This window comes from Pleurodeles waltl, chromosome 1_2, assembly GCF_031143425.1.
Source record: "Pleurodeles waltl isolate 20211129_DDA chromosome 1_2, aPleWal1.hap1.20221129, whole genome shotgun sequence".
Taxonomy (NCBI): domain Eukaryota; kingdom Metazoa; phylum Chordata; class Amphibia; order Caudata; family Salamandridae; genus Pleurodeles; species Pleurodeles waltl.
Window position 1 is genome coordinate 836,242,570 of NC_090437.1, and position 72,089 is coordinate 836,314,658.

The window sequence follows — 72,089 nt, forward strand, 5'->3', positions numbered from 1 at the left end:
ATGCATGCACATGAGCTCCTAGATTCGGAAGGAATAGTGATGCCATGTCAAAATGCTCACGATCCCCTTCCATCCTTGTTGCCTGTGTCTCCCTCCAAGTTCAGCAGCCAGGGAGATATACACCATCCATTGTCAACCTTCCAGCCTAGCTAAAAGGCCTACCAGTGACTCTCATTAGGCCACTCAAGCCCTGTAGGAGGCACCCTTCTCTGAGCACTCACTAACGCTGTTGGCCATACAGAAACGATAACAGGTGGCATGCTGGTTAGGTATTGCCTATATATGCTCCAGCATGAGGGGGAGGAACAATATCTACTATTCCTCAGTTCTTCCTTCTGTATGGCAAGATTAATACATCTCATTAGTGATGAAGGGGATGAGGACAAGGGGACCTGTAGGTAATGTGCTCTTTGTCTGGTTTAGCAGCATTGTTATATGCTTGGTACACATCTACAGGCAAATGAGATGTATAATGTGATACAGAAATGGCTGGAGCACATCTTGGAATAACTGTAACTGCATGCCATGGCAGTTATGTTCCTTTTTTGGACATCCTGACTTCAAATGCAAAAATTGCAAGATGATCAATAAGGTTTAAAGTATTATACAGCTGTCAATTTTGCACAGGGTATATCTAAATCAATCCAATCAACAGAAGTAAATAGAATTTGCTAAATTTAAAATTAATTTCTCCTTCCCCACTACCCTCATGCTCTATGCCCAGAAGACGTGTAGTGCACAGCTCTGATTTCAGACCTTGCACTTCCCTCCTCACAGTCTACTGAATATTAGACATGCCCTGTTTACAAATTCCCACAAATTGTTGCACACAGATTTTGGCCATTTCTGCAAGACCCTTAGTGTAGACTATAGAATTAAGACACTCCTTGCATCTAGTTTCAGTGGTCACTCAGGAAGCAGTTTCTTTTAGCTTCATTGTTTTTAAACTCACAAATTACTATTTCATTTTCACACTTTGGCTCACTTTGTGGTTCAAAAACAGTATATTATCATTATCCCCTGATCCCTCAAGAAGTTAGGATGGGTATTTTATTTCCTCTGCAGCATGGTCCACATAATTTGCTTTTGGCGAAAATTTTTGAAAAAGCATGTTTGGTTTGTGGTTTACAAATAAAGCATCATGTAACTGTGGTTGCACCAAAATCTTTTAAGATATAAACAACTTCTCTCTCAATATGGTTATTTTTTAGTTTGAATTGGAAGCTTACTTGCTGCAGTTCCTGGACATACCCATCAAGCCATATATACATTTGATAGTCTTTTTTAATCTTATACTCTCTCACAGCTCGTTTTCACTAAACAAAAACAAAACAATACTTCTAGAATAAGGGAAGTTCAACCATCATACCAAGGTCACAATTTACTAAGATTTTGCATGCATTTTGTGGCACAGGGTTAGAAATTGGATTTCTGATTGGCAGAGGTATGTACCCTGTCCAAGCAGGAACCACAACCCTAGTCAGGGCAAATCAGATGCACACCCTAAATTAACCTGTGCTCACTCTCTGGTAGCCTGGCACAGAGCAGGCAGGCTTAACTTATGAGGCAATGTGAAAAATATTTGTGCAGTACTTCAAAAAGTAACACAGTGAAAACACCACAAAAAGACCCCACACCAGGCTGGAAAAAAATATTATCTTTTAATGAACAAAACAAGACCAAAATGACAAAAATCTATATAAGAAGTCAAGATACGCATTTTTAAAGAACACATTTAAATGTACTGCTTAAAAGCATAAAGAGCCAACTGGGGCTATCTGGTCACACTAGACTGGGATAAATCCAAAAGTGCAGGCTGAACACAATGGAGCGCAGTTAGGATACAGTCCCAGCCAAGTCCAGCTGAAGTTATACCTATCAACAATTGGGCCAGGAGTCCAGTTAGTGGGAAAAAAGTTTGTCGGGAGCAAGGAGAGCGTTGCTGGCCGGTGGCCATGAAGAGTCAACCAGGAATTGTGGATGGGTGGACTGGAGCCTCGCTGTCACTAGTGGCGATGCTTGCTGTTGTAATAAGCCTCAAGAAAAAGAAAGAAAGCCCACTCTGGTCAACACATGGCTTAGGAGAGAAACATGCAGAAGTGTTAATTTTCCAAGACAAGTACAGGCCTAAAACTGGGTGCGATGTTAGAATGGAGCGGAGGGACAGAAAGGGGAATGGAGGGAGAGGCCAGGTGCACAGCAAAACAGTTACAACCGGTCCTCACATACCTCAGATAAGTTAGAAGGTCACACATGAGAGCCTGAGCCTCTTTCTGATACATGTGTTGGGGGGAGGCATACATCATGGCATTCCTAAAAGGGATGCTTGTGTGCCTCAAGTTTGGAAGAGGGAGGAGGACATACCCTAAAACTTCGGAGCATGGAAGAAGCGTAGGGAGATACACTGATTTACTGATTCACTGAGTTCAGAGAGTGGGATCAATGGTCACTGTGCTTGTTAGAGTATGTATATGTATATTATGTACGCTACAGCTTCACTTTAGGGACAAGTAGTCAGATTCTTTTTAGAGAATTATTGCTTGTGCTAAGAATAAATAGAGATAACAATGTATTGAGCTATTGAGCTAATTAGGAATATGATAAGAGATGTGAAGTCTCTATTGTGGACCAAGACTATAAAAGATGTTCTTTGTAATAGCTGAGTTGAGTGTGGTTTCAGTTACTGAACTGAGCTGTGCTCCTGGACGTATTTTTAGTTAATAAACATATACTATATTGACATCAGAGTTGTGTCACTTATCTATCCCTTGAAATTCAACAACACTGTGCAAAGAGACAAACTTGTGGTGGCGTGTGCTGAATCTTTGGGTGAGCGGCATGGTTCTACATTGCAAAGAGCCCAAAAGTTTGATTTCAGGAACTCCACAAACCACTTCCAAGGCCCTGGACCTGAGAGGTGCCTCTTGGGGACCAGGAGCTTGTTGAAGTCGGGCACAGAAGCTGTTGGTGCTTAGTTGGATGTCTTTTGTGTCCCGACACTTCAGAAGAACAAGATGCAAGCCAGCAAGCCCCTGGAGTCACTCTGGTTCTGGGCTCAAATGATATGGTCCAGTTGTTCTCACCAGGCAAGGAGGGCAGCAGCCAGCAGGTCAGCACAGCAAGAAAGCAATTCCTCCAGAGCAGCAGTCCAGCAGAGTAGCAGCCCTTGTAGCAGCACAGCAGTCCTTCTTCCTGGCAGAGCATCCACTGGCCCAGAAATGTATGAGATGGTAGGGTCAGATCTGTAGTACTTATACGCAGCTGTGCCTTTGAAAGAGGGTGACTTCAAAGAAGGGTCTTTGAAGTGCACTGAGTGTCCTGGGTCCAGACTGACTACAAGGGATATGCAGTTTTTTGTGTGAGGGCAGGACACAGCCTATTCAGGTGTAAGTAAGGCAGCACTCAGCTCTGCACCCATGAAGCTAGTTAATGGCCCATTGAGGCTCATAAAGTCACACCTCAGCTCCCATTGTGTGTGACTATATAGACAGTGTGCGCAAGCCCAGCTGTCACCACACTCCAGATTTATATTTGGGACAGGCTGCAGTCTCTCAGGGCTCAGAGCAGGAAAACGTCAACTTTCTAAAAGGGGCATTTTCAAAATTGTAACAATAAATCCAACTTTACCATTGAAGAGGATTTATCATTACTGTTAACCCTGGCGGTTCTACCATGGTTTGCCCTGTCCTTTTCCTTCTGACCTCCTGTTTTTGATCCTGTGCTGAATTTTGCATTTCTGGTTTTAGGACTCTGGGCACTCTGCGACTTCTGACAAGTGCTAGAGTACAAGAGCTCGCTCACTGTCTAAATTTTATTGGTGATTGGTTTATCCATGATCGGCATATTTGATTTACTAGTGAGTCTCTAGTATAGTGCACCAGGTGTGCCCAGGGCCTGTAAATCAAAGACTACTAGTGGGCCTGAAGCACTGATTATGCCACCAACATGAGTAGCCCTTCAAACATGTCTCAGGCCTGCCATTGCAGTGTCTGTGTGTGCAGTTGTAAACTGCCATGTTGATCTGGTAAGTGCACCCACTTGCCAGGCCCAAATTGTCCCTTTTATTACCTATAAGACAACCCTAAGGTAGGCCCAAGGCAGCCCCATGGGCAGGGACCAGTGTATTTAAAAAGTAGGCCGTGCTGGTGTGCTTTACATCTCCTGATAAATACTACTAATTTTGTCTTTCACTCTTGCAACATTTATCCCTCCAATAGAGTAACATAGGGGTTGCCTTGAAATATATGTTAATTGTAAGTTCCCATTTGGAACAGACAGAGATGTGGAGTGTCAGGTCTCTGAACTCACAACTTAAATTAGAAATACATCTTTTGGTGAAGTTGTTTTTTGAATTGTGAGTTTGAAAATGCCGCTTTTAGAATGTGGGCATTTTCTGCTTAACGATTCTGTTCCTCTACCTGTTTGCTGAAAACATGTCTGGGTCAGGATGACAGTTGGGCTGTCTGCGTATTCACTCTAGACAGTCACACAAAAAAGGTTGAGGTAGCCCCGCATATCTTGATGGCTCCCACCAGGATGATGGGTCTTCCTAAGCTAGAATGGTGGGAGGGGCTGACACTTGCACCTGAATAGGGCTGTGTCTGTCCTCACACAAAGCAGTCTCCAATCCCCTGGAGTGTGCCTGGGGCCAGGGCAGGGAAAAGCATGGTTTTGTGCACTACAAAGACTTCTTTTTGAAGTTTGCCTACTTCAAAGACAGAAATGGCTATAAGTACTGGACCTCTGACAACACATAGTTAAAACACTTCTGGATTGGGAACATTCTGACAGGAAAAATAGATGAAAGCTCTAGGAGGGACTGCCATTCTGCCAGTTGCTTTGTTGTGCTGGCCTGCTGCTTCTGTCCTGAGAGTGAAAGAACTGGACTTTGCTTTCTATAGTTCGCTTCCAAGGTTCTTCAAGGCTAGAATTGAGCTTGCCCCCCATTAAAAAGTCTCAGGGACATCAAAGGTTTCAACTGCCAGCACCTAGGCTCACTTGCTGAGAGTCCTAACTTGCCAAGTGGTGCCAAATCCAGTCCCTGGGCCCTTGGAGGTGAGTTCTGGAGATCTTAAGGAGCTGCAGAATCAATGCAATGCCTGCTTCACCACTGGATTTTCAACGCATGGTCCCTGGGGGCCATTTTCTTAATTGACACCGTACTGCAGTAAGTAACTAAGGCTGCATGTCCAGGAACCAATGCATCACCTGCCCTGACTATAAAGAACCGACACACCACCTCCTTGCGACTGCAAGGAACCAAGGGCCATATTTATACTTTTTGACGCAAAACTGCGCTAACGCAGTTTTGCGTAAAAAAAATTAGCGCCGGCTAACACCATTCTGAAGCGCCATGCGGGCGCCGTATTTAATCAATGACGTTAGCCGGCGTTAGCCGCCGGCGCTGCCTGGTGTGCGTGGAAAAAAACGACGTACACCAGGTAGCGCCGGCGTAGGGGGATATGGAGCTTGGGCGTCAAAAAATGGGGCAAGTCAGGCTGAGGCAAATTTTTCGCCTCAACCCGATTTGCGCCATTTTTTTCGACTCCCAAACCCCATAGAAATGACTCCTGTCTTAGCAAAGACAGGAGTCATGCCCCCTTGCCCAATGGCCATGCCCAGGGGACTTCTGTCCCCTGGGCATGGTCATTGGGCATAGTGGCATGTAGGGGGGCACAAATCAGGTCCCCCTATGCCACAAAAAAAAATAAAAAATACCTACCTGAACTTACCTTAATGTCCCTGGGATGGGTCCCTCCAGCCTTGGGTGTCCACCTGGGGTGGGCAAGGGTGACAGGGGGTGTCCCTGGGGGCATGGGAGGGCACCTCTGGGCTCCTTCAGAGCCCACAGGTCCCTTAACGCCTGCCTTTTCCAGGTGCTAAAAAACGGCGCAAAAGCGGCTGTACGTCATTTTTTTTGACCCGCCCACTCCCAGGCGTGAATTTTGCCCGGGAGTGTAAATACAGCGCACATGCCTCTGAGTCAATTTTTTAGACGGGAACGCCTACCTTGCATATCATTAACGCAAAGTAGGTGTCCACGCTAAAAAATGACGCAAACTCCATGGACTTTGGCGCTAGACGCGTCTAACGCCAAAGTATAAATATGGAGTTAGTTTTGCGTCGAAATTGCGTCAAAAAAACCAACGCAATTCCGGCGCAAACAGAGTATAAATATGCCCCCAAGCATCACCTCCCCTGGCAGTAAGAAACTGATGCATAGCTTGCTTTCTTGGCACCTCACCTCCTGTGCCTGTTCTCATCTTTGATTTTTGACACACCAAAGGTACTTAGGCACTTAAACAAACGCATCCATTGCTATCTTGGACTAAACTAGCTTAATATTTTAAAAGTGATATCTTGACTTATGCATGTTGGATTTTTGTCTTTTTGGTCTTATTTTATTCAGATAAATATCAGCTATTTTCTAAACTGGTGTGGAGTTGTTTTGTAGTGTTTTCACTATGGTACTGTGTGTTTGTGTACAAATACTTTAGGCATTGCCTCTGACATAAGGCAAATTGCTCATGCCAAGCTAACAACGGGCTGAGTAGGGGTTATCTTAACTGTCTGACTTCCTTACCCTGACTAGAGTGAGGGTTCCTACTTGGACAGGATGGAAACCACTGCCAACTAGTGAACAATTACAGTTCCATGGGTATTAAATAAGACAGATCTACCTATTCCCAATCAGGAATTACAGCTTAATAAATGTAATAAGGAATCCCCAATGTTATCTTATGGAAGGTGTAATCCTCACAGTACTGAAAAACAAACCTGATAATGTTTCACTACTAGGACATGTAAAACTTAAAAGTATATGTCCTGCCTTTTAATAACATAGCACCCTGCCCTGTGTGCTTTCTAGGGCATACACTAGGGGTGACCTATATGTAATACAATGGGAGATTAAGGCTTGGCAACGGGTTTTAAATGCCAACTTGACATGGACTTAACACTACATTCAGGCTGCAATGACAGGCCTGGGACATTTTTTAAAGTGCTACATAAGTGGGTGCCTCAGGCCCACTACCAATATTTAATTTACAGGCCCTGGGCACATTTAGTGCACTTTACTAAGGATGTATAAGTAAATTAAATATGTCAACTAGGTACATACCAATAAAATCATGTACAAGCACTTCAGCACTGGTTAGCAGTGGTAAAATGCACAAAGTCCTATGGCCAAAAAAACACAAATTTAGCAAAAAGTGGAGAGAAAAAGGAAAAATGATTGAGGATGACCCTGCAGAGATGGCCACTTCCAACACAGACCTCCGAAATAAAGTTTATTTTGAGATTTGGAAAGCCACATAAAGCCTTATTTTGTGTTGCTTTGAGTTAATGCCAGGCAGCATGTAGCTCTGCCTTGCTCTACTTTGTGTCAGGTAGGCATTGTATGTGTAAGGCATGGGCATTGTCATGCATCCACCCATGTATTTTGACACAAACCCATATTTATAAAGACTTGTAAGTATGGATTTTCACCAAGATGGTGGGCCTCCCCAAGGCTGAAGTTGCAAGGAGAAATATATTTTCTTCAGTACACATACAAATAGGAAAGTGCCTCAAAGGATACATTGTGTGCTGCAATGTACCTCTTTCTGCAGAAAAACTATCCTGACCTTAACACAGGCAGCCTTACCTTATGGGGCTTATGCGCCAGTGCAAGCAGAGAACTGAACTGCACCATATCTTTGTATATGTGGCACAGTTCTGCTCGCTTTCTTTCACACAATGCAGCACAACAACTTCTCACGCTGACCTGGGTGAAATGCAATCTTAGTAAATCTGGCACCAAGTTTATTTCAAATCTGTGCATCAGTTTTCCACTCTACTGGAATGCGATATATCTATGAGAATATACTATTCATTTTTAACACCCAATATACATAGAATAATCACAAAGTTCGCCTCTTTTTCTCGTATATTTTTCTGTTAAGTGCGAGGTTACCCTCACGTCGTATTTCGAAAGTGCATTCAAACACGATTCTAAACAAATGGGAAAAAGAAACCAAGAATCATGCATTTCCGAACTAGTTATGCCCTTGCCATTTGTCAGAAAGTAATTTCAAAAAGCTGAATGTTATCTTGCATCATTTCCTGCTTTACTACTATTCTGTCTCTGATTCATAATGTAGCACCGGAAATGTAACTTTAGACTTAGAAGTTTAGAGGATACCTTCCTCATTATTTCAATAGCAATTCATGCTTCTTCGCCTTCAATGCAACCGACCATCAAGTCCTAAATAATATATTGGAAACTTGCAAGGTTTTTTTTTAATGCTACTTTCCCTTACTTTTCTCTAATCAGTATGATTTCCTCCGGGTAGCTATTTCAAGGCACTACATGCTACAGGTTATCCACAGAGCACACATCTTTTTCGTCTACATAGAGACGCCTAGAGTCCTGCTCATTTTCAACAGCAACAAGACACCTAAATATGCTGATGACATTCAACTCTACCTAAAATCTCCTTTACTATAACTGGATAGCAAGTGCTTCCGTAAGTAATACCTCTACCAGCATTCAAAGCAGAATAGACAATTTCAGCAATAAGAATGAGTATCTGACATGAAACTGGTTGGATTAATCTCTTAAATTTGCCTCCTGGGGACAATTCAATCAGATTTATCCTCAACACTGTCCTCGCCTTCAATGGGTGAACTGCTTGGAAATAAAAAGGTAACAAGGTAACAGCCTTCAGTGCTATAGAAAGTTAAACTCTACGTCTCAAAAGTGAATTTCATAGCAATCACCCACGGCCTGCTCCTCTCCCGCCTTTCCACAGGCAACATTTTCTCCACAAGTGGTCCTATAAACGCCTTCCTCATGCAGCATCATGCACATTGAAGACGGTCACATGCTCGCCCACCTGACTAACCTATACTGGCTGCCTCTCCAGTGTTGTACCATGCTTGCAATGCTGCATCGCATATATAGTAGTAAGAATACGCTGACAAGCAAACCAGGACAGAAACAAACTGCTTTGGTTCTCATTGTAATGAAAGGAGCCAAGACATTGCTAGACTTGGAATGAAAACGAGGGAAAAAAAGAAAACTGTAAGCTGGGCCATTTCTTTCCCTTCACTAAGCATCCACCGTAGCATCTCTAATCACACCATGATTGATTTGCATTTTTGCAATTCCGCGAAGAGGCAAAGAACTATTGACTAAATAAGCAAATCATCAGCAATCGAAAGGCCCTTCTCATCTCCTCATGATTTTGATCAGCTAAGTTAACTCTCTCTAATCTTGTACACAGTCCTGACTCTCCTTGCCACAAGGTACTTCTTTTTCACCAAACTGCTATGCATATGCACAAAACTCAATTGTTTCACTACTGGGTTAGCACTATCAATACTTGCTATAATGAGGACTATCTTGGTGTAGGGGAGTTCTCACCGGCTTGGATGAAGATTAGAAATTTGTCCGCAGCCTCACCCAACTCAGGTTTCTAGTTCTAATACTTAAAGAAATATGTATGTTTTAAATGCAGTTTTATGAAGTGTGACATAGGTTGCAAAGGACCAACTGAAAGATGTACAAGAAGGACTTAGGAAAAAGAGACATAGTAGCATAATATTAACATTCTCATTGTATGGAGATGAAGTTCACACACTCATACAAATCAAGCTGCCATGATTATTTTTTAACTTATTTTTTACCTCTCCTACCTTTTACCTGAAGCCTACATTCATCAACATATTAAACAGATTAGTAATCTACACTTCAATCATATAAATATTCAAAGTACATAAAATATCCTTTATCATTCATTCATCCACATAATATTTCTAATAATTTATTTGGAGTGTCCTGAAGTAAGTCCATCAAATCCCAAGGAGAGTCTGACCTTATTCTTTTTAATAAAATAAATATTTATTTCTAGCCTCTTTTAGTTCTGGAAATAGGTGTAAACATGAAACATAATTTGATCTCCATTATAACAAAGGTTACAAATAGGCCTGGGTGTAGAACTCTGCACTGCAGGCGGAGTTTGCAGAATTTGGACAGTTCCTGAATTTCACAATCCAGTGTGTAGCCAAGTTTGTTTGCACACACGAGGTTGGGTTTTGGAGCTTTCTCATGAGAACCATGATACTCCTGGGCTGCTAGCGAGCACGCACAAGACTTTGCATTCTTTCATGCTGGTTCTGGCTCCACATGTGAGATTTTGCGTTTACTTGTGCTGCTTCCGACCGCGACAGTGGCCAAAACAGTCATGCTTGTGAGTGCGAATGCACCTGGAGTAGATTTTCTACTTGCGATACAGCTAAATATAGTAAAAAAGTTGATTTTTTAGTGTTTTTTCTTCTCCAATTGACCCATCAAATTGTTTTTTTTGGATTGAGAAGCTTTTTTTGGCAAATTCCTGTTCCTGTCCAGCAGGCTCCTCCCAGTGCTTTGTCCACCCCTTGGTCACCTTTCACTTGTATTTCGAGGTGGAAGGATCATCTTCTTTGTCTGCTGGATACACTCTTGAATTTAAGGACTTTTTTTTTTTAAATCACACAAGTAGGTTCCAAACCTATTGAATAAGGGTGTTGTTTGTTGTTTGTTTGTTTGGGCATGCACTAATATTTATTTGTACTTTAATTTGATTTTTAAAAATTAATAGTGGTGGGTGGTCTGGGGTTTAAGTATGGGCCTAGTTATTTATTTTGCGTTTCATTGATGTTTCATCCTTTGTAAAAGAAAATTGTTGCACAGCTAAGCACATGTCAATTTCTATATGTTTGTAACATTTGCAAACTTTTTTTTACTATGTGGCCTTTATTTCCAAAGGGCCATCTACCCAATGGGCTCAATACTAGTAGTAGTAAATTGAAAATGTTGGCTATTGTTTGCATAGGAGGATGTATGTACTATTGTTGTAAAAGTTTTATACCTCACTTAATTTTCGTGTATTGCTTTGCTGAATTAATGTTAGTCTCTTTTTCAGTGTTACCACCTTGCCTCCTGATGGTCAGTGTGTGTATATTTATACATATGTATACATATATATATATATATATATATATATATATATATATATATGTATATATATATATATATATATATATATATATATATATCTTCGTCCCCACAAGGCAAGTATTCGCACATAGTCCTCACAAGGATGGTAACACATGTATGTGTGTGTCGGTGTGTGAGTGTGTGTTTGTCATTTTCCACCATTTATCTGTTCTCCATGCCATGTGGCCATGGGCCATTTTGTGTAGTCTATGTCCATAGCCTTGCATATGTTCTTTGTTCTCCATGCCTCCTTGTTCACAATTGTTGTTTGGGCATGTGGCTGACGGCCATTTTCTGCATCCAGACAGTGTGTCTTTGTCATAGGCTTGCATATGTTCTTCTTTGTTCTCCTTGCTCCTTGTTGTTGTTTGACCATGTGGCTGGCAGCCATTTTGTGCATGCAGCCAGTGTTCCTTTGCAATAGGCTTGAATGTTTTCTTTCTTTGGTCCCCATACCTCCTTGCTCCATGTTGTTGTTGTTTGACCATGTTCCTGATGGCCATTTTGTGAATGCAGCCAGTGTTCCTTTGCAATAGACTTGCATGTGTTCTTTTTGTTCCCCATGGCTCCTTGCTTGTTGTTGTTTGACCATGTGGCTGGTGGCCATTTTGTCCATCCACCCAGTGTCCCTTTGCCATAGGCTTGCATGTGTTCTTGTTTGCCATGCCTCCTTGCTCCTTGTTGTTGCTTTACCATGTGGCTGGCAGCCATTTTGAGCATCCAGCCAGTGTGTCTTTGCCATAGACTTACATGGGTTCTTTGTTCCCCATGCTTCCTTGCTCCCTATTGTTGTTGTTTGACCTTGTGGCTGTAGGCCATTTTGTCCATCCAGACACTGTCCCTTTACATAGGCTTGCATTTGTTCTTTGTTTGCCATGCCTCCTTGCTCCTTGTTGTTGTTTTACCATGTGGCTGGAAGCCATTTTGTGCACCCACCTAGTGTGTCTTTGCCATTGGCATACATGCAAACATTTTTAATTATTGTTAATTTGTTTATTTTAAATTTATATTTTAATTTTGTATTTAAAATTTTAATTTTATTTTTTATTCTCTTATTATTTAATTATATTTTTCTTACATTTTTCTTTCAATTTTTTGTTTCATTTTTTATTTTAGGTTTTTATTTTAACATTTTATTTTAATTTTTAATGTCTTTTTCAAAAATCTTGTTTTTTAAATTTTATTCTGCATTTTGCCTTGATCCATCCATCCATCCACATCCATTCATTACTCCATCCATTCATCCATCCACCAAAGGCGCACAGCCACACTACAGCATTTGGTTTCTTTAGGTGTCTAATAATTCCATTTCCTCCTGGACATCCTGGCTGTGGTGCACTGGAGACAAGTGAGCAGCATAGTTCATTTTTTTAAATATTATTTCATTTGTAGCCATAGGTTTTTTAAGGATTATTTCATTTACTCATGCACCTCTCTCTGACTACCACAGGTATCTCCTTTAAAACCGATGGAGATAAAGCAAAGAGATATATCTACATGTTGTGCCGCCTGATTAGAAATGAAATTTTATGGCGTGGTGATGTGGATTGACTTTACAGTGTTTGATTAAATCGGTATTTATTACATACGTAATCAACTGCACTAAGATTGAATTTGTCTGTACGATTTCAACCTGCAACAATGCCACATTACACTAGCTACATGTTTTTCTTGCTTGTTTGCTTTTAGATGCACAAGAGAAGAGATGTCACATCACCCGCAGTAATACTAAACAGGGGGCCTGTACAGTTAAGTCCTCAAATCTCTTTCACTTGTGCAGGTTAGTGCCACTGCCAACTGAGAGCTTTAAGATGGCCCAAAAGTAAGTTGCTCCCAAGAAAGTGGTTAGTGAGAAGAAGCAGCTTTCCACCAGTGGTGTGACAACTGCAACCTTTTACAGGAGACGTGTGTCTGCCACACCGGCCTCTGGGGAGAAACCTGGCAGCAGCAGACCCGCATCCATGGCACCACCCCAACCTAAGCCCAAGACCATGTCTGTCGGTGAGGCAGCCACTGCTATCATGGAGACGCCAACAAGCAGCAACATTGAATTGGATTTGTCCCTTTCCACAAAGTAGAACCCAGTCGTTTCAAGAAACAGAGCAAAGTGGACATCAGCTGCTGAAATTGGAGCAGAACAGGAAGTCAAGCTTCCTGTCAAGTAAGAACCTTCTCTTTAGAATAAATGGCTCCCAGATCTCCAGCAGAAAGTAAGAAGTGTGCTACTCCATCATCTTCTCCAGGCACCACTTCTGATGATGATCATAAGGGCATGTAGTGGGCCCCGGCAGAGTCCAGGAGACACCAGGAGAGGCAAGGGAGAAGAAAAGTTCTTGAAAGCCTTAGAAACATGGAAGGGGATGATGGTGAGAAAGATGATGACAGAAAGCCTGCCACTGTGGGAGCTGGCACAGAGAAGTCTGACATTTCTATCCAACCTGCCCCAAGGGATGTGGCAGAGGCAGAACCACCAGCTCCCATATTAGTAAGGCCCCAGCAGAGACCCGCACCAACCGTACCTCATTAGAAGTATGCACTTCAGAGAGGCAATCAACACACCCACCTACCTCCACTTCTTCTTCAGGCATTGACAGTGAACCAGTAAGAAACTACTTCTCCCCAGTTTGGGACTTTTTTATGATTATCAAACAGAAGAAGAACATTGTGATAGCTCCATTTCCCATATGAATGTTCAACAATGTAAGCCTGGTTCAGGAAGAAGGAGCACATAAAAAAATTGCTGAACATGGTAGCAGTAGTGAAGGTGAAGGGAGCCAGGAAACATCAGCTAAATCTGTCACATTATGGTGGAAGGTTAGGAAGAAGAGGGTGACATCCTCACACAAAGCAGCCCTGTCCACAGCAGTATGCCAGAATCAACTGTATCCATGACCTCACCATGGCACAGGAAGACTGAGAGTCAGATGGAGACACTTCTGCATATGATGACTGCACCATGATGCACATTGATTCTACAACCACTTACATCTCAAAAGTCACCTGCATCAGTGGCCCCAGAAAAGAGGAAATCCAGGTTACAATTATGGGGATGTTTAGGCAGGAGGGGCTTTACGACCGCAACCACACAAATGACACGTTTGTACAATGGGATGGTGGCAAAAATGGTAGTGCTGGACCTCCTCCCTTTTTCTTTTCTGAAAGGAGTTGGATTCCTAGAGTTTGCGGCAGCCATCAGCCCGAAATGAAAGGTTCCAAGTCGGACCTATTTTGCCCGAGCTCACAATGTGCTGCAATTGGTTGGACAAGCTGTGCAGTAAAGTGTTGTCTGCATTATCCACCTGCCGACAGACATGTAGACCAGTTGTCAGGCTACTGATTACATGTGAATCACTGCACACTGGATCTCTTTTGTAGGGGTAAAGCAAAAGCTATCTACAGGTCTTGTCCCAGAAATAAATTTTTTTAGAGCGTTCAGTGGCATGCAACAGTAGCCATGTTTGCCATGGAGAAATCACATACATTTCATAGCAAGGTGTCTGAATGGCTGCTACACAGAGGTCTCCGAATTGGATTTGTTGCTGTGGACAAGGGCAGTAACATAGTCAAGGACATGCAGACAGTTGCTATTTCAGGGTCCTGTGTTTGGAACACTACGCAAGACTTTCTAAAAAAAGACACAGTCAGCAACATTCTGACGACCTACATATGAATCTGTACTCATTCAGCTGTTGCAGATTATTCAGCATGGTAACAGAGTACCAGTTAAAGCCCTGATACAGGAGGTGCTGGCACGTTGGAACTCAACCTATTACATGCTGCAATGTCTGTTTGAGCTGTATAGACAGATCAATCAGTATGTCATTCTAAGAGGGGATGCAATTGAGAAAGCTATGACCATGGATGCAGACAAATTGGAACTAGTCAAATGCCTGACACAGATGCTGCTCCCTTTTGAGGTTTTCACGTGGGAAGTTAGCAAGGAGGACAGTTCGCCGGGCCAAGCTATCCTGTTGTTGCATCTGCTACAGGAACAACTAGAGAAGGTGTCTGAAAGGTTCACACTTGGAGGTGTGAACAAAAACCCAAACATGTATTGAATAGTTGAGAGCTTAATCCTTTACTTGTAATGCAAGGCTGCAAAATGACATTATCTCATCCAAAGAGTACATCAGTGCCACCCTACTTGATCCATGTTACAAAACATTCTTCCCACTTTCATTCCTTTTTCTGAAGGAGATGGTTCAAAATACAAGATTGTTGAATTAGCCAGAGAAGTGGAAGAAGAATGGTTGGAACTTAGAATCCCACTCCGCAGTTCTGGGGTGCTGCCTTCAATTTCTAGATAGAACAGTCTTGTCTCACAGCAGCCAAAACTGGCAACAAAAACACAGTCAAAAACAGCATCAGAAGAATAGGACCCAACCTCTGCATTGGCTTGGTTTCAAGTGGCAGGTCTTAAATTCAATGCACATGCAAAGGCAAAAGAGGTAGAACAAGTGGCAGCACCAATGACACTTCAGAGGATGTTCCAGGAGTATCTGGATGACCCAAAAGAGGTGTGTGTGGATCAAAACCCATTGGTGAATGGGCAGATGCGCCAATGGTCAGAGCTCAGCAGGCTGGCAATAAAGTATCTGGCTTGTCCTGTAGCCAGTGTGTCTGCTGAACATGTGTTCAGTGCAGCTGGTGCAATGGTAACCGTGAAAAGGACTAGTCTCTCACCTCAAAACATGGAGAGATTAACCATAATCAAAATGAACCTACATTTTATTCTACGTGATTAACTGCTCCCAAAACACCACAGAATGAGAAAGAGGATGATTTGTTAGAATCAAGTGTGCTTGCTGACCAACTTCTGGGTGAACCACATGAGTTTGAGGATGAGCTCTACTTTCTGGACTGAGTATGCTAGTGCCACCATAGAACATTTCATTATTTCTCTTTGAACTTCTTTTTTTTCTTTACAAAGAAAAGGAAATTGCTAGTGGAACATTATGCTTGTGTCAGCACACTGCCCCACCATTTTTCAGTCACATATATGGCCGGATTTGAGCTGGAACTGTGTTCTGTGAAGAAGCCCCCACATTCCCTTCAGGACATTGGAGACACTACCTGCCTCCCTCACATGCTGGTACCTATCTATTTTTTTGATAAACCAGATGTCAGGGCACTCATGAATCAAGAATCCTTTCTTTAAAATTGTTTTAAGTCCACTCTTTAGTATGTAGTGCCAATAACAACACAATGAATTTCACTGTAGGACCGGGATTCATTAAAGAAATAGAACTCAATTTATTCTTGAGATAGAAAGTTCATCACAGGAACAAAAAGCCGTCCTTGAAACCAATATTCCTGTAGCAACAACAGCCAACACGTGTTTCGTCCTATGAGACATCAATCTCAAAGACTTCATCAGGGCTGAAATAAATAAAAACAGTGACTACAGTTGTAGTACACATTCATCCAACTATTTAAAGCAAAGATCATCCCACTTACACCGTGATATTTATGTGAACAAAAACAATGCAATTCGTGACTTGTGTGACATAAGAAAAAAAGAGAAAGTAATTAACAGTTTATAGAGCATAACAGAAGGTCACCATTGAGAAAATAAAATTAGTTATAAAAATAAGACATCATCAAAAACCTTATGTAACTCATATTCATGCTCAAAAGGTTGTCATAGCACAAATGTGCACGTCCTCATTTAAAAAAATCAGTTACAAGTATCCCAGGTGATCAAAGAAAAATAAAACCGAAACGTGAACACCTACCAAGTAATCATAAACATACGTATAGTGACCATAAAAGAAACCTAATTCCCTATACTGTGCCTACAATAACAACCTAAACATACCTTTGCTTATAACCAATTGAAGCTAGTGAATTCAGTCCTCCAAAACAATTCGAGTATCTGGAAAAATAATAATATGCACCCACTGTAAAACCTATTCAAAGTGCACATCCTGAGATAAAACTACCACTAAGTGACTATAATAGAGTATGGCCATAAGGCCCAGACTAACCTTATTGTGTCAAAATAAGTGACTAGCAAGTAGTATTGCAAAATAATGTATTAGAGCATCCTAAATGTAAGTAAAAACAAAGTGAACGTTAGTATGGTAAAGAATTGCAACAACCTAATTAATACTTCAAAGTTAATTCCCTATTCCATTAGAAAAGTACCAATTCACTAGCTTCAATTGGTTATAAGCAAAGGTATGTTTAGGTTGTTATTGTAGGCGCAGTATAGGGAATTAGGGGCCAGATGTAGCAAAAATAAAAATAGCGACTCGCATTTTGCGAGTTGATGCGACTCGCAAAATGCGAGTCGCAAATTGGAATGCCAGAAAAAAAAGCGATCCGATTTTGCGACTCGCAGCCGGACTCGCAACGCTGTGTGCGAGTCCGCAGTTTGCGAGGTCGCTGTTTGCGAGTGTGCAAAAACGAACTTGCAATTAGCGAGTGGGTGTCGCAAATTGCGAATACCTTCAAAATTGCTTGCAGATGCAGCAGAACACTCCAGAAAGCATACCAGAACACCCTGGAAACACTTCCTGGCACATGATGATGACATCACAGCCAGGAAGTTAACAAATACACCTGGGAGGAGGGCTCAACAGTGAGCAGTGTCTCTGCCACTCACAGTAGGGTGCTGAGGAGTGGTAGGCACAGCACCATGGACGCAGCAGGGACCAGCCAGGCTGGCAGGAGGGGCAGGAGATCATAGATAACAGCCAGGACAGATTCATGTGGCACATGGCGTTAATGTGCCACATGACTGGTTGGCATTTTCCTGCCCATGGACAATTTCAACTTGTATATAGTTTCTTCATGACATTAATAAAACAGTTATTTTTGTTCCACTTAACAAATGGTTAATAGGTGAGTATGGTGGGAGTTGACACGTACCGTCCAGAATATTGCGTTGCAATGTGGTCCCGTCTCAGTCTGCCTTGATTAGCTAGACTCCAATCCCCATGATGGCGATGTGGTTGTTCTTGCTCTTCATCATCAGGATCTGGATCTGCAGGGGTGAGAGGTAGCCCACCTCGGGTGGCTATGTTGTGGAGGATGGCGCATGCGACCACAATTTTGAAAGCGGTAATGGGGGTGTATTGGAGGGCGCCTCCGCTGCGGTGGAGGCATCGGAATCTTGCCTTCAGGAGTCCGAAGGTGCGCTCTATGAGGTTCCTGGTCCTCTTATGCGCACTGTTGTATTGCCTCTCTGAATCATTGCTGAGTGTTAACAATGGAGTCATGATCCATGGCCTTAGAGCATATGCACTGTCACCTGTTGGGCACAAAAGTACACTGTTAGTAAGTCCAGATAGTCGTGCACAGTGACCTGTGTGTATGTCTGCAAGGTGTATGCAGCTCTACCTAGGAGGTATCCGTCTCCAAACTCCCCACTTTCCAGGCGTTGATGTATCCCACTATGTCTAAAAATGTATGAGTCATGGGTACTGCCTGGAAACTTAGCTACGATGTCCGTGATGACGTAATGGGCATCACAAACAACCTGTATGTTGAGTGAGTGGGTACACTTTCTGTTGCGGAAAATATGTTCCAGATTAGCGGGGGGCATATTTGAATGTGTGTCCCATCTACACATCCAATGACATGGGGGAAGTGGGCAATGCGGTAAAAGTCCAGCTTCGTGCTGTTAATTTCTGCCTCATTCCTTGGTAAGTATATGAAGTGAGACATGTGCGTGACTAAGGCATCTAGGAATGCCCTGAGGAACCTTGACACTGCACTTTGGGATACCCCACCTGCCACGGCAATGACCCCCTGATAGCTCCCTGAGGCCAAGAGGTGCAGTGCGCATAGTACTTGCACATGCGTAGGGATGGCGCAGCCACGCAGAGTCTTGTGTTCTAGCTGTGGTTTTAGTAAATCTATTAATTCTAGAATGGCAGCGCTGCTAAGGCGGTATTTATCATAGATCTCCTCTTCAGTTTGCTGAAAAAGGGTCTGCCTTGTTCTATATATCTTCTCCTGTCTGTGGCCCCTCCTCCTCCTCTGCTGGGCTGCGTAGACTCTCCTCCTCACTGCTATCAGGTATATGTCCGCCATCTTGAGTGACCCAGATACCTTCTGGGTCTCCTTTTATACTTTGGTAATGGTTACCACCTGCTCTGAGTTAGTGGTAAATGTGACTTGCAAACTGGGCTTTTTGCGACTAGTCGCAATTTGCGAGTTGCAATTGCATAAGGTTTGCGACTCTCAAATTGTGACTTGCAATTTGCGGGTCGCAAAATGGGGTCGCAACGGATGCGACTCGCAAACGGGTCCCATCGCTTTTTGCGAGTCGGAAATGGGCTTTTTGCATCCCATTTCCGATTTTGCACTGTCGCAAATTGCGAATCGGCCCGTTTGCGAGTCGCAAACGTTTGCTACATCTGGCCCTAGGTTTCTTTTATGGTCACTATAGGTATGTTTATGATTACTTGGTAGGTGTTCACGTTTCGGTTTTCTTTTTTTTTTCTTTGATCACTTGGAATACTTGTAACTGATTTTTTTAAAATGAGGACGTGCACATTCATGCTATGACAACCTTTTGAGCATGAATATGAGTTACATAAGGTTTTTGATGATGTCTTATTTTTATAACGAAATTTATTTTCTCAATAGTGACCTTCTGTTATGCTCTATAAACTATGAATTACTTTCTCTTTTTTTCTTATGTCACACAAGTCACGAATTGCATTGTTTTTGTTCACATAAATATCACGGTGTAAGTGGGATGATCTTTGCTTTTAAGAGTTGGATGAATGTGTACTACAACTGTAGTCACTGTTTTCATTTATTTCAGCCCTGATGAAGTCTTTGAGATTGATGTCTCATAGGACGAAACACGTGTTGGCTGTTGTTGCTACAGGAATATTGGTTTCAAGGACGGCTTTTTGTTGCTGTGATGAACTTTCTATCTCAAGAATAAATTGAGGCCCATATTTATACTTTTTGACGCAAAACTGCGCTAACGCAGTTTTGCGTCAAAAAGATTTGCGCCGGCTAACGCCATTCTGAAGCGCCATGCGGGCGCCGTATTTATTGAATGACGTTAGCCGGCGTTAGCCGCCGGCGCTGTCTGGTGTGCGTTTAAAAAAACGACGTACACCAGGCAGCGCCGGCGTAGGGGGAAATGGGGCTTGGGCATCAAGAAATGGGGCAAGTCAGGTTGAGGCAATTTTTTCGCCTCAACCCGATTTGCGCCATTTTTTTTTCACTCCCAACCCCCATAGAAATGACTCCTGTCTTAGCAAAGACAGGAGTCATGCCCCCTTGCCCAATGGCCATGCCCAGGGGACTTCTGTCCCCTGGGCATGGTCAATGGGCATAGTGGCATGTAGGGGGGCACAAATCAGGCCCCCCTATGCCACAATTTTTTTTTTTTTAAACTGTTGGAAAATGGGTTATTGGTAGGGCAGGTAGGTACCTACACCTAGCAACAAGCCACTAACCTCCACATAGGTACAGTTAGGTCTCAGTAAATTAATCCCAGCTCAACCCTTGGTAGCTTGGCAACGAGCTTCAAGGCTTAACTTAGGAGACAAAGGGCCTCATTCCGACCCGGACGGGCGGCGGACGCCGCCCGCTGGGCGGAAACCGCCCAAACACCGCCCCGCGGTCAGAAGACCGCGGGGGGCATTTCAACTTTCCCGCTGGGCCGGCGGGCGATCTGCAAAAGATCGCCCGCCGGCCCAGCGGGAAAGCGCCTTCCACGAGGATGCCGGCTCCGAATGGAGCCGGCGGAGTGGAAGGTGTGCGACGGGTGCTGTGGCACCCGTCGCGCTTTTCAGTGTCTGCTAAGCAGACACTGAAAAGCAATGTGGGGCCCTGTTAGGGGGCCCCTGCAGTGCCCATGCCATTGGCATGGGCACTGCAGGGGCCCCCAGGGGCCCCACGACACCCGTTCCCGCCAGCCAGGTTCTGGCGGTGTAAACCGCCAGAACCAGGCTGGCGGGAAGGGGTCGGAATCCCCATGGCGGCGCAGCTTGCTGCGCCGCCATGGAGGATTCCCATGGGCAGCGGGAAACCGGCGGGAGACCGCTGGTTTCCCGTTTCTGACCGCGGCGTTACCGCCGCGGTCAGAATGCCCATGAATGCACCGCCAGCCTGTTGGCGGTGCATTCGCTGCCCTCGGCCCTGGCGGATTCAATCCGCCAGGGTCAGAATGAGGGCCAAAGTGTAAAGCATTCAAATATCACAAAACAGTAATTAAATAAAACACAGGAAACAGTTTAAAAATCCAAAACCAATTTATAAAAATAGTTTATATTTTTATCTTTAAAATGACACAAAAACGATTAAAATCGGTTCAGGGGAACCGGAGAAATGAATTTTTAAAGAATTATTACTTTTCTAGCGCTTAGAAACAAAAAGCGCCAATCGGGTCATCTGGTTGCACCTAGACCGGGGCAAAGTCAAACTTTCAGGCCAACCGCGATGGAGCCCTGCTCGGCTACAGGTCGCGGGAGGCCTCGGTTAAAAAGTTACCTTCTGACTTAGTCTTTATTTTGAAGTTTTTCTTCCCCGGGACGAACCTGCCAGTTGAATCCGACCTCCTGGAGCCCTTGTCCGGATACGCGATGTGGGTTTCCTCGGTGGAGACTTTTACCTTCGGACTTAGTCGTTTTTTCGAGATGAAAATCCTTCGACCGGGGTAAACCTGGATCTTGATCCGACGTTCATGGAGCCCTTCTCGGATACGATGGCTGGGAGGTCCCGGTCAACTTTTTACGTTCGGACTTAGTCTCTTTTTTGGATGTTTTTCTTTACCGGGACGAACCACGAAGTCAGGCCGGGTCGCGGTTGAGGCAAGCCGGCTAGAATTTCCGCGGCGGGTCGGTCCCTCTCTGGAGCTTTTTTCCAAAAATTCTCAAATCTTTTCCAAACTTCTGGGGCTTCACCCAGATGTTCTTTTAAGGTTCTTTTGGGGTCCACAGCTCACCCCAAGGGTCCAGAAGTTCTGTGATGGTCATTGGGGGGTGCGGACTTCAACTCCCAGAATGCACCTGGCGCAAACTACTTTTTGGCCACTGGACAGTGGTCAGCTGGTCGCTTTCTTCAGGAGTTGGTGCAGGGGACTCTGGTTTAGCAATTTTTCACCTGTAGCAAACAGGGAGTCCCTCCTTGAACCAGTTGAAGCCAGGCAAAGTCCTTCTTGTGGTGAAGCCCAAGTGTGCAGCTGGTGCAGTCCTTCTGAGTGCAGGGTCCAGGTGCAGGCCAGGGGTCCAGCAGGGCAGTCCTTCTTCTTCTTTAGTTCCTTTCTTGTTGAATTCTGGAGGGGATCTGAGGTGTGGGGGCAGGTCTGCCAGTTTTATCCTTGCTCCTGGGTGAAAAGCAGGGGGGCCCTGGTTCTCCAATCAGGGACAGGGTCGTCCCCCTGTGATGACCACTTCCTGGGAAGTGTGGCAAAAATCCATCCCAGAAGGCAACAGTCTCTAAAAATCCAACATGGATGAATCTGATTTTTGGAGGTTACATCTGGCTGAGCCCACCCACTGGTGTGGCTAAAAATCATAAACACACCCCTCTCCTGCCCTCTCCTAATCTAATCAAGGGGGCACCTAGCTGTCTGGGGTTGCAGGATGTGGGGGTGTTGCTGGGTGCTGCAAATGTCCTTCTCTGCCTTTGAAGACCAGTTTGGCAGCCCTCCCCCTTCCTGCCTCACCATCTGCTGAGGGGAGATTCTCTCCCCCAAGCACATTCCTTTGTGTGAAGCCAGGCCACTTCACACCTAATCAAGGCAGCCTGGCAGAAGCTGCTGCAGGCTGGCCAATCAGAGCACAGCAGCAAAAACAATGCAGAGCTGAAATTGGCAACTTTTTAGGTAAAGTCTAAACTTTTTACCTGGACAAGTTACATTAAATCCAACAACTGGAAGTTGTGGGATTTATTACAACAATCAATTTGATACCAAATTCTTGGTATGTAACATTTAAGGAGACTTTAAAATTTAAAATAAAGTCTGCCCATTCTAGCCTATGAAGGCCATTTACTTCAATGAGGGAAAAACGAATTTGGCTGTTTTTACCTCACCAGGGCTTATAAATCTATTTTTATAAAGTCCCTGCTTATAGTTACATGGCACCCAGCCCTAGGGGCACATAGGGCACACCTTAGGGGTGACTTATATGTAAAAATAAGGTAGTTTAAGACTTTGGAAGTACCTTTAATTCCAAAGTTGAATTTGCATATAACTTTAATTTAAAAGCAGCCAGCAAGGCAGGCTTGCTTTTAAAATGACACTGGGCACCTCAGCAATGCACCTAGGTGTGCACCACCTATGCTGTGGTCCCTAAACCTACATGCCCTACCATATACTAGGGACTTATAGGTAGGTTAACTTAGCCAATTATAATTAGCCTAATTTGCATATCCATTTTACACAGACCACAGGCCCTGGGACTGGTTAGCAGTACCCAGGGCACCAACAAAGTCAGGAAAACACCAGCAAAAAGAGGAAAATGGGGGCAAAAAGTTATGGGGCCTCTGCAATCAGCCCTGTTTTCTCACACAACCCCCCCCCAGCCCACACGCCCAGGAGACTCAGCCCAACCCTGGGAGAGTCTTCCTGGCTTGTTAGGCGAGGAAGACAGTGACGAAAACTGTCTGTCCCTTTGCAGGGCCTACTCTGCCTTATATCCTCCTGTCAGGGTCACTCCCTATGGGTAGTGAAGCCATCCTAACAGTAAAAGGACCCAACTCAAACTGAAACTTTCCTCTAGGGGGGTCTTCCTCCTTTCTCTCTGCCAACTTGGGTAGTGAGGTGCCCACCTCCCCTACTCCAAACTTTGCTAGGGCAACACCTAGCTTACCCAAAGAGGTCACCCAACACTTGAGCAACCCCACCATGACCAATAGGGTCAGGGGGCCTACTTTGCTATTGGCCCTGGGGTCTGCCTCCCAGGCCAGGTACAGTGCTGCCAGGAAGGCTAGCACCCAGCAGAGGCTACTGACAGCTGTCAGTACCCAGAACCACACTCTAAGCTCTCCACTGACAGGTGGCTGAGCTGCTTTAGGGGCAACTTTGGGGTCCTGGCACCCCTCTTGCTGTCTAGAGTGGGGGGCTACCACCTCCTGTGGCAGACACCCTCCTTCCACTCTCCCTTCTGTCAGTGCAGGGGCAACACCCTGCATCTGGACAGCTGCCTGACTACTCAGGACTTCCTTGGGGTCAGGGGAGGCCTCACCAGTGCCAACTCTGGGCTTCCCCCCTACTGGGGCAGAAGGCCTTTGGCTCCCTGGAACTCTCTTTAAGAGTGGCCTACCCTTCCTTTTCTTCTTTCCTTTTCTTGGGGACCCCTGTCTCCTAACTGTAGGGACTGACTCCCCAGGACTTTGGGTTGGGGGGGCGCCCTGGGCGACCACCCCATCTGTGACCAGACTCACCTCTGGGAGGTCATTGCCCAGGATACAATCTAGGGGAAGGTCAGCACTGACTACCACCCTAATCCAGTCAAGGATACCCTCCCTCTCTAGGGGCACTATGGCTACAGGTTTGGAGGTGACCTCCCCTGTGGCTATCCTGACTTTCTTTGTCTTTCCTGGGACATACATGTCTGGGGTCACTAACCGGTCACTCACTATAGTGTGACTGGCACAGGTGTCTCTCAGGCCAGTGGTAGGGATCCCATTCACTTGAATGTGGTGGAAGTGCCTACTCCCACCCTCAGGGATCACCAGCTTACCATCTGGTCCTGTCTCCCAGCACAATGCTAGGAGGACTTCATCTTCTGAGGAATCCTCCTCTATGGCTACACTGGACAGCCCAATGCTAACCAACTTCTTTGGACAGGCTGCATCTCCTCTGAAGTGACCTGTCTGCTGACAGTCAAAGCAAGCCCTACTGTCCAAGAGCTTTTTTAACCCTGGGTCTCCCTGTCTCTGCTTGTCAGAGTGGGAGTGGGATTTACTCTCCTCCTTCTTAGGGTTCTGGGGTACAGAGGGAGTCTCTGTGGTGGGCTTACCACCTCCCTCCTTAGGTTTTTGGGGACCTGTCCCCCCCTTCTTGGAGTCTCCCCCCTGGGACTTGACAACCACCCTGGTTCTCAACCACTCATCAGCTGCCTCCTCTAGCTCTTTAGGGTTGGTCTGCTTAGAGTCCACTAGATGCTGGCGTAACCTTTCTTGGGTACAATTGGTCAAGATGTGCTCTCTCATGATCAGATTGTATAACCCCTCATAAGTATCTACTTTGTTACCAATAATCCAGCCCTCTAGTGCCTCTAGTGAAATGTCCACAAAGTCAACCCAAGACTGGGTACTGACCTTCTGGGTGTCCCTGAACTTCATTCTATATTGCTCTGGGGTCAGACCAAACTTCTTGGCTAAGCACCTCTTCATACTAGGGTATGAATCTGCCTCCTCCCCCCTTAAGGTCAGAAGCCTATCCCTCCCTGAGTTGGGGACCAACTCCCACAAAAGGGAACCCCAGTATTGAGGCCTAACCCTTCTCATTTGGAGTGCCCTCTCAAAGGCCCCTAGCCACTTATCTATGTCATCCCCCTCTACATAAGCAGGAACTACCCCCTTGGGTAATCTGGGGCAAACTCCCCCACCCATGGACACCTCAGCTTCTTTATCGCTGCTTCCATCTCTTTTTTCTTTGTATGCCCACTTTTGCTTTTCTAGGGCCAGCTTCTCTGCTCCAAAGCTATGTATGCTAGCTGGGCCTCCAGCTCTCTTTCTCTGATGGATGGGTTCTCTCCTCCTGAAAGGACCCCCTTCCCACCACTAGCTTTGGATCTGCCCCTAGTGACTGTGTTTACTGAGGACCGTTCTTCCTCATCCTCACTTGGGCTCAGATGCCTTCCCTCCCCTGAGTGGTTAGAGCTTGCATCCTCCCTTCTTTCTCCCTCCTCTGGAGCTTCTTCTGACTCTACCTCTTGGACCTCAGCCCATGCTGTCAGGAATGTGATCAGGATTTGCTTCCTGAGATCAGTGGTTGCAGGCAACCCTCTTTCAATACACAACCCCCTAAGCTGGACTACTGTCAGTGTGGGTAGGCTAGCCAGATCAAGCTCCATGGTTCCCTAGTTTTGTGTCAACAAAAACTTTTTGCAAAAATTGGAAACAAGAATTTAGAAAAATTACAAAAATTCAATAATTGAAATTAATCCAAATTAAAAACAATTTTTGCACTAGGACAATTTAAAGGATTTTTAATTTGTTTTACCTAAAACTGTAACGTGATATCGAACACAAGTACAGGATCCCGTCGCTGCTTCCAATTATGTTGGAAAATGGGTTATTGGTAGGGCAGGTAGGTACCTACACCTAGCAACAAGCCACTAACCTCCACATAGGTACAGTTAGGTCTCAGTAAATTAATCCCAGCTCAACCCTTGGTAGCTTGGCAACGAGCGTCAAGGCTTAACTTTGGAGACAAAGTGTAAAGCATTCAAATATCACAAAACAGTAATTAAATAAAACACAGGAAACAGTTTAAAAATCCAAAACCAATTTATAAAAATAGTTTATATTTTTATCTTTAAAATGACACAAAAACGATTAAAATCGGTTCAGGGGAACCGGAGAAATGAATTTTTAAAGAATTATTACTTTTCTAGCGCTTAGAAACAAAAAGCGCCAATCGGGTCATCTGGTTGCACCTCGACCGGGGCAAAGTCAAACTTTCAGGCCGACCGCGATGGAGCCCTGCTCGGCTACAGGTCGCGGGAGGCCTCGGTTAAAAAGTTACCTTCTGACTTAGTCTTTATTTTGAAGTTTTTCTTCCCCGGGACGAACCTGCCAGTTGAATCCGACCTCCTGGAGCCCTTGTCCGGATACGCGATGTGGGTTTCCTCGGTGGAGACTTTTACCTTCGGACTTAGTTGTTTTTTCGAGATTAAAATCCTTCGACCGGGGTAAACCTGGATCTTGATCCGACGTCCATGGAGCCCTTCTCGGATACGATGGCTGGGAGGTCCCAGTCAACTTTTTACGTTCGGACTTAGTCTCTTTTTTGGATGTTTTTCTTTACCGGGACGAACCACGAAGTCAGGCCGGGTCGCGGTTGAGGCAAGCCGGCTAGAATTTCCGCGGCGGGTCGGTCCCTCTCTGGAGCTTTTTTCCAAAAATTCTCAAATCTTTTCCAAACTTCTGGGGCTTCACCCAGATGTTCTTTTAAGGTTCTTTTGGGGTCCACAGCTCACCCCAAGGGTCCAGAAGTTCTGTGATGGTCCTTGGGGGGTGTGGACTTCAACTCCCAGAATGCACCTGGCGCAAACTACTTTTTGGCCACTGGACAGTGGTCAGCTGGTCGCTTTCTTCAGGAGTTGGTGCAGGGGACTCTGGTTTAGCAATTTTTCACCTGTAGCAAACAGGGAGTCCCTCCTTGAACCAGTTGAAGCCAGGCAAAGTCCTTCTTGTGGTGAAGCCCAAGTGTGCAGCTGGTGCAGTCCTTCTGAGTGCAGGGTCCAGGTGCAGGCCAGGGGTCCAGCAGGGCAGTCCTTCTTCTTCTTTAGTTCCTTTCTTGTTGAATTCTGGAGGGGATCTGAGGTGTGGGGGCAGGTCTGCCAGTTTTATCCTTGCTCCTGGGTGAAAAGCAGGGGGGCCCTGGTTCTCCAATCAGGGACAGGGTTGTCCCCCTGTGATGACCACTTCCTGGGAAGTGTGGCAAAAATCCATCCCAGAAGGCAACAGTCTCTAAAAATCCAACATGGATGAATCTGATTTTTGGAGGTTACATCTGGCTGAGCCCACCCACTGGTGTGGCTAAAAATCATAAACACACCCCTCTCCTGCCCTCTCCTAATCTAATCAAGGGGGCACCTAGCTGTCTGGGGTTGCAGGATGTGGGGGTGTTGCTGGGTGCTGCAAATGTCCTTCTCTGCCTTTGAAGACCAGTTTGGCAGCCCTCCCCCTTCCTGCCTCACCATCTGTTGAGGGGAGATTCTCTCCCCCAAGCACATTCCTTTGTGTGAAGCCAGGCCACTTCACACCTAATCAAGGCAGCCTGGCAGAAGCTGCTGCAGGCTGGCCAATCAGAGCACAGCAGCAAAAACAATGCAGAGCTGAAATTGGCAACTTTTTAGGTAAAGTCTAAACTTTTTACCTGGACAAGTTATATTAAATCCCACAACTGGAAGTTGTGGGATTTATTACAACAATCAATTTGATACCAAATTCTTGGTATGTAACATTTAAGGAGACTTTAAAATTTAAAATAAAGTCTGCCCATTCTAGCCTATGAAGGCCATTTACTTCAATGAGGGAAAAACGAATTTGGCTGTTTTTACCTCATCAGGGCTTATAAATCTATTTTTATAAAGTCCCTGCTTATAGTTACATGGCACCCAGCCCTAGGGGCACATAGGGCACACCTTAGGGGTGACTTATATGTAAAAATAAGGTAGTTTAAGACTTTGGAAGTACCTTTAATTCCAAAGTCGAATTTGCATATAACTTTAATTTAAAAGCAGCCAGCAAGGCAGGCTTGCTTTTAAAATGACACTGGGCACCTCAGCAATGCACCTAGGTGTGCACCACCTATGCTGTGGTCCCTAAACCTACATGCCCTACCATATACTAGGGACTTATAGGTAGGTTAACTTAGCCAATTATAATTAGCCTAATTTGCATATCCATTTTACACAGAGCACAGGCCCTGGGACTGGTTAGCAGTACCCAGGGCACCAACAAAGTCAGGAAAACACCAGCAAAAAGAGGAAAATGGGGGCAAAAAGTTATGGGGCCTCTGCAATCAGCCCTGTTTTCTCACAAAAACACTTACCTGAACTTACCTTAATGTCCCTGGGATGGGTCCCTCCAGCCTTGGGTGTCCTCCTGGGGTGGGCAAGGGTGACAGGGGGGGTCCCTGGGGGCATGGGAGGGCACCTCTGGGCTCCTTCAGAGCCCACAGGTCCCTTAACGCCTGCCTTTTGCAGGCGCTAAAAAACGGCGCAAAAGCGGCCGTATGTAATTTTTTTGGACCCGCCCACTCCCGGGCGTGATTTTTGCCCGGGAGTATAAATCCGACGCACATGCCTCGGAGTCGATTTTTTAGACAGGAACGCCTACCTTGCATATAATTAACACAAAGTAGGTGTCCACGCTAAAAAATGACGCTAACTCCATGGACTTTGGCGCTAGACGCGTCTAACGCCAAAGTATAAATATGGAGTTAGTTTTGCGTCGAAATTGCGTAAAAAAAAACTACGCAATTCCGGCGCAAACCGAGTATAAATATGCCCCTGAATTCTATTTCTTTCATGAATCCCGGTCCGACAGTGAAATTCATTGTGTTGTTATTGGCACTACATACTAAAGAGTGGACTTAAAACAATTTTAAAGAAAGGATTCTTGATTCATGAGTGCCCTGGCATCTGGTTTATCACTATTTAGTTTCCCTGGAAACATTAGAGGAGCAAGGAAGATCCTCTTGCAAGGAGCACCGTGCCAAAGATTAGGGTTCAAATGTTACTGTGTGGATTTACTGTGAGCGCTCAAGTCCCATGATTATCTTCCTCGTTGCTAATGTTTTGTCTTTTCCTATCTATTTTTTTACATCGCCTAGCAGGGCTGCCCCAGAAGACCATTGATTAAGAGACAGCCAGTGCCAAATTGCAATGTGTTGCTACCATCGAAAAGGAGATAATATTTTGTTCACCCACTGTGCTTGGAGTGGAAGAGGTAACATCTGACTATTGCACCAATGAGTGGGTGATATATTGAGTAATTTGGAGTGATTGATCAAGTATATGGTGGCTGACATGGGGGTGAGAGTTCAACAAATTTTTGAACTTGTTTCCAATTATTTGAAAAGTTTGGGGGCTGATGAGTGATAATTTGTTCCTGAAAATAATTGGCCTTTCAAACTTAGTGAAATTTACCTGCAGAGTCCACTCCTTTTTTTCTGGTTCCTCAGTTCAGACCAGTCACTTTAGTTACCAAACACAAATCTACACAAAATACTCCAGTTCTGTTTCTCTATTTGTTCTTCAACAGCAGTAGGCTACACAGGTGTACAGTGCTCGGTTTGGGACTGGGATGGAGTTACTCAAATTCAGGAGGAGAAGAATGAAAGGACTCATGGTGGGACTACCTCAATAGCTAGAAACAGAAAGTTGTGGACTTCGATGAGAAACCATGATGATAGCAAATCTCTGAGGCCTATACTCACTCAGCTCAGTGGACTAGAAATAAGTGTGTGGATTTGGGAAATACTGCTGAGTATGTATTTGCTGCATTGCTGGCTCAAACGTGAAACTCCTCTTATGTTCTTACTCTGCCTCTAAGTCTTCTTGGTACACACTGACTTCTCATGAAGCTTACCTTGCTTCCTCTTGTCCTTCTCCTTTACTCTAAATACAGTTACTATTTTGTTCAATATGCAGGCCTTCTCCTAGTCCTCTCCTGCAAGAACAAAACTTGGTGAAAGCTCAACAATACAGCTTACCTACTGGACAGGTTCAGTCAGGTACCCAAGACTGACAGACATTCAAAGAAGAATGGACATGCACCACCCAATTTGGCAATACAGTATCATTTTCCTTTTAACAATCATAATTTTTAGAACTGGGTGGGTTAACGTCAATCCTCCATTGTTATAAATGGGGTCTTTGGTTGGCAGTCAGGTTACCCCTGTCCAAGCAAGGACCCTCACTCTAGTCAGGGGAAGTCACACACAATCCAAATTTTCCTGTGCCCACCCTTTGGTAGCTTGGCACTGAGCAGTCAGGCTTAATTTATAAGGCAATGTGAAAAGTATTTGTGCAATAAATCATGCAATAACACAGTAGACCACCACAAAAATACACCACACAGTGTTTAGAAAAATATATAATATGTATCTGGTAAAATGCAGGTCAAAACAATTAGATGCAATACGTATATGTTGAGATATCACTGTAGAAATGATATAAAGTGTCTTTAGTCTCTTAAAAGCAACAAATGTCTCTTGGAAGCACAAAGTACCTGGTTTGCGTTTAAAATCTCTGCAAGGAACTGTAGAGGGGGAGATGCATGGAAAACAGGGACATGGGCATCGATTTATTGGGCCGCACTCAGCGATGCATCATTTATTTTTCACGCAGGGAAAGGCTTTTCATCAATTTCGGGCACTCAGTCTTGGATCCTCTTCGGGTTCCAGAGTTTTCAGACCCCCTGGGGACGATGCATTGAAATCCGGCACTGACAGGATGAAGTCACAGGGGCTGCGTCGATCTGGTGGGCATTGCGTGGAAATTTCTACCGCACGTCAGGCGCTGCGTCGATTCCTCTCAGTAAGTCGGGCTGCGTCCATCCAGTGTGTCGAATTTCCGGTCGCTACGCTGGTGCTGCGTCAATCTTCTCCTTGCGAAGTCGGGCTGCGTCGTTCCGGTTTGGCATGCAGTGAATTTTTTAGCGCAATGCAGGCTGTGTGTCGTTTTTTGCCAGCTGTACGTCGATTCCTGCCACACAGGGAGTTCTTCTTGCAGGAATGAAGTCTTTTTGGTCCTGAGACTTCAGGGAACAGAAGGCAAGCTCTATCCAAGCCCTTGGAGAGCACTTCTCAGCACAGCCAGAGAGCAGCAAGGCAGCAGGGCAACAGCAAGGCAGCAGTCCTTCTCAGAAAGCAGTCAGGTGAGTCCTTTGGGCAGCCAGGCAGTTCTTCTCCAGGGAGTGTCTGAGTTGGTAGGGGCAGAGGCCCTGTTTAAATACCCAAATGTGCCTTTGAAGTGGGGGAGACTTCAAAGAGTGGCTTAGAAGTACTCAAGGTCCCCTTTCAGTTCAATCCTGTCTGCCAGGGTCACAGTAGGGGGTGTGGCAGTCCTTTGTGTGAGGGCAGGCTACTGTCCTTTAACATGTAAGTGTCAGGCCTGCCACCCTCCCAGCACAGGAAGACCCATTCAGTATGCAGATGTATACAAGTGAGGCTGAGCATCCTGTGTTTGGGGTTTGTCTGAGTAAATGCACAAGGGAGTTGTCAACTAAACCTAGCCAGACGTGAATTGTAAGGCACAGAATGATTTAAGTGCATAGAAATGCTCACTTTCTAAAAGTGGCATTTCTAGAATAGTAATATTAAATCTAACTTCACCAGCCAGCAGGTATTTCATTACCATACTGGCCATACTAAATATGACCTTCCTATTCCTTCCAGATCAGCAGCTACCACTCAAACAGTATATGAGGGCAGCCCTAACGTTATCCTATGAAAGGAGCAGGCCTCACAGCAGGGCAAGAATGAATTTAGGAGTTTTACACTACCAGGACATGTAAACTACACAGGTACATGTTCTGCCTTTTGTCTACATAGCACCCTGCCTTAGGGGTTACCTAGGGCCTACCTTAGGGGTGACTTATATGTAGAAAGAGGGACGTTCTAGGTTTGGCAAGTACTTTGAAATGCCAAGTCGAATTGGCAGTGAAACTGCACACACAGGCCTTGCAATGGCAGGCCTGAGACATGGTTAAGGGGCTACTAAAGTGGGTGGCACAATCAGTGCTGCAAACCCACTAGTAGCTTTTAATCTACAGGCCCTGGGCACATATATTGCCCTCTACTAGGGACTTATAAGTAAACTAAGTAGCCCAATTGGGTGTGATCCAATGTTACCATGTTTAAAGGGAGACAGCATATGCACTTTAGCACTGGTTAGCAGTAGTAAAGTGCGCAGAGATCTAAAAGCAGCAAAAACAGTGTCCAAAAAGTGGATGGAGGCAGGCAAAAAGTTAGGGATGACCACCCTAAGGCTGTCAGGTCTAACATCCATAATTTGTATTTTTCAAACCTAGACGACAACATTTATAGATGTACTATCATGGATCTCTCAGGGCAGAAAAGCTATTTGCAGTGCATTTAACTGAACTGTGTCACACTTATCCCTTCATCGCTTCTGTCCCCAACAGATGCTGTGCTGCTCAGTGTCCCGATGAATATTGTAGTGGTTTCTTTTGTGAAGTGTTTGTTTTTGTTACACCATTCCTCAAATCCCCTTTTCCATCCATTCATTGATCCCCTAGCCCTCTTCCCCCGAGCTGTATGATTTATTGAGGTGTGATTTTATTTTACACCAAAAATGGATCACACACTTGCTTGGGCAGATGTGGTGAAAGTGACACCAACTCACTGTATGACGTTCTATTACCTGACCAATATTCCACACCGGTCCCATAAACATCATTAAGACCTTTTGATGTGTGTTGCGTAAACCTTACAACTTGTCCAACCACTTCTGACTCTGAGCCCACTTCGTCGGACTCCATGATTTAATTTCCTAAGTTTAGTTTTTTAATGCTAGCTCACCAAAATTGTTCATAAGAAGATAGTTTTTATCATCATCTCAGGTCTTCTTTGTTGTGTGTCAAACACTGTGTTTGTGGTAGTCTGGTCTCTGTCTTCCAAAAGTTATGATATAATATGATCAACTAACCCTCTGTTTTCCTTCAATCTAGTTAATAGTGATGTATAACCCTTTGACTAATCCTGCATTTGGAGTTTGCATAGATGGAAGTGGCACCTACTCTCTTTCCTGTTAGTGCGCTAGCCTGCTCTGCTACTACTACCATCCCCTTAAAATGCCACCTTAGGAAAAACCCTGCAGTAAGATGACTTCATTTCTTTATCTAATCAGGTAAGAGAAGAACTATGAATTGACATGAATTTGTTTAGTTAGTAATTAACTTTTAATGAAGAAGATGTTGTTTGTGTGTATTTAGGTTTTGTAGGCAAAATAGGCAATCAATCAATCAATCACTTGTTAAACGCACTACTCACCTGTTAGGTCTCAAGGCTCTGGGGGGGGAGCCAATAACAATCACCCTCTAGTGGTCAGTATAGTTGCAGAGGGCAGTAGAGCAAGGGAGTAAGTAAAAGACATACACTTTTTATAGCATATTTAAAAAACATGCTACATTAAAAGACAGCAGTGCAAACTAATATACGCAAATAAACCTTGAGTCATAAATCAAGTAAAATAAATTATCTCCTTTTATTTTTAACAAATTTAAAACCCACCCTTTCCACCCACAGCAGGCCTACCCCTCTCCCCAAACAAATATCCCTGTCCCCAAAAAAGTCCAATGAAAGCCCTGTCTCCCTTCCCAACCTGTCCACCCACAAGTCCCTGCCAACAAAACAAAAAACAAAAAGGGCACTGTCTGCTTGATCCTGGCCAACTTGCTCTCCATACTGTCCTTCCACTGCAGGATACTATGGAGCAATGCCCAGTCAGGGCATAAGGGGTCGATAGACGGTCCAGTTAATGACTCTGACAGCTGGCAGCGACTTCAGCAATGAGGTGGTTGAGAGGCTGGAGGCTGCAGCTGGCATGTTGCGGAACTGGGTCCTGGGTCAGAGACAGCTATTTCCTCCTTTCCCTCCTCCAAGACCATCAACAGCTGGTTTTTGGACTTGTTACTCTCCAGCCTCTGCCTCTACAGATGGGCTGCTATCTTCTCCTGCCTGGTGGTTGTTGCTGGTCGACCAGCAAGATTAGCTATATCGAGAAAAAAAAAAAAGGCAAATTATAACCAATGTTCTGAGAAAACACTTCTTCAAAACTAAGTAGAAGGTGGCACAGTAGCAGTACATTGCTGGTCCCCTATGGACATTAGAATTTGAGGTGATTATAATTAGGAGAGTCACAGGGCCAATTTTATTTGTTTACCCATACATGCCTCACATAAAACACATTGACTGCCTGGTAGAAAACATTTAAGGCAGAATAATACCAGATTTTAAAAAAAACTGTGATTTCATTTTTTTTTCTATTAAAGGCTTTTCTAGTAACTAAACTGACACTTTTAGTGCAAAAGTATCACATGAATCACTTCTCATTCATGAGTATGGCATTATGCATTATGGAGTTCGAGTTGTTGGGTCGAATTAATGGAGGCATGCTAGCCAGTGCTTTGAGTAATTTGCTACTGTCTGTAGCTGGTGCAATTGTAGATGACACTTATGTATCTTGAATTCCAATGGCCCTCCTCTTATCCAAATGCCTTTCACTTAGTTTCTACCCTGACTCCAAAGAGGTGGAGAATGATAAATAAGATATGACACACATGTCACACATGAAATGTGGATACATTACCCTGTCTGGTGTAAGTAGAAGAGGGGAAAAACAATGAACTGCAGTACAGGGACTGGGCTATATAGATTGTATTTGTGTTCTGTGCAAGCCACTCACCTGAATTCCAGACTTTTAGATGGAGCGATGACAATTCCCCAATTCCGGTGAGGACTAACATGACCGTGATGAAGAGTACATTGCCCTCTCGCAAGTCCACAAGGGGAAGGGGGGTTATGGGAAGAGAAAAAGAGAAAAAGAGAAAAATACCAGCTTCTGCTTCATGGACTGCAGAATCTGACTGCTGGACCCTCGACTGCGTGTTGTGTTGGGCTGCAAGACTTCTGATTTTTAAAAATACTGGGTTTTTGGTTCTTGGATTCTGAGCTGCACAAGGATTAATTCATTAATATATTAAATTTGCATAAAGTATTGCAAGATGTCAGTTATTGTTCACACATTGTGCATACATTTCTATAAGGCTGAAGAAGTCTCTTCCTTCCTTTTTACAATACTTTCAGAGTCTCTGAAGCAATGTCCAAACTCAAAAACAATAAGATTGACTAAAGGGCTTCTTTGAGTTCTGATGTAATCTCTTGTCAATAATAGTTTTGATAAACTTGCTCTATTTCTGATCTCCTAATTCTCAGGGGAGAGCTTGTTACAGGAAATATGTCTTTCCTTAATTTCTGTTTAGCTGTATCTTGGATTCCCATCTAAACGATAAATCATGCTAGTTATTATTGTCATAAATTATTTAAAAGTCAGAGTTCTGTTTTGTTTCATTTAAGCGATTAATCTTTCTTTACCTTGAAATTAAGTTACTTGTTTGAAAATTTCAGAGGAACCCAAACTGGGTTTTTTCACCTTTTTTATTTTCTCTCTTTTACAGGAAATACAGGATCATCAGCAGAAGTTAGAAGAGGATCGCCGGAACTTAAATGGAGGCTGTCCAGAGGATGAGAAATGCTGGAAGTTGACTGGAAGCTGGTCAGAGAAAGAGGAACACTGGAACTCGACTGGAGGCAGGCTGGAGAACAAGGAACTTCACTTGCACTGGAATTCGACTGGAGGTAGGCTGAAGGACAAGGAACTCGAATTGACTGGAAACAGTTGAGCAGAGCAATAGGTACCAAACCAAGTAAGGCCTCAGACTCACAAGCATCCTTAAATAAAAATGTTCAATTATCCTCCTGATTGTGGCACATGTTCAACACAGATTACACTGCCAAGAGCAAATGTTTTAGCAGTTGCAGTTGGAGCAGGTGGAAATGCAGTTGGTTGATGGTTAAATAATTTAACATTTAAGCTCCTGATTGTGGCACATGTTCAAATAGATCACATTGTGAAGAGCACATATTTTGGCAGTTACAGCTGGAAGTAGTGGAAAACAATGTGCATAATCAACAAGCATTGGTTATAATAAATGAGACATTTAACAAGCATTGTTTATTGCAAACCTGATATTCAAGGATGTATTGATTATACCCAAATAGGTCTGAATGTTGAAAACAACATCTTACTGTATTGAGGTCTTGGATGTCCTAGTGTACCCAAAACAATTTGGCACATTCGTTACAGAGTATCCTTACTGACAAACTTGAAATCAAATTTGCCACTTACTAGTCCCACTTTACTCCCTGGCCTCGTCCACCACCACACATTCTTTCCAAGAATTCCTTCAGTGGCCAGTTAGGAAAGGAAACTTGACTTGCTTTACTGCTGGGTAAGGCAGAGGGACTAGGCAGGTAGATAGAGCTTTTGTTAAAGAATAGAGGGATGTCACTGATCATTGATTCATCATGTGCCCAAGCTTTGGCTTATACAGTCACTATATAGACAAAAGTGTAAAGGGAAAAATCTGAACAGGTGCAAAAAACATCTTGTATGGAAAACCATTAAATATATTTTGGAAACCATTCACATGGCCATAAAAATTTGGCACATGCCAACAGTGGATTTTTCAATTTGTTTGGTAGGCTGAGACGGAAGTATTTAGGAAAGAATAAATGAATGAAGTACTAAGAGGTGACTGAGTGGGTGAAGGGAAACACACCTTGGGTGTTTGGTTTGCAATGCATTGAAAACCTTGTAAATACTGCATTTACTGAAGAAGAGGTACATTGTACAGTCAACACTGCAGCCACAAATTGAACCATAGTGGACACCGGACAACCATGCCGCCTTCAAGAGCGCCATCCACAATCACCATCACCTCATCAGATCTGCCAAAAAATCGTCTTTCAAAGACCGCCTGGACAACAACGCACACAACAGCAAGGAGCTCGTCAACATCGTGAAGGAACTCTCCAACCCCAGCTCCAACACAAACGACATCCCACCTTCACAAGACCTGTGCAACTCCCTCACCGCCTTCTTCCACCACAAGTTCACAGACATACATGACAGCTTCAACAGCCAGACCACCCCACCAATCACCAACACCCCGGACTCTCCACCCACCCTCAACTACAACCCTCTGCTCACCTGGGCCAACGTGAACGAAGACGACACAATCAAAACCATGAGCACTATCCACTCTGGATCTCCATTAGACCCATGCCCGCACCACATCTTTAACAAAGCAAGTGCCACCATTGCACCCCACCTCTGCAAAGTCATCAACATCTCCTTTGAGAACGCAACCTACGCCGAAAGCTGGAAGCATACTGAAATCAAACCCCTACTCAAGAAACCCATGGCGGACCCGAGAGACCTCAAGAACTTCTGCCCCATCTCCCAGCTCCCATTGCCGGCAAAGGTCATCGAGAAGATCGTCAACAGACAACTGACCCACTACCTCGAAGAAAACAACATCCTGGACCCATCCCAGTCAGGGTTCCGCAGCAACCACAGTACTGAAACCACCCTCGTCACCGCCACCGACGACATCAGGGCCCTGCTTGACCACAGCGAAACCGCATCTCTCATCCTCTTAAATCTCTTGGCCGCCTTCGACACCGTCTGCCACCGCATCCTACACACAGCGCTCCTCCACAACGCAGGGGTCCAGAAACCAAGCCCTAGAGTGGATCACCTCCTTCCTCTCCGGCAGAACCCAGAGCGTCCGCCTCCACCCATTCTGCTCCGAAGCCTCCAAGATCATCTGCGGCGTCCCCCAAGGATCATCCCTCAGCCCTACACTGTTCAATGTCTATATTGCCCCGCTCGCCCACGGCGCCCGACTACACAACCTCAACATCATCTCTTACGCCGACGACACCCAAATGATCCTCTCTCTCACCAAGGACCCCCTCATCGTCAAATCCAACTTCCACAATGGAATTAAGGCTATCGCCGAATGGATGAGGAACAGCAAACTAAAGTTGAACTCAGATAAGACAGAGGTCCTCATCCTCGGCACCAACCCCTCAGCCTGGTACAACTCCTGGTGGCCGACCACTCTAGGACCACCCCCAACACCCACCAACAAAGCACGCAACCTGGGCGTCATCCTTGACTCAACACTATCCATGACCAAGGAAGTCAGCGCCGTCTCCTCATCCTGCTTCAACACCCTCTGCATGTTCTGCAAGATCTACAGATGGATCCCCATAGATACAAGAAGAACAGTCAGCCAAGCCCTCTTCAGCAGCAAACTTGACTATGGAAACGCCCTCTACGCAGGAGCCCCGGCCAAACTCCTCAAACAACTACAACGCATACAAAACGCCTCCGCATGCCTGATCCTCGATGCCCACCGCCACAGCCACATCACTCCCCTTCTCAGAAACCTACACTGGCTCCCCGTCAACAAAAGGATAACCTTCAAGCTCCTCACCCATGCACACAAGGCGCTCCACAACACCGGCCCAGCCTACCTCAACAGACAACTCAACTTCTACACCCCACCCCCCCAACTCCGCTCAGCCGACCTCACCCTCGCCACCGTCCCCCGCATCCGAAGAGCGACTACCGGAGGCAGATCCTTCTCCCACCTCACCGCCAAGACCTGGAACAACCTTCCCCTGCCCCTACGACAGACCGAAGACCTTTACTGACTTTCAGAAAGCGACTCAAGACCTGGCTATTTGAGCAGTAGCAGCACCCCCCTCCCCCCTCAGCATCTTGAGACCCTCGAGGGTGGTAGCGCACTTTACAAATACACTGATTGATTGATTATTGTACTTCTGAGGTCATGGGTGGTTAAATACCAAGGGCAGGGAAGGGTACGGAATTTGCATGGACCATTGCCTTAGTGCTTACATTTGTGAAAAGCTAGGCATCATTTAGAGCACCGGAGAAGGTTCTCCCTAGATAAGTATAGTTATTTTCATCCTTTCTTCCCCCAAGAACCAATGTTAAGGTGGAGCTGTTCTCTTCTCCCTACAAACTATTGTTTTTTTTATGTGTGTGTGTTAGTGTTCAAGGAGTCCTTCTGAGCATTGTGTAGCCATCACACACTGGTTTGTAGGCCTGATGATGCCTAATCTAAAAAGAATAATAGCAACGTCATATAAAGGAGTGTGAAATTGTCTAGAACAGCTTTTGTGGGCTGATGTTTCCTTTGATGATGGATATCGGAAAAATCAGAAAGATAAAGTAGTCACACACAGCCCTGTTTTCACCCATTTGTGCGCAAATTGTATCAGTCAGATCCTGGGCTATCCCCCCAAGAGTAACTTACACCAAGTAGAAGAATATAATAACGCTCAAATATGCAATAAATCACTTGGGATCCCTAATTCTGACAACTTCCACTAGAGATTCGGTCTGTTAGAGTCAAATGTGTTCGTTCAAAAAGTCAATAAATGCTGTATTTAAAAAGGTTGTATTCCTCGTAACATAGTTACATGAGCAAAATCGTAGGACAGCTGCACTGTCAATAACTGACCGATCTGCTCTGAAACAAGGTTGTTCATGAGGAATGATGTTCGCTTCGGGTGCCCAAGTTCCCAGATGTTCCAAGATGCCCACAGTGAAATTTTACTATAATTTCCTAGATCTTGTAGTACTTATACATCGTAACAGATTATGAATATTGGTACTAGGCAAATTGCACAAGAAAAATTTATATAATTCTGTTTTTTCAGCAAAGATGTACTACGACTGTCTCTGTGGCTGGTCAAACCGGCTCCTTCTTTGTAAATGAGAGAAGTTGTAAAAGGTTGTTAAAGAAAAGATTGTGGCACTGAGGTGATTGTTCAAGAGGTGGTGATGCTTGAGGAGGGAAAGAAATATTGAACTGCAGAGGTCACTATGATAATGCAACATCGACTGAGAAAGGAGAAGGAGACGTAAGAATGATTGTTATAAAAAAGAAGGACGATTAGAAATGAACTATCAGACCACTGTCATACATGTTACTTTGTAGTTTTTATCCTGTGGACAGACTGCTCGATTTATCTTCTCTTTTCAACACTATAATCACAACAGCAATAAGCAGTCTATCGTGTTTCTTTTATTTTTTCATAAATCAGACACCGTTTATCCAGAAATAGAAGGAAGAAGTACACATCCTGGAGCTGGCGTCTAAAGCCACACGAATGCCTGAAGGAAGATCACCAACAAGAAATGCCTTTAAAGCAGCAGCATGCTATTTTTGTGACAGTCACATTTTGCCTGCAGTGCTTGTCAAAGCACAGCCACCGTTTGTAGTATTGGCAATTCTGACTGTTCTCTCCATACAACCGGCCCATCTTCTGCATTACAATAATTGCAATTCGATCTCAGCATTGTCTTCGCAGTGGAGCAGCAGGAGCCTGGCAGTGGACGGATCATACATTAATAGGCCAAGGATGATGAATATATGTTGTGATGTTTCCTGCTAGACATTTTTTGTTATATGGGGTGAGTCATACTACTAGCTGCATATTTTCTTCTTAGTTCCAGGGAAAAACAGAACAAAAATGATATAGCGAATGCAATTATTAAGAACTAGGGAATCTGTAAACTCACCTGCTAATTTGTATGAACTACAAAAAGATAAACAATCAACAACTGTATTATGTGTATTGTAAACATTTGTAATGTTGCTTGAATCGCAAAGTACATAATACGCCTGTAAAACATGTATTTTCTTCTGCCTGACGGTATTCCTTAAAAATAATAACACCAATGAGCTCCTGCTGCGAGAAATTGCACTACAGAGATATATTTGAAAGTCAGTGATCCACCGTTTAAAAATAGTATTTTGGCTCACCACGGTATGTAATACTATCGAGGCTATGACAACTGCCCACCTCTTCATTAATTGCTCATGTGTCTACCTTTAATCCATAGCCTCTCAGCAAGAGAACCTTTAGTGAATGCCTTATCTTGCAGACCCTTTCACTTTGATGCAGTTTTGCTGCGCCATCAGCACTTGTCCAAATGTTCTCGTTTCAAGTAATTGTTTCCGAGCTACAGTTGAAAAACAAAGGAGGGTTCCATAATAGACAGTGATGACATTACAGTTTTGAAGGATTAGCGAAAGAACAGGCTCAGACAAAGAAGTGTGTTGTGCTATGTCTGCACTATTTTCACTGACTGAAAGTAAGCACGGACGAAAAGTTGAGGTGACACCTTAGGACGCTTCCTGGCAAATTTTCTGAACAAACATTTATATGTTTCCTATTACATGTCGTTTTTCTTCTGTTTCATTTGTGTTGACGTTTGCTCTAACATAAGAAAATGAAGTGCCTTTGTTATTAATAAACTCTGTAGAAGAGAGAACTCGTTCCAGATGTGACAGAATTTTAACTCGCCTGAGAGAAATTGTAAATATGCTAGAGTAATTGAAGTAATTTCAGCAATTACGCATTACCCTTGTGATGCGAAATTACATGATCAATCCAGTTTGAGTAATTGAGTAATTTGGGCCAAAAGTCCTGTTGCAGGAGTACAGGAACAGCAAACTAAGGGACTGAATTAAGTGCCCTTAGTGCCGCCTTGGACCACAATAGTGTAATTTTTATTGACGCTAATGTGGCCCAACGAGGCCGAAATACCTGCGCCAAATTTGCAAAGTGGCACCATGCATGCATAACACTTTGCGCTACATTATGCCTGCTCAAAAGATTTCTTTGTGTCATTTTATCAGCACTTTTAGAGCTTGTTCTGAGCAGGTGTTAAAAAGAGGCACACCATTGATTGCAGTGGGCATTAATGGTCTTTCCAGGATTAGCTAATCCTGCAAAGCTCTGAACTAGAGTTTCCCTAATTAGCGCTATGGTGCACCATATCTTAGATGCAGTGCACACATGGTGGCGTTAGGGCTGCGCTAAGGGGCGTAACAAAAGTGGCGCTGCACCTGGTGCAGTGCCACCTTTCTTTTATCAGGCCCTAAGAGAGAGGAAGCAGTTGCAGGCTACTCATGTTCCTGTCCTGTAGTATAATTGGTATTTTCTTGGATGCATTTTTCACACATGGGTCTATTTTGACTAAGAAGATAGCACCAAATGCTGGATTACACTTTTCACACAATTAAGCATAATTAAGAGTAATGTTGTGGTGATTACAAGTAATTATGCCAAAAGAGCTATTCGACACTTACGCACACACTAATTTTTATGACTTGGGGTCATATTTACAAGCCTCTTGCGCCTCCTTGTGCAGACCTAGTGTGAGAAAGTACCCTCTTTCTTGGTATGGTTATCCCCTTTTTCTGCCTGATGTCAATGTGTTTGCCTATGTTCACTCAGACCCTGCTAACCAGCACCCCACTGATTATGCTCTCTCTCCAAGAACCCTCCCAGAACCTGTATTTTATATCACAACTGGCACACTGGTGCCCCATTATAAGTCCCTAGTATATGGTACCTAGGTACGCAGGACATTGGTGTTCCAGGGGATCCATATGGGCTGCAGCATATATTTTGCCACCCATAGGGAGCCCAAGCAAAAGGTTCTGTAGGACTGCCATTGCAGCCTGCTTGAAAAGGTGCAAGCACCCTTTCACTGCCACTTTTCACTGCACCGGGTCAATTATAAGTCACCCCTATTGCAGGCCTTCTAGCCCAGAAGGTAGGGTGCAAGGTACCTGTCTGTGAGGGCACCCCTTGACTAGCAGAGGTACCCCCATGAACTCCAGGCCCATTTTCCCAGACTTCGTGAGTGTGGGGACACTATTTTACATGTTTACTGTACATAGGTCAATACCCATGTCCAGCTATATAATGGTAACTCCGATCACAGGCATGTTTGGTATCAAACATGTTGGAATCATACCCCAATGCTATTGCAAGCATTGGTTGTATGATCCCATGTATCCTGGGGCTCCTTAGAGGATGCCCACTATTGCCATTACAGCCTTCTGAGGGTTTCCAGGCAGCCCAAGCTACTGACACCTCCCAGACAGGTTTCTGCCTCCTGTTGCTTGAGAAGCGCAAGCCCAGGAAGGCAGAACACAGGATTTCCTTTGTGAGAGGGGGGTTACACCCTCTCCCTTTGGAAATAGGTGTTACAGGCTTGGGAGGGTAGCCTCCCCAAGCCACTGGTAATGCTTTGAAGGGCACATTTGGTGCCCTCCTTGCATAAACCAATCTACATCAGTTCAGGATCCCCCAGTCCCTGTTCTGGTGCAAAACTAGACAAAGTAAAGGGGAGTGACCATTCCCCTGCCCATCGCCACCCCAGGGATGGTACTCAGAGCTAATTCAGAGAGTTCCTGGGTTTTGCCATCTTGGATTCAAGGTTAGCAGGGAACTCTGGGAGGATCTGATTGGCCAGTGCCAGCAGCTGATGTCAGAGTCTCATCCAACTAGGTAACCAATCCCCCTTTCAGGGCTATTTGGGGTCTCTCTCTTGGGTGGTTCCTCAGATTCGGATTGCGCGACTCCAGCAGGATTCCTCTGTAACCTCCACTTCGACTTCTGACTGAAGAAACTGCATCTGGACGCTCCAAGACCCAACAAGCTACAACAAAGAAGCAAGACTCCTCCTTCAACATTTTATCCACGGCTCCTTCCAGCAACTGCATCATTTCCCCAGTCGTGCATCCTCTGCGGACAGCCCGTTCCCGCCTGCATCAAAAGGAAGAAGGAATCTCCCTTAGGGTGAAGGAATCACTCCCCTGCTACTGCAGGCACCAACTGCAATGATGACTGGCTGCGTCCCCTCTCCTGCTGAGCTTCATGGATCCTGCATCACGGGTGGTGGATTGAAGTGGTCCCAATGGTCTTCTGTTCCAACTTGGGTGGAGGTAAGCCCTTGCCTGCCCATGCAGGACAGTACCTCCGTGCACTGTGTCCTTTGCATACGCCAGGGCTTGTTGGCATCTTTTCTAAGAGATCTTCAGGCATCTTGAAGCTCCAGCCCCCGCACTCCATCCTGCAACACACTGCTCCCTGGATGGTTCTCCGGTGGTATGGGAGCCTTTTTTGTAGTGCTGCATGGGCCTTTTCTTTGACTTTTGTGTCCCCATCCTGTGGGACTCCTGCGGGTGCTGCCTGTGCTTCTGTGGGCTCTCTGTATTGCTGAGGGACCCCTCTGGGTTCCTGGGTAGAATCCACCTGGTCCTTCCTGGTCCCCGGCAGCCCCATATTCTGCTAACTGCGAGTTTTGTGTGTTCCAAGGCTTGTTGGCAGAACTCGAAGTCGCAAACCCGACTGCAGTCCTGTCTCCAGTGTGGGATGTCACCTGCATCCTCCAGGAACTCAACTTCATCTTCTTGGGTGCAGTGTTGACTCTCCTTCCTCACTGTCGACTCTTCTCTTGCAACTTCACTCTGGTGGGTACAGGTTCCTGCCCTTGCTGGACTCTGCTGTGTTTGTTGGACTTGGTCCCCTTCTTCCACAGGTTCTCTTGTCCAAGAACCCACTGTTGGTGCCTTGCAGTCTCTTCTGGGCTTTGCATTCTTCTTCTTCTCCTCTAAGTGGGTGTTCTGGGGAATTTACTGTCATTTTTTCCTGCTCCTGCTTTCTGGTCTCTGGGGTGGGCTGTGGTACTTACCTTTGGGCTTTTCTTGTACTCCCAGATCCAACATACACACTCCACTTACCTAGGTGGGGGACTGACTCTCGCATTCCATTTTTTTAGTATATGGTTTGTACTCCCACTAGGGCAATTTTTCTCTATTATGATTTTCACTAATTACACTGTTTTCTAACAGTTTTATGCCTATTTCTGCATACTTGTGTATATAATTTGTGTATTACTTACCTCCTAATGTAGTATAGCTTCTATGGCATTTTTAATATTTATATCACCAAAATAAAGTACCTTTATTTTTGACACACTGTGTTTTTTATATAATGTGTGTAAGTGCTGTGTGACTACAGTGATATTGCATGAGCTTTGCATGTCTCCTAGATAAGCCTTGGCTGCTCATCCCCAGCTACCACTAGAGAGCCTGGCTTCTAGACACTAACTACATCACACTAATAAGGGATACCTGACCTGGTATAAGGTGTAAGTACCATAGGTACCCATCACACACCTGGCCAGCCTCCCACACGTAGCGTGATTTCTTTTGATGCTAAGGAGGTGTTAAGGAAGCCCCCACTGTGTGCCATATTCACAAAGTGGTGTAATGCATGCATTGCACCACTTCTGCCACATTATACCTTTGCCAGGTATAATGTATGCCAGGGGATGTTCCCATGCAGGGAGGCCCAAACAAATGGCACAGTGAAATTTACAAGATTTCACTACCCCATTTTTTCTGTCATTTTTAACGTTTGCTCAGGACAGGTGTTAAAGTAACACTCCCATAATGACCTATGGCCCTCCCTGTGTTTTGCTGGACTAACGCCATCATTTATGGTGCTAATCCAGCAAAGGACTACAATAGCATCATAAATTATGTGTACCATGGTGCGCTGTTTAGTAAATACAGTGCTACCATGGTGACGTTAGCGGGGCTCAGGGTGATGCAAGAAAAGTGGCCCATAAGAGCTGATGTCCCACTTTCTTGTAAACATTCCCCTTGGTGTGGTAGTGAACAAGCAAAGTAGGGCATTGTAATAGAAACTATTTAGAGATGGGCCCCTGGACATGGCTACATCCATTGCAAATCCTTGCATCTCTAAAGGAGTGCCCCACATTGCCAGAGCTTTGAGTAGACTGGATCTATTCAGAAATATAGAACGCCTGTCTTCTTAAAAGTAGCTTGACTGCCTTCCTTGTGATGGACTTGAGGCAACTAGGGTCCCATAATCAAGGTATTAACACAAGGTTCTCTGCCTAATCCCCCTTAAAAGAGTGCATTAAAAGCATCAATATTTTACCGAAGTTGCTACGGAAAGGGAAGGTTAAACTGACATAACCTGCTGAACCAGTCCCTCAGTGCCACAAGACGCTCTTTTAGCAATTACTACTTCCCTGGGCTCCTTTCTATTCCAATTTCCAAAGGTCTATCACAGCTTGAAAGCTAAGGCAGCCACCCAGACAGCCAACAAAAGAGAGGGACTGCCTACCCCTGCCTGACTGACTTACCTGCTGCCTCTGTTCTGCTAGCGCAGGTGTTTTAATAAAAATTATTGAGTGTTCATGTATTCTGAATAATACATTTGTGTAGAAAATATAATGACGTAGAAAAATAATGCATGCATTTGAAAATGTGATTATGATGAATGGCCACCAATGTTAATGAAATGTACTAATCAATGATTTAATAATATGAAATGTTGAATATATGTTTGACCAATGTGGTAATATGTCATATTAAGGGTTATGCAGTTAGCTTTATTAATTGTAGGCTTTAACTTAGCGAGTGTCTTGGCCTAGTTTGCCAAGGCTCATGTCACAGCTGTACTTCTTAATGTTTAATAAATGGCTGTCCTAGAGAGTTAAGCTGTGATTTCTATTGTATTGTTTAAATGTGCTCATAACGGAAGCTTTCTCATGAGAACCGACTGCTAGATGATGATGTTCCTGTGATTTTGTGTGTGTGTGAGACTGACTATCTCAGGAAAACAACAATGGAGATACTGACTGGAGTGGAAGCTGCAGCAATATTGTTGCCTGACAAGCTGGATGATGAGGGCATTTCAGGACAAACCAATCAGCGACACGTGAACGGAGTAATTGTAGAATTCATAGATTTGGAGTTTTAGTTTTATTGGACAAATTGTGAACATGCAATTAACTGACCAATAGGGAGTTGGGAAGTAGTTTTACTAATTTTAATATAACGATTCTGCATTGAGAAGAGACAGACATTCTGCTCTTGCATTTTGCCTTAAGCATTCTGCATTTTGCCATTTCCATCACTGCTTATTTTCTTGCTGGATGAACTGTCAGTACTTCTTGTGCGTCTTGACAAGAGGCGTGCTTAACTTTAATACTTAGAGACTTTGCGTTTTCTATTTGCTGAATCCTGATGCCTTACTGATCGACTGATGTCCTGAGGATTGAGACTGACTCTGCTTGCTGATCCACACTGAGGATAGGTATGACGTAACAGACTGTTGATTATTATGCATATTTGCTTTTCTTTCTAGGTACCAACTGCATTGTTTTGAGAGAGCCATAGTTAGATGTTTTTCCAAATTTGTGTTACTAAAACTGTTTTGCATGAAGCCCAACATGCTGATGCTAATGTGGTGTTAGTTAATACTAATGAAGTTATTATAATAGGGATTAATGCTTGATGAATTTCTCTGCTAAACTTAATGTATGTTTCACACAGTTGACATTGTTATTGATTTGTAACATAACCTTAGAATGTGTTGCAGTTCAAGTTTTAATTAGATTCCATTTCTTCAACCACTTTGAACAGCCAGTATTGTTTTTGTATGGGTTTCATCTGATATTGAGATGAATCTACATGACCATAGCATTGTTACTATAGGGAAATAAATATTCTAACTTTTACTAAAAGGTGTGGTTATTCAGCTACGGTAAGAACATCTTGATTGCGAGTCAAAACGTTCAACGACCTATTTGCGTCCCCTTGTAAGTTTACTTATTAAGGTCAGACGCGCTAACAGAGATGGTAGCAGACTGATGGTTCGTCTCCTTAAACGCTTACCATAGACATCTGGTATAGAATATTAGACGAACAGAGACGATAAAAGAGGCCGATGGTTAGACTCCTTAAGAGCTCACCATATACGTGCGGTACACAGTAACAGGTGTTCCCAGAGATGGTAGTAGCTTGATGAGTTGGTCCTTTCAGAGTTCATTATTATTGAGATTTGGATATTATTTTTCAATGATGTTAATTGGAGAAAATTTTTTCCTTTAGGTCCAGAAATGACTTTCCCAGAATCCTAGATCCTGCTAATGGTTGTTTGAGGATGATCTCGGCATTCTAGTTACAGTGTGAATGAAGCAGGTTGCGCTTGCACAGCTTATGCAAATCGCAGCTGAATTGTGAGGTCTGTGAGGGTTTTAGGGAATTGTAGAAGGAGTGAGCATACTATGCAGTGTGAGAGTAGGGAAGTCGTCGAACTTCACATGTGTGTAACGCTTTGTGCTAAAGAATTGTCCATATGGTTGTTGATGTACGGACCCTGCGTGGTCTAAGACTCCGGAGCATATTGAAAAGTGTATGAGACACTTGGTTTTATGTTGTAATCAGTTTGGTTTAGTAGGTTGATTGGGCATGGTCAACAAGTCAGGGTGTGAGTAAGAGTGAAAGAAAATTTTGACTGAGATTTGGCGAGTCCTATGTGAACCAGGACAGACCCATTGATCAGTTGAGAGTAAAACTTGCAGGTAGAATTTTGCTTGAGAATCTGGGAGAACGAGAAGGAAGGAGTAGCTGTAAGTGTGGGAAGAGCAATCAGTGAAAAATCTGTTACACAGCAACTGTGTTACCTTTCCTGTAGTAAACCAGCAGATTTGTTTTTGGTTTTTGATTTAGTGTTCGCAATTTTTGCATTAGTTCGTGTGAATCAGAGAAGGAAGACAAGCCGCAAGACTTTGACACCCGCAGTAGGTGTGAGTACGATATCATTGGAGCTGCGCTGGGATAGGTTGGTTAGTGAGAAGGGTGGCGCACGGATTGGCAGCTGTATGTGAGAGGCAATTGGTTGAGAACATAGGTGAAAGGAATCTTGAGATTAAAAGTCACTTCCTGATTTGATTTGGAATAACAAAAAGGTCCAAAAGATTACATTTTTCATAACGTTAAAGAGTGCTTTAAGGGGAGATAGGTATGTTACAACTAGTGTAGGCGAGGCTACACTGCCAGAAGGTACACCAGCTTACATTGTAATGGAAGAGAAGGGTGTCGCGCCATGTCTTTGGCTAAAGCAACGCTGCAAATTGACATGAAAGGACGGGAACTTAGCGTTACCTACAAATATGACGTTCAATTTGAGGGTCTTGGAGCATTTAAGGATGGTACTAAATGAATCAAAGCCCCTTCTGAGACCAGCACAGGTTGAGGCATTAGCGATTTGGGGGCTAGGAGCCAGACAGGAACAGCAACAGAAATTTGAGAGGAGAATGAGAAAGGCAAAAAAGACTCTAGCAGAGGCTAGCTGGGACTGTGCTCAGAGAGTTTGGAGGATGGAGACTTTGCACGGAATTAAGTTGTTTCCGGCAAATACGCAAGACAATGAGACGGAAAGAAGGAAAGCTACTAGGAAAACAAACAAAAGTCCATTTGAGAGTAGGGAGGCTAGAAAGTCTTCAACAGCGAAGGAGGAATCGGACGATGATGAGTTTATTACACAGTTATTGAGAGATCATCCACCACCATATACATTACTTGAGAGTGGTCCAAGTACCAGTGCTGATCTGACAGCCACGACACAGGTTATTGGGACAATGAGTCCGTTGCAGGTTAATGCTATCCTGACACAGAATGCAATTCAAAGTGGTCTTAATGTGCCTACCACTCCTGGTAGTGCAAAATCGGGTTCAACCGCCACATGGTTCAGAGAATTTATCCTGATGTGCCCATTATGGAAATGGCTTCGAACTTAATGGTGCCAACGGAACAGGTTTACCCAAGACCGATATTGTTTCAGGCTGAACCAACTCCACTTTTACTGCCTCAAGTGCAGCCTCAGGTAATGCAAAGATTCACCCCAGTAACAGGGACACAGACAGATATGACTCCGATGATGAATCAAAATATAGGAGTTATTCTCCCACAGAGCGTAAGTGCCAGAACAGCCCCAGATGCTATATCGGTACCTATTACTGTTGGTCCAGTGGTACCATTATTTGCACAGAAGAAACCTAATGTAGGTGAACAGGGAGTAATGACCCAGAGTATAATAAGGGGAGGACATAATGAAAATGTTCAGGTAGTCTTTCCTGTGGGACAGACTTTTGACAGATCAAGGTCATTGCTAGACCTTAGTCCATTTGTAACACTTCCAGAAATTATGGTAGGGCCAAACGTTAGCCAGAGTGGAAATTGTTGACACCGCAGACACCGCAGACCCCGAATGTAATTGCACAGCAGGTGCCACCAGTCCAAGCAAATAACATTTTGTTACAAGGATTGACAGCTCAGCAGGTGCCTGAATGGTTAGACAAGCTGAATACCCCACAGAGTGCTCCTAAGAGAGAGGAGTATTTGAATTATACTAGGCTATGCATGGAAGCCAGTGAACTCATAGGTGAGCATCCTATACAGAGCCAGAGTTGAGATATTTGTGCCCAAAGATTACGAGAGAGGTGAGCAATGTGCATCAGAAATTAGAAGATTTGGCAAAGAATTACAGCTTAGAAATAGAGAAAATTAAGCATTTGAAAAGAAGTTACAGATTAGATTTTGAGGCTAAAGATTTTGAACACATGAGATCTGCCAGAATGAAGGCACACCTTAAGGAATTGCTTCTAAGTGCTCAGACCGGGGGAGCATTAGACAGGTGGGAAGGCAGATGGGTAAAGAAAAGAGACAAGAGAAAAAGGGATTCTTTGGAACTGACTGCAAATGTTCAGCAGGATATAGATCCAGTAAAACATTTACCAATGAGAGGGATTCCAAGGGGTAATTTTGTTCATGTCCAGTGGAGTAGAAGTGACATTCTATTGTTTACAAATGATTATCCAAAATTGATAGATAAGCCAGTACAGTTGTATCAGCAGATAGACAGATTTGTGAAACTTGCCAAGTGCCTATGGGAGGACTTGAACACATTACTAGAGATAGTGGTTCCAGCTGATCTGTGGACTGAGTGTAAAAGGAGTGTAGATTGGCCAACAAGCAAACCGGAAAGAGACAAAAATACAGGTGCACCGTCTCCTGAGGAAACAAAATATTACTATAAGGTGATTGAGTTTTTGAAAACGAGAATTTCACCCAAAAATATTGATTGGCAGAGGATTGACAGGACAGCTCAGGAAGCAAAGGAGTCGATGCATGCGTATTATGAGAGATTGTTGCAGGCATTCAAGCATTACAGTGACACAGAAACACAGTGACAAGAAAGACATGCTTCATTTTGCGTTCAGATTGGTGGAAGGATTGAGACCTGAATGGTTGGCAAGCAAAGCCGATTGATGAGGTGTTGCAGTATGCAAAATACTGTAGTGATGAGTTGAAGCAGAAAAAATTGAAAGAGAAGGGGATGGTGATGCAGATTAAAGCAGCTCATACAGGAGTACAAAAGAATTTTCCACAACAGTTGCTGCAGCAATAGCAGGGGAACATGGTATTTCAGCTCCAGATGAGAGGTAGAGGTCATGGAGGAAATATGAATCTTGGTCCAGACTTAAATACTGTAGTGGTTCAAAATGATGTGCAGGGAATGAAGAAGTCATTGCCATGTCACATTTGTGGAGCCGCTGGACATTGGAAATGGGAGTGTCAAATGATGGTGCAGGAAGGTGTCCTTCAGCAGAGTAATGGCATCAACTCATTGCAGAACGTGAGAGGACCGAAAGTGAGAGGTCCTAATACAAATTTTCAGAATAATGTGAATCAAATGCAAAATTTCAAGCCCATGCAGCAGGTGCAAATGCAACGTGCACAAATGTCACAATTGGAGCAGATGCAACAGCAGGTTCCCATGGTACCTAGACAGCAAATTAAAATACCTCAAGCACCGATGGAACAGCAACAGATGATGCTTTCTCAACAGGTCACAGGTCAGAGGCATAACCAAAGTAGTAACACAGTGCACCAATTCCGGTTACACTGTGAGAATGGAATAAATGATGAATAGAAGAGTGACAGTTCAGATGAGGAGCCGTGTGTGCTTGCAACTTCCTTAGAAGTAGATCAAAGAGGTCCCTATGTAAGGGGAAACGTTATGGGTCACAGAGTTTCATTCTTGGTTGACACGGGAGCTGCATGCTCTACAGTGAGAAGTGCAGAAGTTCTAAATTTGCCCCTTTCTTGTAGAATAGTACAGGTTGTGGGGGTGGCAAACCAGTATTTGACAAAACCAGTTACTGATCCAGTTCAAGTTGAGATTGGCAACTTTCAGGGGTTGCATAAATTTGTAGTCTGAGATTCAAGTCAGTAGCCCTACTGGGAAGAGACTTGCGGTGTAAAAAACAGTGTTCAGTAACTTGTTCAAATGAGGGAATTGAAATCCAGATGAATAGTGATGATGAAGATGACCAAGCCCCCCAGAGATAGAGTGTGAAACCACAAATGAGGAATACCCTCTAATTGAATTTTTCTCGGTGTTCACAGTGAAAGAGCTTCATCCTGATTTGCAGGTAACGGTTAAAGAGAAGGTGCGGGATCTGACAGGAAAAGAAGTAGGTTTAATAAAGAGGGTTGAGACAGTTATAGTACTGTGTAGCTGAATGCAGTTTTTCCTCAACTTCCACTGTACCACATGCCGCAAGATGTCCTTATGAAAGTAGCTCAGATAATTGCAGACTTTGGAAAGCTAGGGGTTCTGAAGGAAGTATTGAGCAGTCCATGTAATTCATTGATAATGGGTTTGAAGAAGCCTTGTGGGAAAGTTTGAATTGTTCAGGATTTGAGAAAAATAAATGACATTGTGGTCAAATGTTGTCCCGTGGTGCCAAATCCAGCTTTGATAATGTTTCAGATTCCATGTGATACAGAATGGTTCACTGTCATTGATTTGTCACAAGATGTGTTTTCCATGCCTCTTCATGAAGATAGTCAATTTCTCTTTTGTTTCAAATTCCTAGATCGAGTTTATTGCTGGTGCAGAATTCCTCAAGGGTTTTCAGAGTCACCTTCCATATTCAACCAGATCTTGAATTCAAATTTGGAGTCATTTGAATTGCTTTTCCAATTGACCTTGTTGCAGTACATTGATGACTTGCTGATATTGTCCACAACAAGGGATGCGTGCAAGTATGATACAATTGCCCTGTTGAACCATTTGAGAAAGAATGGTCACAAAGTGTCCTCGTTTAAATTGCAATACTGTCAGAAAGTAGTGAAATACTTGGGTCATCAGATTGAGAAGGGATCAAGAAAGGTATCCAGAGAAAGGATTACAACCATATTGCAGATTAATCCCCCAACCACACAGAGAGATGTCAGGATGTTTTTAGGGATGGTAGGCTATTGTCGCCAATGGATTCCAGATTTTTCAGTCATTTTGAGACCATTGCAGAAGCTGACTCATATGGAAGTTACTGATCCCATAGTGTTAGACCAGGCTGAAATGAATGCGTTCACTGAGTTGAGAGACAGTCTGTGCAAGGCTCCAGCATTGGGTATGCCTGATTACAAGAACCTTTCATATTGTTTTGTCATGAGCGTGATGCATGTTCTTTGTCTGTCTTAACACAAGTCCATGGAGGTGTAAACCGCCTAGTAGCATATTTTTCAGCTACTTTGGACCCAGTCGCAGCAGCCTTAACAGGTTGTTTCCGCGCAGTTGCAGCAGTTGATCAGAGCCTTACACAGTGTGAAGGCATTGTGATGGGACATCCCCTGACTGTAATGGTCCCTCACTCTATTGAGATTCTACTTACAAGGACAAAAACCCAATATTTGATTGGTGCGAGCTTGACCAGGTATGAAACAAGTATTCTAGGGGCACCAAATGTGTCATTGGAAAGATCTACAGTGCTGAACCTGAAAACCGTACTTCCAAGTGAAAATGTTGAAATTGAGCAAGTGGAAGATGTTGAGCATGATTGTCTTGACTTAACTGACTTGTGAACAAAACCCAGACCTGACATTAGAGATACCTGATTGGAAGAAAATGACCAAATTATCTTTATTGATGGTTCTTGTCTGAGAGGCAATATAGGGACACTGAGAGCGGGATATGCTGTGTGCACAATTACTGGTACCCTGAAAGCCTCCTGGCTCGAGGAGTGCATTCTGCCCAAGTAGCGGAACTGGTAACCCTTACTAGAGCGTGCCATGTTTCTGCTCAGATGAAAGTTACAATCTATACGGATAGACAGTATGAATTTGGAATAGTCCATGATTTTGGCCAGTTGTAGTCACAAAGATTTTTCATGACCTCTTCTGGTTGACCAGTGAGAAATGGTGAGAAAATTAAAGAATTGTTCCATGTTATTCAAATGCCTGAGATTGCTGTGGTGAAATGCAATGCACATCTGAAGTCGTAGGTCTTTGTGTCATTGGGAAATGGATATGTGGATCAAGTGACAAGGTTTTGCGCATTGAACTATATATCGTTCAAAGACAAGTTAGAACTGTTACCTGAAGAAGATGAAACTTGTACAAGCTATGCATTAAAAATAATTGACACTTTGAAGAATTGAAAATATTGCAGAATAATGCTGACAGGGAGGAAAAGTGTTCATGGAGCAAAATGAAATGTGTGCAGAGACAAGATGAATTGTGGGTTTCAGAAGAGGGTTAGTTGGTTTTGCCAGATAACCTGTTATTTCAATGGGCGATGTACTATCATGGTAAAGCACATATTGGGAGGGATGCATTGATTTGTTTGTTCAAACATATTGGTTCAACCCAAAGTTTAGACAAGTTTCCCCGTCGGAATCGTTAACGATGATGGACGGTGATAAAGAGCGATGCTGTGAGTGGAAAGCCCAAAAGAAGTCGTGAGGGACGAAACCGATTGGCTATGGCATTGTTTTTTATCACGTTTGGAGTTTAATATAGACACTCATGAGTGAATCAATAAAATCATTCAAGACCAAAGATGATCTGACTGATGGAATGATATACATACATAATACTTTCCAAGGACATAAAGATGTTTAAGGAGGTCTTCCATTGTTCATATTTTGGATCAAGTTTGTGCTGATCCTTGATTCAAGTTTCTGAAGCAGTTTGCCATCGATGTGTCATTTGCCAACAACTAAACGCAGGGAAATGTACAGACGGTAATTTGAACCACACTGGAAGAGTGGGAGGTCCATTCAGCAGAATGAAGCTGGATTTTATTGAAATGCCTGTGTGTGGAGGTTTGAGATATGTGTTGGTGATTGTCTGCATCTTTAGTCACTGGATTGAAGCTTACTCTACACAAAGAAATGATAGTCTCACAGTAGCGAAACTACTGCTTAGGGAACTAATACCGTGTTTTGGATTTCCGATCACTTCAGAATCAGATAGGAGAAGTCACTTCAACAATAATTCAATACTGTTGTGTAGGCTCTCATTATTCTAATGAGACTACTGGATTTTGAGCGGCAGAATCGCCCACAGCGTGGGAGACTAAGTCGAACCCACTGCGGGTGACACCTGTCACTCCAATCCGGGTTTTGCTCTGGCTAACTAGCAGAGCCCCATCTCCACCCAAGGGTAGGGAAGACTGGGCAGCGGAGCGCATGACATACTTGGCTTCTCAGGGAAGTCATGGTCACTCAGGTCTCGTCTGTTTCTCTCATTTACAATTCAGTCTCATATATAAATGACAAACAGAGACAGTATATGTTTCAATATTAGGTTTAATAAAATGACTGCATCTTAGATAGCAAAGCGTGAGCTGCAATAACCAGGACGACACTTAATTAAAATTGTGACTAGAAGAGTGAAGCATAAGAATAACGCTATCATATTGTCACTATAGTCAGTGGACTAGTTCTTACCAAGGCTAGGATAGAACACAGCATGCTAAGCTCTAATTCTGCCCTTCAGGTTCCCCTGGGAAGATATCAATCCCCATACCTGAGCAAAGACCTGCGGTCTACGCTAGCATCTGTAGCGAAGCATTCAGCAATCAGCATACAGTCGTGGTTCCCTGCCTGGAATCTCCCTCTAACGTGTAAGGGACAAGGAAGTGTTTTTATAACAACACAGCTGATATTCTGAGAAAATGTCCCTACGTAAGGATGTGTATTTTCTATGAATGTTGGAGACTAAACTTCTACCATGTTCACCAGCAATGTACTGTGCTGTAGTCCTGGAAGGAGCTTAGAGTGATCAAGAATGTATTGTTCGAGAACAGAGTGCTGGCCTAGGCAAAAACAGTTAGATAAACAGAAATTAAAGCACAACCGTAAAAATGGTTATGGTAACATCATAAAACGAAGTTGAATAAAATATATCTAGGTTAAAGTGCACAGCGGCCTGGTGTGTTAAGATAACATGCATGGAGCTATAACTAATATGGCTACACAACATTACTGTGTGCAGCATTGAACATTGAGCAAGAGTTGCATTGTAGTTACCGACTTGAAGCATCAGGACTAGTGGAATAGATGAATTTTACATTGAAGTCAAGCATTGCAAAAATGTGTGCATCCGCGAATTTGAAATGGCATGAAGCATTGCCTTTAGTGTTGATGTCAATGAGAAACACACCTGACAGGAAGATAGGATTGTCGTTGCATGAAATCCTAATGGGCAAAGCAATGAGGTTACAAGCTTTGCCTGCAAATGCACTTGTCAACATTACAGATGACATGGTGTTGGATTACTGCAAAGGTCTGGCTGATGTGGTTCTCTCTTTCTCTCAGCAGGTGGAAGCCCCCACACTGCCACCGACCCATGACAAAGGGCACAATCTGCGAGCTGGAGACTGGGTTGTGGTCCGGAAACATGTGAGGAAAACATGTTTGGGGCCTCGTTGGAAGGGACCTTATCAGGTAGTTCTGACAACTACCACAGCTGTGAAGTATGCTAGAATTCCAAATTTGATTCATGCAAGTCACATGAAGAAAGTGGCATGTCCACTGGATCATGAAGAAGGGTTATTGAGAATACCAACAACAGTGAGACATGTCTCAGAGCCGGAAAGAGAATAAAGGGGAAGTGAGACCGGATCTGACCTTGTTGAGGACAGTTCAGTCACGCCTGTGAGAGACGAGGGAAAAGACGGAGAGCCTACCTCAAATGAGGCAGCAGTAGAGCGTAGTCAGAGGAGGGCTTTCCCAGAAGCAGATGATCTTGAAAGACAAACAGAGCACTTGCCAGACCCAGAGGGGAACGGAGTTGAGGTGGATCAAAGTTACTGTGATCTGACTCCTCCTGAATCGATTGCAGGTCCGTCAAGAGAAAACAACGGAGAACAAGGAGAAGGTTCAAGTTTGACCCTGAAGAGAGCACTGACAAAGGGTCCACTGAAAGGAGATAACTGGCTGGAGTCAGGAGTAGAAAAAGGAATAGAAGAGGTTGTTAAACCAACAATCGAGGAAGAGGTAGATACAACAAGGAAAGAAGATCTAAGTGAAGGAGAACTGAATGGTGATCGAAAATGGAAAAGAAAGCGAATAGCAAGTCGAAGATATGCAGGTCCTGAATGGGCGTATGCAACTACAAATGAATGAGAGCAAGTGTTTTTGTCTTTTTGTTTAGATAGAGAGATTCCGGGTCAGTATTTTGGCACTTGAAGGAAGCTGGTGAACTGAACTGTTGAAACAATCTGAGAGAACATTTTTGAGAAAGAGACTGTTGAAAGCAACTAGAAGAGACATTGATAACATGATTTGACTTTTAAAACCTGATTTTGACAAAACTGCTAACCCATTTTGACAAGGGATCCTGGAAGTGAGGCTGAGAGCTGTAAATAACTGATGAAAGAAGAAGTTGGCTATTTTTGATTTTTGCTGCAAGTTTTTCTACATTTTCTTCTGCTTTCTGATTCTTTACAAATCATGATTAACACTAGTCAGCAGAGTAAGAATGCTAGGCGTTGTAAATATATGAGTATTGGTTTGGCGATTATGTGTGGGATATTTTTTGTTGTGTTGATTGTGGGTGTGTCTGTCCTCGATAAGAGTGAAGCCAACCATACTTCTGCTTTTGAGATGACTACTGCACTAACGGCAAAATAGAGGTTTAGGTTAGATGAGAAATATTTGCATGGGGATACTAATACGCAATTAGAACTTTCTTCTAATGTCTTCTATCGCTTGTTGAGTGAGTATGTTGAGACAATGGATGCAAACAATTGTTATGTGTGTGCGCAGATTGCTTCATCTGTCGAGGAAGGAGTCACCTATCATAGTCTGCCATTAACTTATGAAATAAGTTGTAGTCTTTTACTAACAAGATTTTATAACCAGGAGTACATTAGGTACTTTTACTCAAATTATGATGCCGTGTTTTTGTTTGTTCCTATAATTAGGTATTGGAGTAGAGTAGCGAAGGATAATGACATAGTATTAGTTAAAGGTTTCTTTGAACCTACATTGATGTTTGACACAGCTTATGCACACCACAATAATCTGACATGTTTGCTTACACCTTCAGAGAAAAGCTTCTTAGATCACACAGATGAACGGAGAAGGGCATTTGTCTTAGCCAGGTGATTGACACCTGATCTAATCGATATAAGTCAATAAGGATGCTCAATAAAGGACCACACACCAATAATGCACACAGATTAGGTTTAATAGAATGATCGGTGAAATATATATATATATATATATTATTTTTTGGGCACACCAACAGAGTAGAATGAAAATAGCAATTACAATATCTATTTATATGTATGCAAAGAGTTTACCAATATACTAATCCAAATATAGAGTAATCCAAATATAGCTTTCCTATACGAAACTACATCAGTCGGCTTCCTATGAAATACACTTTCAGCTCCTGCATCACATTCACATTGAGACATTCAAGGAAATCAGATATAAATGAGCAGAATACATTAGATTACAGACATAGCGCTAGTATGTTGATCAATCAGAATAAAGCAGAGAAACAAAGGCCTGCATTCCTGGGTGGAGCTTAAATTTATCCACAATGCTGGGAAGCCCTCTCCCGCTCGCTCAAACCTCTCTCCCACTTGAGCGTCACAGTCTAAGAACAGCACAGCCAGGGAGGCAGCAATGTGGGAGATGGCGGCTTGCACAACTCCATCTGTGAGCTTCAATTCCCCCACCCATGCTTTGGTGCTTAAATAACCTGAAGCTCGGACACTATTCTTTTCTTGCATTTTCTAGCTACGTTATCAGTCTACGTCTCTTAGCTGCCCTGTTGTTCACTAGTTGTTATTTTCTGGCCTTTTCTTGAACTCTCTTTCTCAGGGTTAGAGCAACCTTTGCTTGTCTCTCTCCCACACTTCCTGCTTCTTGTACATGCAGACTGTGGATAATTTTATCTATGGAATGTTGGAAAACAAGCTTGAAAGTGACATCGTGAACTTTTCCACATACGATTCAGGTTTCTGCATGTAGCACGCTCATCTACACTGCTCAGACTAATTAACCCTTCATGTCACAATGTCTTCCGCAACTTTCCCTACATTGATCACTCCACCCCTTAGATGAGCGTGATGCATGCGAAACAGAAATTATATACTTTGGCGTTTCTCCAGCTAGGTGGCTACGAATACCAGTCAGCATTATTCTAAGCGCTTGCATTTTAGTATAAAGCTGTTTAGTGCGTGCATATAGTCTGCATTATATAGCCATCAGTATGACACAAACAATCAGTAACCAAATCAAAGGATGCAATATCACATTAAGGCCCTCATTCTGGCAGAGGGCAGAGGAAGCACCGCCAACAGGCTGGCGGTGCTTCCGGGGCAATTCTGACCGAAGCGGTAAAGCCGCGGTCAGAAAAGGGGAACCCGCGGTTTCCCGCCGGTTTTCCCCTGCCCCAGGGAATCCTCCATGGGGATTCTGACCCCCTTCCCGCCAGCCTGTTCCTGGCGGCTGGAGGGGAACGGCTGGCATGGGCACTGCAGGGGCCCCCTAAAAGGGCCCCATCAAGATTTTCAGTGTCTGCAAAGCAGACACTGAAAATCGGGACGGGTGCAACTGCACCCGTCGCACCCCAGCAAATCCGTAGGCTCCATTCGGAGCCGGCTTCATCTTTGCTGGGGCTTTCCCGCTGGGCCGGCGGGCGATCTTTTGAAGATCGCCTGCCGGCCCAGCGGGAAAGTTAGAATGCTCCCTGCGGTCATTTGACCGCAGGGCGGTGTTTGGGCGGTTTCCGCCCGGCGGGCAGCGCTCGCCGCCCGCCAGGGTCGGAATGACCCCCTAAGTGTTTTTGCAGCTCCTGGTGCCCAGGCCAAGAAAATATCATACCAGTGGTGTTCAGTTGCCTGTTGTATGCATGAAGCAGTGTGTATAGACTGTTTAGCGTCTATGGTCATCTGTATTGCTGCACCCTTGGTATATTTAGCTGCCATATCAAACTTAGCATATGTAACTTGTGTGTATTGGCTGATTGCCTCTTGTCTGGGTAACTTAACAACAAGCGGGCTTTTTCATTCTAACTGTTCTTGCATTTGCATTTGTAATGTGGTTGTGGTGAACTTAGTCAGCTGGTATAGGATGTGAGTACTTATGTCAATAATGCTGGTAACATTACACATACACATTACCTGCTCCCCTGTGGTTTGTACAAATCAGTTTATAAGTAAGGGATGATTAGTAACATAGTGTTAGAAATGAGGTCTTTGGTTGACAGTCAGGTTACCCCCTGTTCAAGCAAGGACCCTCACTCTAGTCAGGGTAAAAGAGAATCACCCTCAGCGAACCCCTGCTTACCCCCTTGGTAGCTTGGAAGAGCAGTAGGCTTAACTTCAGAGTGCTAGGTGTAAAGTATTTGTACCAACACACACAGTAACTTAATGAAAACACTACAAAATGACACAACACGGGTTTAGAAAAATAGGAAATATTTATCTAAACAAAACAAGACCATAACGACAAAAATCCACCATACACAAGTCAAGTTATCAATAAAAATGCAAAAAGAGTCTTTAAGTAGTTTTAAACACACACTAGCGCTGCTAGAGTGAAAATGTACCTGGTGTGTGTCAAAAATAACCCGGCACGGGCGGTTGTGCGTAAAAAATAATTCCGCACGGCGGTACTTGAGTCGAAAATCCAGCCGCACGATGATCCGAAAATCCTGCAGCACAGGTTGTGATCTCCCATCCTCCGTCAGCGATGCTACGCGTCATTTCTCCTGCTCCGTGCGTCGATTCTTCGGTCGTGTTTCCTGCGAGCGTCGTTTCTCAGCTGCGGAGCCGGCGCTGCATCGTTTTTCTCAGCCGCAGATTGGATTTGCGTCAATCTTTTCCCCGCACAACGCTCTGTGCATGGATTTTCTTGTCTTTAGGCTGCCAGCATCTCCTTTCAGGGTCCCAGGAACTGGATGGGCACCACAGGGCAGAGTAGGAGTCTCTGCAGAGTCTCCTGGTGCTGGCAGAGAGAAGTCTTTGCTGTCCCTGAGACTTCAAACAACAGGAGGCAAGCTCTAGATCAAGCCCTTGGAGATTTCTTCTCAAGATGGAAGGCACACAAAGTCCAGTCTTTGCCCTCTTACTCTGGCAGAAGCAGCAACTGCAGGATAGCTCCACAAAGCACAGTCACAGGCAGGGCAGCTCTTCTTCCTCAGCTATTCAGCTCTTCTCCAGGCAGAGGTTTCTCTTGGTTCCAGAAGTGTTTCTAAAGTCTGTGGTTTTGGGTGCCCTTCTTATACCCAATTTCTCCTTTGAAGTAGGCCTACTTCAAAGTAAAGTTTCTTTGGAATGTGAAATCCTGCCTTGCCCAGGCCAGGCCCCAGACACTCACCAGGGGGTTGGAGACTGCATTGTGTGAGGGCAAGCACAGCCCTTTCAGGTGTGAATGACCACTCCTCCCCTCCCTCCTAGCACAGATGGCTCATCAGGATATGCAGGCTACACCCCAGCTCCCTTTGTGTCACTGTCTAGTGTGAGGTGCAACCAGCCCAACTGTCAAACTGGCCCAGACAGGGAATCCACGAACAGGCAGAGTCACAGAAATGGTTTAAGCAAGAAAATGCTCACTTTCTAAAAGTGGCATTTTCAAACACACAATCGTAAAATCAACTTTCCTAAAAGATGTATTTTTAAATTGTGAGCTCAGAGACCCCAAACTCCATCCGCTCCCAAAGGGAATCTACACTTTAATCAGATTTAAAGGTAGCCCCCATGTTAACCTATGAGAGGGACAGGCCTTGCAACAGTGAAAAACCAATTTAGCAATATTTCACTGTCAGGACATATAAAACACATTACTATGGGGGGCATTATGACCCTGGCGGAAGGCGGAGAAGCGGCGGTAAGACCTTTTTCCTCTGTGTATTATGACCATGGCGGTTACCGCCATGGTCATCCGCCGGATCTCCGTTCCGCCCGCCAGGGCGGAGACGACCGCCGGGCTGGACACCAGGGTCTCCAGCCCGGCGGCCGTCACTATACCACCGGCGGTATTTGGACCCGGCTGACCATCATGGATTTCATGCGGTTTGAAACCGCCATGAAATGCATGGCGGTAAGCACTATCAGTGCCAGGGAACTCCTTCCCTGGCACTGATAGGGGTCTCCCGCACCCCCCACCCCCACCCCGACTCCCAAAGGTGGCAGGACCCCCCTCCCCACCCCGACCCCCAACATCACATCACTCATACACACACGACACACACGCAGGCACCACCAACACACATACACGCACACACACCGACATACATGCCAACATCCACAAACACAGTCAGACACGCACACCCACATTCAAATATACACGCACACATCCATACAGACATACCTACAGACATACACGCACTCATTCCCATACACACAATACCCCTGCAAGCATACACGCACTCACACACCGCCTCTGCATACACACACACACACCCCCATGCACGCACACAACACACAACACCCCCCCACTCCCCTCCCCTCACGGATGATCGACTTACCTGGACCGACGATCCTCCGGGAGGGGATGGGAGCCATGGGGGCTGCTCCGCCGACACCACACCACCAACAGAACACCACCATGCCGAATCACAGGACGTGATTCGCTGGGCGGTTTTCTGTTGGCGTGGCGGTGGAGGTGGAGCAACCTCCACTTCCCCGCCGCCCGCCAGTATGGCTGTTGACGGCTCTCCGTCCGTAAAAGGACGGAGATCTGCTGCCGGTCATAATAGGCCGAGCGGCAAACCGCCACCACTGTCCGTCTTCCGCACGGCGGTCCCTCGGCGGTCTTGGAAAAAGACCGCAGAAGTCAAAATGACCCCCTATATGTCCAACCTTAACCATACACTGCACCCTGCCCTTGGGGCTACCTAGGGCCTACCTTAGGGGGGCCTTACATGTAAGAGAAGGGAAGGTTTAGGCCTGGCAAGTGGGTACACTTGCCAAGTCGAATTTACAGTAAAAACAAGACTGCACACACAGACACTGCAATGGCAGGTCTGAGACATGATTACAGAGCTACTTATGTGGGTGGCACAACCAGTGCTGCAGGCCCACTAGTAGCATTTTATTTACAGGCCCTGGCACCTCTAGTGCACTTTACTAGGGACTTACTAGTAAATCAAATATGCCAATCATGGATAAACCAATCAACAATACAATTTACACAGAGAGCATATGCACTTTAGCACTGGTTAGCAGTGGTAAAGAGCTCAGAGTTAAAAAACCAACAGCAACAGGTCAGACAAAATAGGAGGCATGAGGCAAAAATATTGTGGATGACCTTGCATAAGCAAAAAAGTCCAACACATAGCATACACTCTCCATCCCTATCTGATATAAGTCTGTGCTAATAATAGGATAAGGTAACCATTCACATTCTCCTGGTATTGGGTGAAGGCATGGGTCTAGCACCCGTCCTGTGTGGGTACATACCCACCCCTTAGACCAATCTGCGCATCTTGTGGGATGTACAGTATGGTTTGTCTGATCAATCCACTTTTTGTCAGTATGAGGTATCCACCATTCTTTCCCTATTACTATGGGGAGAAATATGAAAGGGCACCATATTTCAGGAGGGAAATCACTTCTTGTTGTACCAAAATGAGCATAACACATTTTTTTTTCACAATGAAACTGTATGGGCTTTACCCATATCTCGTCGGGCAAATGCAATTGTTGTCTCCAATACTCACCTTGGAGCTGTCCCCATTTTGCTTTCAAATCTACATACTGTTGATTAACAATACTTTGCCATAATGTACATTGAATTCCTTTGCATACTTCCTGTGTAGTTTGAAAGCTTTTTCCAAATTGCTCATAGGTGAAATTATGCCATTGCTAATCACTGTACAACCCCGTAGGACTTTCCATATTTTCTGTGAGTGGGTGGGCCCCCATTGAGAAATTACTTTGATGGCCTCTCCTGTACTATATCCTGTAGATGATAACTTATTCCTAATGGCTTCAATATCAAAAGAATTTAAGGCCCCTACACCTATTCCAGTGGCTCCGGCTATCAAGGATCCTAGATGTCTTCTAATACGTAGCTTTGGTAATGGCCATATCTGCAATGTCCATGGGGCACATAGTGGCTCATAACTTGAGATGTTTCCTTTAGTAATATTTATCTGTAATACAATATGGTTAATTATGCTTGCATGCAGAGCTTGCTTACATCCTATCCTATATCGAACTATGGAAACGCTGCCTAGGTTGCTAATCATGTCTCTTTCAGCTACGTAAAACATGAATGCTGGCAGTTTGGAATATCGGGCTCCTTTGGTTCCATTGTTCATTGTAACAACCACCATATGCCCTGGTAAAATACTTTGTTTGTCAGCACAATCATAGGGTTTACATGGATATGTTGGTGCTGACTTAAACAGCACAATTGTATCATAATATTTGCATATCATATTCAAGGTATAATTTAAAGCTTGCACTATTGCTGGTGTTCCTTGCAATTCCTTTAGTCCATTAGCATGTTGAATATGCTGTCCCACTACCTTCCAGGTCACAGCTTTGGCAGCCATCCACTTGCATCCAGGTACCTTTACGTGGCAGAGTGAAATCTTCCCCTTGTCATCAGTAACATTAACAGCCTGTGGTGCACAAATGACATGGAGGTCTGTAACGACATTCTCTGCTATATTCAGTCGAACCCAAACAGCTCTTCCAGTTGCAATTATGACCACAAACAGGAACCACATCACTGATTCAGATGTCATCATTTACGACCGCAGTGTGAGTCTCACTGCAGGTACAAACACAGGTACGTTAGAGTTATTTAAATGTACAAAATACGTGCTCCCCACCCCTTGATTTAATATCTCTCCTGCTTCTGGCTTTTTGCCCGGATGATGTACGCACACCTTCTTTCCTGTGCTTCCAAATCCTCCATCACCTCTCTGGGTGCTATTGGGTGGGCGAGACCTCTCTTCTATATGTGGAGTGTGTGCTTTTTCAAAAATCAACTGTACACGTCTGTCATGTACTTGATACGATACAGCAGCATTTCCTTGGTTCAACAATACTACTTTGACTTCTCCTCTATAATCTGGTTCAATGACTCCCCCTAGTACTGACACGCCCTTGATGGCTAGGCTAGATCGGGAGGCAATTCTACCATAGGTTCCTGGTGGTACTCTCACTCCTATTCCTAAGGGTATGGTTTTTATCTTTCCTACAGGCACTTCTCCGTCTTCTGGAGAAAACAGATCTAGTCCTATACTGCCAGGAGTAGCCTGCAAATGTAGTCAGGCTTGAGGGTCTGTTTTCCAGACAATCATGGTATGTGTAGGTTATGTGTCATGCCCTGTCATTCGAATGAAAGGAGTCTGCTGCCCAACTGGTCTGTTGTTCAGTTCAAATAAAGCTTTGTCTAAATTACTACTCCACCCTTATAGAGTCTGTTCTTTCAATAACCCATTATATCTCTCAATCATGCCTGCAGCTTGTGGATAATAGCTAAGGTGTAATATCCACTGAATCCCCTGCTCTTGGGCCCTATCCTGCACTGTTTTCCCTGAAAAGTGTGTGCATCTGTCTGTTTGGATTTCATCAGGCACCCCATATTGTGTTATCAGGTAGTTTAGCCCTCGCAAAGTGGACTTCTGGTCTGCAGACTTACAAGGCATACCTAACATAAGGCCAGAGTAGGTGTCCACCATGGTCAATATGTACCTTTTTCCTCCTTCCTTTGGTAGTGGCTCAATATAGTCCAATTGCTACACCGTGGCAGCTGCAGTTCCTCTTTTAATATGTCCACTAGGCTTCTTTTGCAAAGGCATTTGTCTAATTTGGTTACATGTAATGCACTCCTTTACTGCTTGTTGCACTTGTTCTTTAGTAACTGGAATTTGCCGTTGCTGCGCCCATGCATAAGTGCCATTTTCTCCTAGATGTCCTGAAGTTGCATGAGCCCAGTTTGATAAAGCAGCCTCTCCTTCTTCGTTGATGATCACTGTCAGTGTTTTGGCCATCTGATCTGCAGTATTGTTGAACATAGATGCAAGGGAGGTGTCTGATGGACAATGGGCATCGTAATGTCCCACATAGATTTGACACCTTCTCCCTTTCTTCCACATCTCTTCCTATAGTTGCTCGCCCCTCCCCCCTCAGATGGGAGTGCCCTTAATTTTCCATCCATCTTTGTGCAAAGTTGGGGCCCAGCTTACTAGTCCTTGGTAAGTGGCCCAGCTGTCAGTGTACACAAATGTTTTCTCTCCAATGGGGGCCTGTTCAATTACTGCTGATACCCCCTTAAGCTCTGCAAACTGGCTTGATCCATTATCTTCTCCTCTCAACTGGAATGCAACTGTTTGCCATTGTCTATTTCCTTTGGTACCGGACTGTACCATTTGTGAACCATGCATTTTGCTGTTCTTCTTCAGTAAGTTGCTCAAAAGGTGGGGCTGTTTTGAATGGTGAAGGTTCCATTTCTAAAGTTCTGATGAGGGGGCCATTGCCTGCAAGTCCACTGCACCTAGCATATCTTCTTGTAACTTCGACACTCCTGCTGGCCCCGGCTTTGCTCTCTGCTGCAGATACCATTTCCACTTTACGATGGTAGACTCTTGTGCTCTGCCTACTTTAGCACCAACCCCTCCTTCTCTTATCCAGCCTAGTAAAGGGACCCATTTTCTTAAGGTAACTGGACGGTCACCAGTTATGCCTTCCGTTTCCACTAATGCCCAATATGCTCCTGCTAGTTCTTTCTCTAACGGGTGTAATTGCTCATGGATGGGGTTAATCTATTTGACCAGAATCCTTGTGGCACCCTCTTTCTTCCTTGCCTTTGCAATAGACTCCACACCACTACATCATCCTGTACTATCATTTCCAACTCAAACGGGTTTCCTTCTGTGATAGAACCTAACGCAAAATAGTTCTGTAATGCATCGTTTCCCCCCTTAAAGGCCTCTTGCTGTTCAGGTCCCCATTGAAAAGTGTGCTTTTTTCATGTAACTTCATATAATGGTCTCAGTATTCATCCTAAGTGAGGGATATGTTGTCTCCAAAATCCCATCAAACCAATGAATCGTTGTGCTTCTGCTTTTGTTGTAGGAACCTTCAGCTGCTGTACCGTATAAATCACTTTCTGTGGTATTCTTTTTATTGGCCCTGACCAAATAGCACCCAGGAATTTGACATCTTGTGCAGGGCCTTGGACTTTTTTAGGGTTGATAGCCCATCCACTTTGCTGTAAGTACTCAATTGACCTCTCCAGTGTGTCTGAGACCTGTTCTTTGGTTTCTCCAGTAATCATGATGTCATCAATGTAATGTGCAAGGCGGGTGTCCCCTGACGAGAAGTTGGCTAAATCTCTGGCTATTAGTCTGTGGCACAAGGTGGGGCTATGCACATGCCCCTGGGGCAGCTTTCTGAACGTGCACTGAACAAGGGTCCTTTACCAATTGACAATTTAAGTCTAACAGGTTGAGCCTCTGTCTCAGCACCCCCATAACCATTAATGATCACGCTTTTTCCTGGCAGCTTTTTAGGGTTCCCATTTATCAGAGTTACTTCCGCACCGGTATCAAGCAGTGCCATAATATGTTGTGTTCCTTTTTGCCAATAAATAATAAGAGGTACATATGGCTGCCTGAGGTACATATGGCCGCCAGTACCTCTTGCACTGCTCTGATTCCCGTGGTTTGGCATGACCTTCATAAGGGTTCTGGGACTTCCCAGCCATCCCTGGACAAGTCGGGATATAGAGTTGAGACAGGTACCTTACTATTTTTTTCTGACTCCGCTTTTTCCTTCCCAGCCTCTTCCATTGGTGGTGCTGAAGGTTGCTTTTCATCAAATGCCTCCTTGTCTTTCTGTCTACGCTGCAATGCTTTCCATTTATTAAGCAGATAAGGGGTGGGCTTCCCGTCAATTTCCTCTTTCTTCACCCCAGCATTTAATAAATCTATCTACATTTGTCGTCTGGTCACTTTTATTGTAGACTCTCCTCCCTTATATTTATTGTCTTGCTCTACAGCTCTTGCTGATTTCTGTCTGTCAAGCCCTTCCAGTTGTGCAATTAATAATACTACTTCCCCCACTGGTCTTGCCTGAGCAGGTCCTAGAAGGGCTAACAAGGTACCTTTCAGATGTGGAGGGACATTCCTAATCAGTCGTGACCTGATCCCTGCTGTCACAGGTTCATTATCAGGTCCTGCAAAGTGTTGGGAATACACTGCATTCTGCATTCCCATTTCTCGTAATTGCTCATTTGCCTCTGAAATTGTGTACCAAGGGCCCCAATTCTCTTCCACATCCATAGAAGTTGGATACAATTGCTTCACTCCTTCTATCAACCAGACCATCAGAGAAAAAGCTTGTTGCCCCTGTGCAGCTCGCAACCGTTGCCTAGCATGGCATGGGTGGTTACAGACCCCATTTTCAAGAGTTCAGTTGGTGATAAAAATGTACCATCTGCTCCAGTGTCCCACAATCTCACTAGCCATTTGAACAAAGGCGCCACAGGCACTTGTCTAAACATACAGGTTATTTCCAACAACTCACTTTGTGTATAATCTATTACTAAGCGAGAATTCTGTACTTGCCCACCATTTACTCCTTTTGATTTGTTTTGCACAAGGGGACAAGTCTCCAATACACTTTCCTTCCCACTTTCAACTTCACCTAGTTCTGCTACACGTACTTCCACTTGATCCTCCCAGTCCCAATCATCATTATCAGAGACTGTCCCATCCCAGGTGTTGGGATCCCAGTTTTCTTTACGTACAATGACCTCACTTGCACAGCCGAGGGTACTTTAGGCTTCTGCCTACTTTTCTGCTTTGCTACTCGTACTGCTAATGCGGTGCACCTTGCCTCCATTTGATCTCCACGAGTCACTGCACTTTCTATAGTTTCTTTCATGAGTAACTGCTTCTCCTGCAAGGCTGCAACGTCATCCTGCAGTTTTCTTTTTTCTGCATCTTTAGTTAATGTTTTCTTATACACAGTATGGAGCGCAGACAGGAAAAGCCATCCCACTTACCCTGCTGCTTTCGCTCCAGCTTTGCCCCTCTTAGTTTCACACTCTCAACTGCATCTTCCACTAAAAGAGGAGTCACTTTCTCATCTTGTGCTTCCCATAAAACCGGCACTGCCCACCGGTTCAGGAGTCCTGCTATGCCAGAAAACGGGTCAGTTGCTAACCACCCGGGAATGGACCTGGCTTCTGCCCGTGCTGCCTTTCACTCTCTGCCCCATTCTTCTTACATCCCCAAAGAGACATTATTGACATCTATCCCACCGCTGCCACCAAAATGTCTTAGCCAAGTGATTGACACCTGATCTAATAAATATAAGTCAATAAGGATGCTCAATGAAGGACCACACAACAATAATGCACACAGATTAACTTTAATAGAATGATCGGTGAAAAATAAATATATATATATTTTTGGCACACCAACAGAGTAGGATGAAAATAACAATAACAATATCTATATATATGTATGCAAAGAGATTGCCAGTATAGTAATCCAAATGTAGATTAATCCAAATATAGCTTTACTATACGAAACTATATCAATCGGCTGTCTTTGAAATGCATATTCAGCTACTGCATCACATTCACATTGAGACATTAAAGGAAATCAGATGTAAATGAACAGAATACATTAGATTACAGACATAGCGCTAGAATGTTGATCAATCAGAATAAAGCAGAGAAACAAAGGCCTTTCATCCCTGGGTGGAACTTAACTTTATCCACAATGCTGGTAAGCCTGCTCGCTCTAACCTCTCTCCCCCTCGAACAGCGCAGCCAGGGAGGCAGCAATGTGGGCGATGGCAGTTTGCACAACTCCATCTGCGAGCTTCCATTCCCCCACCCATGCTTCGGTGTTTAAATAACCTGAAGCTTGGACTCTATTCTTTTCTTGCATTTTCTAGCTATGTTATCAGTACCCGTCCCTTGGCTGCCCTGTTGTTCACTAGTCATTATTTTCTGGCCTTTTCTTGAACTCTCTTTCTCAGGGTTAGAGCAACCTTCGCTTGCCTCTCTCCCACACTTCCTGCTTCTTGCACATGCAGACTGCGGATAATTTTATCTATGGAATGTTGGAAAACAAGCTTGAAATCGACACCGTGAACTTTTCCACGTATGGTTCAGGTTTATGCATGTAGCACGCTCATCTACACGGCTCAGACTAATTAACCCTTTGCATCACAATATCTTCCGCACTTTTCCCTACATTGATCAGCATTAAAGGAGAAATTAGAAAAAAGCTGAGAGAAAAGGACTTAAAAGAATGATTATGATAATAGTGCAATTAAAACGCGAGGGAAATTAGCTTTAGATGCATAACACGCATGGAAACTTTGTATCTATAGGCCTAAATCACGCACTGACACTTTATTTGTGGGAAAGAGTGAATGTAAGCATGTGCTTTTGTTTCAGAGTAAATGGGCGTTTATGTTGAATGGACAGGACCCGGCAATTTCCAGAATTTATTAACTCTGCAGTCTTAATGCTTATTACCATCTTCAAGAGGATGGTATGGGACATGTTATTTGGGGATAGTTTTCCCAAAGATTTATCAAATGGAGGATTTGAAGAAATGTCTGAAAGTGACTCAATTACCTCATCTGGTATAGTGGTAGATATATTTGGAGCAGTGATTCCTTCAGTTGGAGTCATTCTGAATTCAATAAAGATTCTAAAGTTGTCTACTATTGTGGATAACATGACGACAAATTATTCAGAAGCCATACTCCTGATAGATACTGAGTTAGCTGCTGATAGAGCTATGACTCTTCAAAATCATCCTGCTTTAGACATTCTTTTAGCGAAGGATGATGGAGTCTGTAGAATGATTAATTCTAGGCATTGCTATTAATATCTTCCTGATAACAGTAGTAAAATAATAGACTTAGGGCCACATGTACGAAAGTTTTGCGAGTTGCAAATTGTTCGCAGCACTATGCCATTTCGGAGTCCCAAATACCGTGCGGCCAATTACCAACTTGCAAAATTTGCGACTTGAAATTGCGACTCGCATGTACAAGGCAGTCGCTAATTGCAAATTGTCGCAAAAAGCCAGTTTTGCACACCCAGATTAGCACTGATTCCAAACAGGTGGTAACCAGAGCCAAAGTATAAAAGCAGGCCCAGAAGGCATCTGGGTTTCTCAAAATGGCTGCACTCTACGTAATTGCATGGAGGAGGAGAGTCCAGGCTGCCCAGCAGAGAAGGAGGAGGCAGAAACAGAAGAGGATATACAGAATCAGGCAGACCACATCTCAACAAACTGAGGAGGAAATATATAACAAATGCAGACTGAGCAGCGCAGTTATCTCAGAGATTATTGAACTGCTGAAACCTTTGCTAAAACGCCAGACTTTGCACAGCTGCTCCATCCCCACACATGTGCAAGTGCTCTGCTCACTGCACCTCTTGGCCTTGGGTAGCTGCCAGGGGGTGAGTGCTGTTGCTGGTGGGGTATCCCAAAGTGCCCTGTCACGATTCTTTAGAAGGTTCTTAGATGCCATACTCGCACACATGTCCAGATACATATACCTTCCCATGAATGAGGAGGAAATACACAACACCAAGTTGGACTTCAACAGAATTGCAAATTTCCCCCATGTAATAGGGTGTGTGGACGGGACACATATACCCATTTGCCCACCTGCAAATCTGGAATATGTGTTCCGCAATAGGAATTTTACTCACTCACTCAACATTCCAGGTGGTATGTGATTCCCATAATGTAATAACTGACATAGTTACAAAATTTCCAGGGAGTA